This window comes from Falco cherrug, chromosome 2 (assembly GCF_023634085.1).
Source record: "Falco cherrug isolate bFalChe1 chromosome 2, bFalChe1.pri, whole genome shotgun sequence".
Classification (NCBI taxonomy): domain Eukaryota; kingdom Metazoa; phylum Chordata; class Aves; order Falconiformes; family Falconidae; genus Falco; species Falco cherrug.
Window position 1 is genome coordinate 31,922,633 of NC_073698.1, and position 54,194 is coordinate 31,976,826.

General features: G+C 42.6%; 1 protein-coding gene across 4 annotated transcripts; it reads left to right on the plus strand.

Moving 5' to 3' along the window:
* The first annotated feature begins 3,711 nt into the window (after positions 1–3,711).
* On the plus strand, positions 3,712–28,178 carry RUBCNL (rubicon like autophagy enhancer). Of its 4 annotated transcripts, none has more exons than XM_055702479.1 (16): positions 3,712–3,878; positions 4,439–4,547; positions 6,698–6,806; positions 9,116–9,784; positions 14,077–14,162; positions 17,256–17,463; positions 18,326–18,430; positions 20,638–20,680; positions 21,043–21,175; positions 21,588–21,733; positions 22,513–22,577; positions 23,764–24,002; positions 24,799–24,860; positions 26,134–26,287; positions 26,409–26,499; positions 27,706–28,178. In XM_055702479.1, the coding sequence occupies exons 2-16, from the start codon at positions 4,476–4,478 to the stop codon at positions 27,816–27,818; spliced, it is 2,295 nt and encodes a 764-aa protein (XP_055558454.1). In that variant the 5' UTR covers positions 3,712–3,878; positions 4,439–4,475; the 3' UTR covers positions 27,819–28,178. The 4 variants fall into 4 exon arrangements, with proteins under 4 accessions (XP_055558454.1, XP_055558452.1, XP_027671350.1 ...); XM_055702477.1 differs by lacking the exon at positions 3,712–3,878 and adding an exon at positions 3,887–3,924; XM_027815549.2 differs by lacking the exon at positions 3,712–3,878 and adding an exon at positions 3,992–4,196.
* The last annotated feature ends 26,016 nt before the right edge of the window (positions 28,179–54,194 follow it).

The window sequence follows — 54,194 nt, forward strand, 5'->3', positions numbered from 1 at the left end:
CTCCACCGTCATTGGCAAGCATTGGTGTGTGAACTTGACTCTCTATCCCACGTAAAAAGGACTTAGCACAGTCAAGAGTCAGCTCTTAAATTACTCCATTTCCTGTGTCTTTAACCTCCCATGTGATTCACTCTTCTCCCTTTTCCTATGTAATCCACCCTTCCCCAGATGCTTTGCTGCAGAAATTTCTATGCAAATTATGTTTCTAAATTATTGGGGTTTTTTTAGTTGTACTCATAAGGAATAGTTGTGTCCTGAGCTACGCAACAAGTTAAAAACAGAAGTTAATTAAATACACGTGTACATATGGTATTTCACTGACATGAAAGGCCCTGTATAATCCTTGCCTTAGCGGTTGTATTGGTACAGAGTTAACTATTAAAAACATCCCAAAGTGATGTTTTTTCAACTGTTTCTGATGTTCAGTTCATAGCTGTACGGGTTAGCCTTTTCCCAAGATGCCAAGTTTTCCCATCTGCCTTGAAATGGAAAATACTGGAAAGCCTTTACAGTCTGACTTCAATGGAGAACTGAAGGTCTTTTCATTTTTCTTACCTTGACCTCCTGAGTCCAGCTCTACTCTTCCTGAGCTGAGCTCCTCTCTGCCTTTTTCTCCACTCCATGATTTCCACTGGTTAAAAGGATGTGTAGTTTGACACTTGATTCTGTCTTCTAATGACAACCATTTCACTCACTACAGGGTCTTTAAAAAAGGCTTAATCTCATCTAAAATATGTATGTGTGTTAATTATGGAAGTTGCATAGTCCCAGTAATGCACAGAGCCAGAGTTCCTGAACAGCAATGGCTAAGGTGTCTTCAGTCTTCTTGTCTTTCCAACTTGAGTGGCTAAGTCACATATCAAACAGCTATCAAGCTACTAGAATTAAATTATATTGTCACAGAAATTATGGTCTTTGGTTGTATTAGCATTTACTACGTATTTGTGAAGAAATATCCACCAACCAAAGAAGGATGTGCATTGCTCTGATGGAGATGTGCCACAGCACCGTAAGGTCTACCAGCAAACCAAGGCTATGGTAGCTCACTAAGGAGCAGCGTGGCCAGCCACCCAGCAGCTGGGTGGAAAGCTGAGGACACTGTTGCAAGCTGCTGTCTTCTGCCAGGGTACCAGCACCCTCACACATATTTTGTATTTTGACTGGATGCCTGTAAATCATCATGTTTGGAATTCTTTAGGGGGTCAGCTGACCACCAATTTCCTCTATGTATGTTTGGCTTGGGATAGTTATCCTATCCCTGTAATTATTTGGGTTTTACATGCAATTATTTTTACACTTCCTTCTTTTAGCATATTGCTGGTATTTTTAACTTTAAGCCTATTCCAGGTAGATTTTTCCTCAAGAATTAGGAATAATTATTCTTTTCAAAAGGTAGAATTCAGTCATTTTGCAACATTACCTTTAAAACTTCAAGAAAAAGGAAAAAAGCCTTTGGGGCTTCTCTGTAGAAGTCTTCCAAGTAATTGCCAAGGTTAAGCTATTTTAGTTGCGTGATTAAAAATACTCCTCTCACTGATTTAAAAAGCAGGCCTGTTTCTTTCAGGCAGTTTGATGCAAACATTATGGAGTCAACACTGTCTTGGGCACTGTCAGGAACAATGCCTTGAAGATATTCAAATAAGCTGGTTTAGGGACACCAGGGATATCTGCTTTTGGTTCTCCCCAGTGTATCTCTTTGTAGCTCAAAGATCTCACTGTGGTATATATCTTGGCTACTGTTGAACTTTACAAGCCATCTACTTCCATGCCCAAGATGTGGACAGTAGGAAGATTCCTCCGCAGAAGCCCACTGATGTAACCTCTTGATCCACTGTCTGTTCCCAACCTCATTCTTCTGGTTTTTGACATTCTTCTGGAAGGTTTTGGGCAGGTTTTGCTGATGCTTTCTGTTTTGGCATATGCGCTAGATTAAAATAGCTTGGTTTTGCCTCTTTCTAAGCCAATGTGGATCATTCAGGTATTAGAGCAAGATGACAGTTTGGTGTACCCTGGCCTTGTTGAGTTTCCACCTTGCCAACTTTAAAACCAGTCTGGCATTTCCTTTCTTTTTGTCCTTGTGACTTTGCATCTGCCAGTTTTCTAATATTTCTGTTGGTGATATCTGCAAAAAGTAGAGAGGCTTTTAATCACATCCCAAGCAAAGCAAAACACAATACAAGGGTTCTTGACAATATATACATAGGGTGGCATGGAAAGAAAAAAAAGCACTAAACAGGTATGAAAATGCTACCACACTCTTTTTGTGCAGTGCTGCTTGCAGGCTTATTTAGTATTTTGCATTTGTGTAATTCTTTTCATGTAAGGATATTGCAAAACTTTATGGGAATAAAGCACAGATTCCCTAACTCATTTTTGCCAGGCTTTTAGTAAGAACTAAAAATAAATCTACAGCCTTTTTCTACCTTACTACTTGCTTTTCCCCTATTAAGTATCTCCAGAGTAGCATTTATTTTTACAAATAACCATGCAAAACTACCAAAATAGATGGGGATTTGGAACACACACCATAACATAGGATAACATCAAATCATAGAATAGTTTGGGTTGGAAGGGTCCTTTAAAGGTCATCTACTCCAAGCCCCCTGCAATGAGCAGGGACATTTTCAACTAGAGCAGGTTGCTTAGAGCCCCGTCCAGACCAAGTTCAGACAACAACTGTGCAGCTCGGCCAGCGGCTACCCCTAAGTTTCCAGAGCCTAAATCCACTGTCCTATTTACCGGCCAAGTCATCATCTGTGCTTAAAAAAGAAGGCAATTACTCCAGAGCATCTGAAAGCCACATTTTCAGCTGCAGCTGTTGTACATTCTGTTTACCACTTCTACTTAGTTCTTGCATGGTACCATCTGGACTTTGCCTCCTTCCTATTTCCTCATGGTTTGCGATTTCCTAAGTTCCCGCACATATTTTCTGCATTTTATGGACAATCAGCAATTTTTTAGCTCCATGAATGCAGCTCAGCATTCCTTCACGGTATTTTTAGCTCAAACTGGCTACAAGGAACCGCAGCGTGCTATCTTTGAGCCCGCTAAGGCAGCTGACTCAAGAGACTGGCCTAGCAGATGGCTCAATTCCTTTCTAAAAGCTAAGTGAGAATGGATCACTGTCATTTCTGATGTCCCAGCTGGTTGCAAATCCCAAAGTACAGCTGATCCTTGAGGTGTGACTGCACGTTGCCTGCGGGCCTCAGCATGCCCCACCCCAACTGAGAAAACACTGGCCGTTCCCTCCCACTTGACTTCTCTTTTCTCTTGCTTTTGTTTGGTTTTAGAACGGAGGAGAATAGACTATTTCAGTTGGAGGGGGCCTACGACCATCATCGAGTCCAACTGCCTGGTCACTTCAGGGCTGACCAAACGTTAAAGCATATTAAGGGCACTGTTCTAGGGAGTCTGTTCCAGCGTCTGACCACCCTCTCGGTAAAGAAACGCTTCCTAACACCCAGTGCGAACTTCCCCCGGCACAGCTTTGAACCGTGCCCACGGCCCCGCGGCCCGGGGGACCAGCACCTCTCCTCAGGCAGCTACAGCGAGCCACGGGGTCGCCCCTCAGCCTCCTCCTCCAAACCAGGCCGCCCCAGGCTGCCGCGCCGCTCCCCACAGGTCGTTGTTGTTGCCGTTTGCGTCGGGGTTTGTTTCCTCCACGTTGTGCTGCGGGCCGCGGGAAGCCGAGCGGCGGCGCAGGCACCCAACGCCGGCCGGGCCGCCCTCCCGCTGGGCCGCCCCGCCCCGGGGCGCTGCTCCGCTCCCCCGCAGCCGGAGGGCCGGCGGCCGCCGCGGCAGTGGGCGGGGCCTGCGCTGTGCGCCGGCGGGCGGGCGCGGTGCTCGCCGACCAGAGGAGCCGGGCGCAGCGGCTGCAGGTGGGGACGGGGAGTCGCGGCCGGGCGGCAGTCGGTGCCTTGCGGGGTGCGCTGCTGGGGCGGGACGCGTTCGGGCGGGGGGGGTCGGTGTCTCGCTGCGGATTAAGCGCTTTCCAAAGCTGGCCTGCAGGCGGGGGGCTCGGGCGCGGGGCGCTACGCGGCTGCCCCGCACGGTGCTCGGGGAGCGGCGCCGGGTCTTATTGACCGCCGGCACCGGGGGCAGAGCCGCCTCAGGGCCGCAGCGCGGGGGCATCGCCGCTGCCCGGTCCGCTCCGTCTCTTCGTCATTTTGCCACAAGCTGCGGGCTACAGCCGATCGGTACGTGCCTGTCATGTCTGTGGTGGGCATTTTCCCCTTGAGTTGTTTTTAAGAAAACCTCTGAATTAGGCTCTTTTTAATACAGATCTCCATTATTGCTGAGCTCTGCTTTTCGGTAAGCTTAGAGGCATGCAGAGTCAAGACCGAAAACAGTTCAGGATATTAAATGCGGAGTCTGCAAAATACATGGAGAATCGCGGTTAGAGTGGTGGTGACTGTAATTCTTTCTCTATTGCTTCCAGGTACATCACAGCAACAAAAAATGCATGCTGCCCCACCATGTCTCTCCATGCGGTAGCTGTAGCCAGCTACAGCAGAGCAGAAGTCTTCAGGCACCCCCACCCTGAGCAGGTGAGGCACCCAAGGCACCCGAAGGCTGGCTCGGTGTGTTCGTTAGCCAGGAGAACTTCCCTCTAAAAGCAGCTTTTAGTTGTCAGTGGTTGTGGTAAATGCTTTATTTTTAAAGGTTACATTATGGAGTTAATTTTGGAAGTACAGTCACGGTATATTGAGGGGGAAAGGCATTTATGCTATGAAAGATGACAAACCGTCAAGTGTGTTATTGGTTGTGGCAGCGCGTTGTGGTGCTTTTCATGCACCTCTGTTGTATTTCCTTACATGTGCTCTTTCACTGCTTTTTTGTGGTTGTGGGGGTTTTGTGTTGTTTTTTTTAGTTTGATAGTTAAATACTAAAGGAGCTCTTTCCCAGTTTGTGATACAGTTGAAATCATAACATCTTGAAAGTAAATGGAAGTCTTTTATCAGAATTCTCAGAACACCCGTTTCTTCTGATAAGATCTAAGAGATGGGAGGGTTGTTTAAAAAAAAAAATAATAAAGTCTTAAAACTTAGCACTCCTAATGTTTATGCTTACTGATAAAAGTACTTACACTCACCCTGGTGTCAGGCCGTTGTGATACTTGCTTCCTAAAAGGTAGAGTCTGCTAACTGCTGATACTTTTTTTTTTTAATAATTAAGAAAAAAGCATTCCTGTAAGAACTACTTTATCCAGTAATGTTGATAATATGATATTTATATGTGTAAAGCCTACCTACATAACGATTTCTCAAAATTAGTGTGAAGGGGAAAAAAAAAAAAAGCACTGTCCTATACTGAAAAGAGTATTTTTCCAAGCACTGGCATGATCAAACACTAAATATTTAAAATTCAGCATACTATTTTTGGCTGAAATGTTATTCTTTAGTTAAAAGGGAAATTCTTTGTGGCTTTTAGTTTCTTCTGCTTTCCATGAGTCTGAAGATTATCTGGATTAGATCTGCTTTCTGAGTCACCCCACTCTCCCACAGGACAATGTGGGGAATGTGGAGCTCCATGCAGGGTGGCAGAGGAGAGCACACCTTTTAACTCTGTTCTCTTTGTATGGGATCGTAGGGTGCAGGGGAGGGCAAGGGGATGCCTCTGTGTGGAGACATTGCAGTGATGTCTGTGAGTGGGGAGAAGGCATGGGGTACAGCTTGGTTAACTATTTTTTAATGATGCGCCCATCAGAGCAGGGCACCCCTTTGATTTCCGTGGTTTCTGTCATGTGCTCTGCAGGTCTGTGACATACCTGGGGGAGTGGGAGATAAATGTGTGACCCTCACAAGGAATTTGTGAGCTCGGGGAAGAGACCTGTTGCTTTGTTGTCCTGACTGTATCTTAGTCCCTTGTTGGAATTAGCCCCTTGTCCCTCAGTATCTGCACTAAACTGCATGCCCTGGTTCAGCTTATGCTGGTTTGACAATATGGTAAATCCAGCTTTGGGTTTAGAAATACCAAATGGGAAGCGTCATGACCACACAAAGTGAAATTGCTGATCTGGTATAAACCTGCTCAGTCAGTTCAAATGCATTCACAATTTTTGTCAGCTTGCATTGGCAGGCTGTGTGCCAGGCTGAGATTATCTATTTGTGTTGCTTCTTGCTTCATGCTGGGTCAGCCACGTTGCTGACGTGAACCACAGGTACTATAGTCTATCAAATTAGGCTGACATGATTATGTGACCTCACTTGCTCCCAGCTGATACAGTTGGGAGATCAAGCAGCACATGAATCAGGTGCTTGTGAAGTCAGGGCCTCATAGATTTAGCTCACAGCCTATACACATCCAAACAGGCCCATACTTCCAGCTACAGATTGATGTTTTCTTGAATTCTTTTCCACTTCGTTGCTTTTGTTTTGATAGATATATAGATATGTGATTCAGCATTTTATCTTGTATGTGCCTTATGCACATGTTTAAGTCTCCTATCGCTGAGAATTTCTTTTGCGCACCTGCCTTCTGGAGTGAAATGAGAGATGTAGAGATGCCAGTGCTGTTCAGGTGGTGCGTGCTTCTGTGGAGATTTTCAGACAACCAGAAATACAGGCAGTGGTTAGGTGACTGTCAGCAGGCCTTAGCAGGGTGTTCTTCCTGATGGAATGACTGTGAGACTGGCGGTATCATTACCAGAGTACTGCTGTTTTATAACCAAATGTCTGCCTGTGTGTTCTTGTTCTAGTTAAACCACGAAAGCCTAAAGGTGGCTTTTACTGAATCAGCATATTCTTCAAATCCCTCAGCAAGGATTAGCTGCCTTGCTCCGACACCTCAAATCTCCGTTCTCTCAGGTATGCCAATTTGTTCTAAAATGCCTCCCTCTGGGGAGCTTTGCTGATGCTTGTAGTGCTAGCAAAAGCTATCAAAGTTTGTGTGTACTAAACAAGTATCGTCTGGTTAGAGAGGGAGCCTTGCTTACTGGCTTTGAAGACAGGAAGCACCAAAGTATGTTATACAGTTTGAAGGTATGGTGTTTTCTTACCTTTTTAATGGTAGCTTGGCCATTTTAGTTATATTGGCATTTTAAGTGCTTCAGAGTAAAATACGTCATGATTCTTGGCAGGTTAACTCCTTGTTCATTCAAGAAATAGTTTCTCAGATTTTAACAGATTACCATAATTACTCACATGAGTGTCAGTTGCAAAACCAAATTTGAGATTATTGGGTTTTTTAATTGGAACTAACCTATTTCTGGTAGTAGCTTAAAATGCAGGTTTTGGTGGGTTTTTTTGTTGTTGTGTTGTTTGCTTTTTTTAAGTTTGGCAGAGCAGAAGCATGAGTTAAAATGTTTAAAGCTTGTTCTTTTTTCTCTTACGTTGCACTAAGAAAAAGTATTTGGCAGAGGCAGTCAGCATGGTTATAGGATTAGTGCTAGAGATACTCCATATGATGCTGGAGTAGTGGGAGATGATGAAGGGTAAGGGGATAGAAAGGCTGTCATGATGGGATTTGCAGTAGGACAGCAGAGCAGAAGAGTCAAAGACATTAAGACTAAATGTTTTGTTTTGTCTTACACAGAAAGGATGCTGTTTACAGCCCAGGTTAAGGTGGTCCTGTGCAATTGAAATGTCAGCAGTTACCAGATTGCTTTATTTTCCTGAAAAGATCAAAATAAGTTTGTTTGAAAGTGAGCTAGCTTTTCTTTTCCCATTCCTGTCTGTATAGTGCCATGACTGGCTGTGTCAGCAAGGTGTTTCTTTGCAAGTGCAGCCAGTAAAATGTGCAGTATTGCTACTGTTTCTGCAAGAGCTTTGTTCTGGTAAGTGGCAGGTGGCTGGTCCCAATCACTGATGAACTCTTAGCTAATTTTGACTTGGCTTTACTGACAGCACTGCTAGCAGCTCTTGCAGTATAGCTTATATGTGATGTTCTTAATAATTATTTTTAGCTTTTTCTTCATGAGTACTGCTCTTTATATAGACTTGCTTTTCCAGAGTATGTTGGAGGTTTTTGTTGGAGGTTTTGATCCCTTCATTAGTACACTTTCTTATCATGCAGTGTGAGTGCATGCTGGCTTCCAGGTGAGTGACTTGGTGGAGAGGTTTACCATTTTCCATTGAGATATGTTGAAGGAGAGCAACCTCTGAGAAAAGTCTGCAGTCTGCAAGACTTGCTGCTTTTTTTTCATCAGCCTTGTTTGACATTCCTCGTGGTCCTAACTAAGAGTTATTTGCTCTGGAAGGAAATCTTGATTGTTTATAGAATTTTACAACCAACTTATCTTCCCCAAAGTAGACAGTTGTTAACTTCATTGTTGTGATGTGTTTGATAATTTATTCTTGAACATAGACTTTGTGTCTAATCTCTCCATTGCTTGGCTGATGGCAGTTCCTGCAAGGCTTTTTGTTCAAGGTATAGGACTTCAGTTTATTGTTGAATAGCTACTGGTTGTGGTGCACACTTCTACATCACACTAATGTTGCTATGTTTGTCACTAAAAGCAGTTTTTCTGTTTTCTGTTGAACTACAGTTTTGCAGTAGATCATATAGGACCTTGGCAGGCAATATTTTTGATTCCTTCAGAGGCATAGCAAAGTTGCTATGACAGAGCTAATTTTCTTTATGGGTTCACGTAAATGTTGCCACCCCTATGAGTAATGAACTGAAAGTTACTTTAGCCTTTTCCTCAGGAGGAGCGACTGAACTGAAGCATGCAAGCACGTGAGCTTTTATTGCTAAGTGTGTATTTTTTTTTCTTCCTGCTGTATTGATCCTCCATATGTCTTGGTATAATGTGACCTTCTCTTTTACTGGCAACAGAACCTGTACCAGTAACTGTACCTCATCCAGTTTTGTAGAACAATGATGTTTTCAAGCACATTGACAATCGGTTACCATCAAAGTCTTAACTAATTGCATTTGGCTAGCAGCATCATACTTTAGTGTTGGTTTATTACCTAGCCTTATCAATGACAGAATGGCTTCCTGACTGCAGAAAGCAAGAGCTTTCTTGCAGGAAGAGGCAACAGTGGTGCATGAATTCAGCTCTATCCTGTCTTCTTACCTGTGTCAGAAAGAATGTGCATCTTATTCACGTTGTAAATTAACCTTTTCTTAGTGCCATTTCCTAACTTCTTAGTTTATTCTCTCTTCTGAACAGATGAATATTCAAGGCCAGCAGTGATTGGACATGCTGGAAGTTTTGGATCATACCCAAACAGTGCTGAAGCTATCAAAGACATTCTCATGTCTGTTTTAAATGCATCTGGTTTGAAGCCCTCTTTTGTGCCAGAGCAGACCACAATGCAGGGAGCTGAGCATCTGGACAGTGACGTGGAACAGTGGGAAGAAAGCAGTGCTGGGGACAGCCATGATGACAGCGACAGCGATTCTGCACACCACAACCCTGCCTGTACACAAACAGACATTCGGTTTACAAGGCACCGGGCATGCTGGGACAACACGTGCTATGATTCCTCTAAACCTTCGCTGGATACTTTCTTTTGTCCCCGTTACTCTGATGGGGATCCTGCAGCTTCCTCTTTGAATGGTTTCTCTCCTTCAGACGCATCCCCTCTGAAGCGGGACTGCTTTACCCAGGTGACGTTAACAGGAGGCACTGTCACATCAGCTGTTGTGCATTCTGGAAAAGAATGTTATACCTCCCCCAAACAAGACTTGACTTTCACAAGGTTTCTTTCCAATTCAGTTGCTGGTAAGCCAGCAGATCTGTTGAAATACCCTGATGCTTTGGAGCCTGCTCCTGTCAGCAACAGTGACAGCAGTTCTCCCAGTGGACTTGCCCAGTCAGAGCCAGTCAATCGAACAGGTAACTTTACAGGTCCATTTTTGTTTTATGATTTCTGTGCTAGGAAAGACAACTGTAATTTAAATGGGCCTTGTTTATGGCAGTTGTGAATTAGACAAATGCTGTCATTGAAAACAGGAGAGAGGGCAGAAAGTGAAAGCTTAAAAACAAAGGACAACCAGAGGGCTGGACTTGATGAAACAGGAGACACTCATGCTTGCAGTAGTAGTCTGTTTCATTACGCAGAAAAGCTTTTGTCATAGTCAGCCTTTGGTAAAATAAAAACCACTGAGCTGTGAGCAATGTAGAACATCCACTGGATGAGGCTTTCACCAGCTTCGTCTTGTCTTCATCATCATCCTTTTCCCAAAAGCAGATAATGTAAATCTGGGCGTTTGGTAGCGATTCACTGGTGTGCGCATACTCCCTGGGACATCTCCTGGTGTCTGACATGAGCCAGAGGAGAGGGAGTCCTCTGGGATTTTGAAGGCAGGGCTTTAACATCCATTATCATTTTGACTGTGTTGGCTTGTGCCAGAGTGGGACTATTCTTCCCTCTTCCCCTTTCCAGGTGCACCCACCATCTCAGAGAGACGTAGCCCCATCTGATACAGATCAGGATCTCTTTTTTTTTTTTTTTGCTTCTGAGTAGTTTGCGACCACATAGATATCCCACATTCTCTTTGTGAAGAGACACAGGCTGAGGGCTGCTACTGCTAGCGAAGTGTGCCTCCTGTCCCTTCGGTGGCAGGGGGCTCAGGGCAGCACAGGCCTGTAGGCAAGGACCTGTTCGGTGGGGATGTTCAGCGTGGTGCCTCCAAGATGGCTGGTGGAGCAGCTGCTGCGACCTGGGGGCTGCGTGTGCCTCCGTGAGGCTGCCGGCCTTCCTGGGCTGCAGGCCAGGGCACCTGCCCTCGGCCGGGACAGCAGAATAACCCCCTTGTGTTTCATACCTAATGCTGGTACGACCAGCCTTTGCTGCAGCCAGAGGAAGCATTTTTATGTTATTTATAAAGGTTATTTTCGGTATCTAAGGACTTAATCTTACTCTATACTGAGCCTTGGTGCAACTCAGATGGTGCAGCTGAGGCCTGATTTTTCTGCTGGAAAGAATGCAAAGAGCAGGGAGTCCTGAGGCTGCCTTTGCGTTATAAGTAAAAACAGCAAAGGCTGTTTTTTGTGTGCTTGGTGTCTTGGTGTTGGGTTTGTGGGTTGTTGTTTTGGGGGGAGATTTTTGGTTTGGTTGTTTGGGGTTTTTTGTTTTTGTTTTGTGGTCTTTCTTTCTTCTCCCTTTGGTCAATATTAGTCCTAATGGTGATGCTTCGTTGATCTCCGCTTCCAAGCTCTGGCCCTTCCCAGCTCCTCCAAGGCCTCAAGCTGGCAGCGAGCTCTCAAATAGGGACATGACATTGCAGGACTGGGCACTCTTAATAATAACAACGTTGTCATCTGGGACAGGCTGTCGTCAGCAGCATGGTGACAGTTGTGGCTGTTGCCTTCTGCTGGGTGTTTTGTTGGCCCTGCGTGTTTGAGAGGTGCCATCAGGGAGGAGGAAATGGTGCCCAGCGGTTGGGGCCAGCCACACAGGTTTGGGTGGCTGCCTCGAACGCAACCCGGGTTCTTCGTGTCAGCTGGGACTGTGAGGCATAGGTGTCAGAGCCGATAAATCATGAGTGACTCCCATCCTCTGGCACGAGTAGGATGTGCTTGCGTTGGGTTGGTAATGCTCCTGGCTCTCCGGAAAGCAAATGGAGGAGTACAGCAGCCAGATGACTGAAGAAGTAGCGTCCTTGATTTTGCTAACAAATACTCTTTGCAGGAGCCAGGATCCTGTTGGGCACCGTGCAACGTGGTAGGCTCTGTCTGCGTTAGACTTTAGTCTGTTCTGTACAAAGTGAAAATTTCTGCGTTTCTTCTTTCCTTGTGGCTTCCAGCCATTTAACTTGCTGCTGGGTAGCCTGTGGTTGGCGGGGAGGTCTCCTTCTCCCCTGTGTTGTGCAGGGCTATGAGGATGGGAAAAACAAATGTCAAACTGAAAAAGAATGCCTAATTTGAAGGCAGGGATTACATGCCATCCTTTCCATTGCTGTCTCAGAGGTGGTGGTTTCTCACTTTTGTTCCTCGCAGGAGAGTTGGTGAGGGATGCACAAGGCATAAGGAAGTGACATAAGATTACTTAAATCAAAATAACATTTTTTCAGCGGGGTTTCTTTTGGTCCTGTGAGGCTCCTGTTAGGCTTTGCTAATACTTTTAAATATGAAGGTGGCCTCGTGTAACCTTCTGAAAAGGCTACGTCATTGTTAATGAAGAACCTGTGACTGAATGGAGTATCTTCTCGGAGCTTTGTTGTGGTCAGTGTGTCACTGGCAGTTCTTGCTTTTAACCTCTGTGTACATCAATGTCACTTCCTTCTGTGGCTCTTGAGGACTCTTTCCCTAGCCCCAGCAGCCTCCCGGCAACAGTGCGGAGGAGCAGAAGGGCAACCAAATAATTTTTTGTGTTAGACCCACAGTTCCATCCCATTGCTGGATAAGCTGAGCTCCTTCCCTGGGCTTCTTCCCACTTTGCATTCTTTTCACTTAAAGATGCAAGTGGGATGCAAGAGGTAAGCAAAAGAGAAAGCTCCCATTAGATTTCAAAATTATATTTAAGATTAGTTGCATCTTATATTTTAAAGAGAAAGGAATAATTTTCCCATTTCCTTATTTCTGCTTATTATTTTTAGTTCAGAGAGTAATGTTTGTTATCTTAACTGATGAGAACGTAGGCTGTTACCCAGCTGTAGAGCCTTTAGCAGTTACCTGTACCCTCCATACACTGCTTACCCAGTAAGATGACTTATCAAATAGGCATGAAAATAACCTAACTGGGTGATTAAATCTGCTTTGAAAAGTCAGATTGTCAGTCTTTCCAATTTTCCTCCATGATACGCACAATTAAGAATTCTGTACAAACCCACTATGGCAGTGTCACTACGCTCAAGCACAGTATTGACTTTCCAGCCTGATGTCACCAATGCTCAGGGCAGCATAACATGGTTTCTACAAATAAAGCAATATAAAGAATCTAAACTAGGCCTGAGATTCAGCATCCTTTAGTTGGGGAAAAATTATTCTCACATTTTGTGGGACCTCTTTATCCTTTCTGTTGACTTTTAAACAAATTTAGGAGTGACAATTTTTTTTTATTACAAAGAGCCTTTGATTAAGCCATGTTACCTGCAATGGCTTTACATGGCATGTGTGGTGGTAGCATTTAGATATGGTCTACTTTATCCTGTAAACATCACCACAGTGAAACAGAAATTGGTTGGTTATAAGGTCAGAGGAGAGGTAGTAGACACCAGTGTTTCAAAAAAACCAACTTAAGTAATTTCCTTTCCTATGTCATTATAGTGTATGTCTGTATACATTATATATAATCTTCATCATCCTTCCAGCAAATTTCTTGTAGCAGTGGCTGTGAGTGCATTGAAAACAAAAAATGAGGGCATGATTTCATACCTTCAATTTTCTGGGGAAGAAGGTTGTGACTATATAGATATTTATATAAAAAAAGCAATCCATGGTATATCTATAGAAAACCAGATGCATGCTCTGCTGCATAGTGAAAAGTTCTTAACAGGGAAGGAAGATGAAATTTGTTTCACATGCTCATCATACTCAGCGATGAATGCCAGGAAAACAGAACTGCTGTTCCAAGAAGCAGGGAGTACTGTGGCTAATGCGTCTGCTCCAGTTGTACATATTACTATGCAGTATGGTTTGCATTTGGAAAGAGGAGGGAGGTTTTCTTGAGGTATGAAAACATAATGGCAATGTTGGTTTTTTTCAAACTTGCTGTAGTCGCACAATACCAGTAGTAATTCAGGGAATCTTTTGAGGCCGATGCATCTCTCTGCATGCCCAGACAGCAGTGAGATTTCTTTTTCTTTCAGCAGTTGTGCATAAACAGAGAGCAGTGTTAGGTGACTGTATTGCAAACTGCAGAGCATCACTGTAATCCCCGCCTGAGGTTCTGGCTGTTATTGTCCCCAGCAGCTCAAGATGTAGCTGGGAGAGGGCTGGTGTTGGGAGCGCAGTGGTACTGTCACCACTTGTCATTTTTACTGTGTTTCCCTAGTAGTTGATACTTGTGCTTCAGGTTGCCAGAGTAGTTCAAACGCTAACATGTTCCCCACATTTCTCTTTCCAGCCCCAAGTGTTCAGTTTGGGGAAAGAAAGTTTACTTTGCTTTCTGGAAATCACACTGCACACATCCCGGGAGCTACAGAGAAAGAAATAACTAACACAAGTTCTTGTTAAACCCACAGGTTCTACTTTTCCTTTGAACATAAGTGCTATACCCTGGAATCGTTCATTGCAGGACATCTGCATGCTTCCAGAAGATGTGGAGAAGGTGAGGACAACAAAGTCATAATCTTTTTTCCATTTTATAGTGGCAAAACCAAACAAGAGGAGGCATTTCTCAATAACAGAACTTTCTGATGGATGGACTAATCTTTGCAAATGCTGTATTTTCCCTCCTCTTCCCCTCTGTGGGTGCACCTACAAACCTAAAATGCATATTTTTTTTATTTTTACTCTTAGTCTGTTCATTATTTTAATTATCTTAAAATAATGGAAATATTTTAGAACACTATACATCTCCATTTTTCATTACATCATTTTCCCACACATTCCTTGAGACCAAACTTATTAGAGCTACTTTAAAGTTATATCAGAATATGTTACATAGAATTTGTTGCAGCTATGTGTGTGTGGTGGATGGGATTTGCCTCATGCTTTTACTATCAGGAGACAGGGAGATGTTGGGGGTTTTTTGTGTGTGCTTATGATGAGCATGTGAGATTGCTTGCTTGTTATTCATGTTGTAATCCTTTTACAGCACAGTAACTGTAACATCTTCAGTAATTTAAGCAGTTTCTCATGGTTTCCAATTTGCATAATGGGCCCAAAGGGTCTTAGGAATGTTGCCAAATAAGCAGCTCATTTGAGCTTATAAACAGAGGTGAAGATGGGAAGATAATGTTGTCACACATAACCCTGTGTGCTAAATGTTAATCTTTTCTGACAATTGGAAAAGAGGTTAATATTATAATTAGTTGTTGCAGTGAGTAGGATTTAATACGAAAAAGCTTTAGAAATGCCTAGAAAATGATAATTTTTTTATTTTTTTTTTGCTTAACTGTCAATGTGCATGTGGTCCCGTGTCCTGGGCCCAAGAGGTCATCATCTTTTGGCATAGCACTGGTTTTACTGGAGTGGCAAGTTCTGCATTGGATTTGAAACTCAGCATCTACAAGGTGCATTTTAAAACAAAACCAAAAAACACCATGCTTGTGAACTAGTTTGTCATGTTGCTTTTTGTGAAAGGAGATGATGTTTCTCTGTCTGTAATGTGGGAACAAAAAAATGAAGTAACTTGCTTTCCATCACCAGGGGACCAGCAAGTAGATACCTGGATTAGAAACCACAGTCTGAGAACTGTTGAGTGAGGCAAGATAACATCAGCTACTTCTCTTGTGCAGCTGATTGTGGGCTAATGTGATTACAGGTTAAAAGATATTAAGAGCTCAGTCCTTTATGAGTGAGGCTGCCTTTAAAAAACAAACAAAAAGTCCCCAAACACTTTTAGGTTGTGAAGTAATCTTTTTGAAACTTGGGAGACTGAAAACTAAGATGCATGTAGTGTCAGCAAGTCTGAGAGTTGTGGTTGTGTGCCAGGAAGGAGATGGGCCAGATAATCTAGAGGGACTTTCCACTGATGCAAGTGCAAAGGAAGAGAAGTGAGAAGGTTGGTGTGTCACAGCTGAGTTGAGACTGCTTCCTAGGGTGACAGACCTATCAGGAGTCAGAGCTGAAAGCTGATTGATAGTCATGCTGACTACAGGAGTGCCTGTATCCTGTTCCATCTTTCTTGCAATGCAACTCTCTGATACACTCATAATTGCTTTTATCAGCAGGACATGCTGATACGCTGTGTCCTGCCACTAACTTGGGGTTAACCAGTGCCACACAGGCTTTTTGAATTTTCACAGTAGGAGATGTCATCTTTATTTCCCAAGAGGAGAAAGGCTGTTTAATTCTTTCCTTTGCTAATGGTGTGTCCTGAAGTTCACTGAAAGTTGTCTCTGGAGAAACTATGCACCAAGCAAGTGATGTTAATCAGTGTTAGGAAAAAGATAAAAGTCTCTTCAGACACCCACAGGGACTTGTGGGCTCTCTCTAATGTTGAGATTAATCTCTTCTAAATGCATTTGGCTGCGGACAATAAGAAAGCAGCGATGTCTGTTGTGCTTCTTAAGATTTAGCTATTTTTAAACACTGATGTCTGTCTTTGTGCTTCCCATAGAGGTTGTAGGGGATGTCATGAAAACTGACATTCAGTGGTACAATTTTCTGAGCATAAGCCATTTTTTGTAAAGCTTTAATTATTCTGCTCTCAGAATCTCTAGGATTAGATACTGATGTGTTTTTTTTAGACAGAGGTTTAGCTTTGCATAAAGTGAACACTTGCGGTTGAGAGGAAAGGGAGTGAGTGTCCTAACCATCTTTGGGTTTCCATCCATCCACTTTTGAGCTGAGCCTGGGCTGCGAAGCTGTGCCCAGGCTAGCAGAAATAGCGTAGATGGACTGGTGGGATGCTCTGTTAGACCACAGGAAGCAAGGGATACAGCAGTGGCATCGGGTCAGGGAGCCCAAGGTTTGTCAGGATGGCTCAGTGATGTCAGAGTTGGCTTTACAAATTCTTTTTCCTGGAGAAGAGGTGACCTTGGGTAGGCAAGATGGTAAGGGACACCATGGGGAGAGGTTGTCTGGCAGCAAAATGCTATGGTGAAGCTTTGCGACGGCTACCTTTTATTTAAGGCAGTATGAACCCCAGCGGAGCTAGGTTCCTGCTTACCCTTATCAGAGACTTTCTATGCAGCCTTCAGTTGACAGTGTAAGCTATCGCACTTCATAGTCCCTACTTCACTGCATTGACTCTTAACACATCAAAGTATTTTACTAGCTTCTGTACTACCCGTCACCTGAAGGTCTGCAGTCCCTTCAAAACTTGCCATTTCTGGCCCCATCCAAGTTAGCATGCATGCAAAACTGCTTGTACACACTGACTTGAAATTAAATCCTATTAAATAGATTACACAGATTCACACTTGCATACTAAATAATGCAGTGTAACTAGAGGACTAAGTCCCTAAAATGCATACATATTTATCAATTAGGCATGTAATCAAGTTCCTTTTTATCTAATAGATGGGTAAGATAAAAGTAAATTGTGTGCTTTAATCAAGGGTGAGACAATTATCTGGGCATGTTGTTTCTGAATTGCCCTTGGGGTGTTTTTTTGGTGTTTAAATGAAAAGTGAGATAGCCTTATACTTTTTCAACTCAGTAAAAGAAAACATGGGGAAAAGTTATGTGTTTCACTTCTTAAGTAAATATCAAATGTACTGTGTACTAATGAGCATTCCAATCTTGTGTCCAGGAAAACGCACACTTTTTTGTTGCCGATATGATTATAGCATCGCTAGAAAAAATGAAATGTAACATCCTAAGCCAACAAGCGGAGTCCTGGGGTGTGGAGGAAACAAGTGGATCAGATGGCAGCTATCACACTGATTCAGAGTTGTCTTCTTACCCTGGGGTGAAGAAGTCTGATTCTTCTGTTGCCTCTTCAGACAGTGGTTATGAAGGCAAGTTACTTAGTCTATAATGCATTCTTGTCTGACAGCCTTTGCTGTTTATTTTTGGGCAAGAAAATATTAAGTTAATTTGGGCATTGCTTGGAAACAAATCCTCTGTTACCTTCTTTGAGTCTCTCAAGAGCTGTGTTCCCTGAGGATTGTTATGCCACAAATACTTTCTCTGTGGGTTTGACTCTTTCTTTTGAATGCTCACATCTGTGTGTTATGTAATCTGTTTTTTTAACATGAAAAAGAAAGTGTACGGTTGAAGTGCCACATGGCAAGCACAACTGTCCATGAAGCATGCCTGTAGTGGCTGGTTTTCTCTCCTTATTTGCAGGATTTGAAGCTTGGCTCTGTCCTTCTGTGCTTACTTCTGCACTATGCAGATCAGGTCACACAGTTGATTTGAGTGAAACTGCCCGGAATATTCATTCACGTATAGTTTGAGGCAAGATAATAAATGCTCCTGGCACTGTAATGCTTGAGTCAGCACATGCATTTCTAAGTAGATTTTAGTCTCTTGAGTAATATGGATCTTAGCAATGAAACTTAAGTATAAAGTCTAAATGCCATAACTTTTGGGGGAAAATGAATGATGTGCTTGCACATGAGAAGGTGAGAGACCACTGATAGTCAAAAGCTTTTTTGGTTTAGTTTCTAGAAGCTTCTTCCCAAGAAACTAAAGGGGGACATGCTATGTGACAGACTCCCAAGAACAACTGGCTCTGTGTGTGTGTGTATAAATAAATAAAATTGCTCTGTAAATACAGGCTGTGTGCTTAAGTTCTGATAAGCAAAGAAAAATATAATTGCAGCTACTCTATACATGCTGGAAAAGTTTAACTGATGTTGTCTTTGTTCTGGACAGGCTGTGCTCTGCTGACTGTCAGCTCCCCGATGTATCTACCATCACATCATGAGGTTACCAGATTTCGTTGCAACAGTGAATCAGATGATGAATATGTAATTATTGGTAAGACTTTGAGATTGTAACTGCAGAAACAGCTCCATTGTTCAGCTGAATGAATCTATTGCATCATTTAGAAAATCTGTTGACTTAGTAGGTGCTATTGCAGGAGAAATAACATAAGAAAATGGAAAGAGCAATGTATGCATGACTCCTGGTTAGAACACATGCAGAAATAGCAGACTGGTGCAGGATTTCCTTTCTACAAAATACTATCTTTGCTGGTTTGAGGGTGTGGTGGATTGACTCTGGCTGGATGCTAGGTACCCACCAAAGCCACTCTATCGTTCCCCTCCTCAGTTGCACAGGGGAGAGAAAATATAACAAAAGGCTTTTGTGTGAAGATAAGGGCCTGAAGAGATTGCTTAGCAGTGACTGTCACGGGCAAAACCAGATCGACTTGGGGAAATTAGTTTATTTTATTACCAGTCAAGTCAGACTAGGATAATGAGAAATGAAACCAAACCTTAAACCACCTTCCGCCCACCCCTCCCTTGTCCCCAGGCCCAACTTCACTCCCGCTCCCTCTCCCCGCTCCCAGCAGCGCCGGGGCCGGGAATGTGGCTGGGGTCAGTCCCTCACAGGCTGCCTCTGCCGCTCCTTCCCCTCAGGGGCGGCTCCTCACACCCCTCCCCTGCCCCAGCCGGGTCCCCCCACGGGTGCCGTCCTTCAGGCACAGCCGGCTCCAGCCTGGGCCCCCCCGGGGTCCCCAGCCCCGCCAGCAAACCTGCCCCAGCCCGGGCTCCTCTCCCCGCGGGGCCACAGGCCCTGCCAGGAGCTGCTCCAGCGTGGGCTGCCCACGGGTCACAGCCTCCCTCGGGCACCCACCTGCTCCGGCGTGGGGCCTCCAGGGGCTGCCGGTGGGGATCTGCTCCTCCGTGGGCCTCCCCGGGCTGAGGGGGACAGCCTGCCTCAGCGTGGGCTTCACCGCGGGCTGGGGGGAACCTCTGCTCCGGGCCTGGAGCCCCCTGCCCCTCCTGCCTGCCATGGCGGCTGCGGGGCGGCTGCTCTGAAATACGCTGTCCCAGAGGTGCTACCGCCATCACTGATGGGCTCGGCCTCGGCCAGCGGTGGGTCCATCTCGGAGCCAGCTGGCACTGGCTCTGTTGGACATGGGGATAGCTTCTAGCATCTTCTCACAGAAGCCACCCCTGCAGCCCCCTGCTACCAACACCTTGCCATGCAAACCCAACACAGGGACTGAAATTGTCTAAGGATTAAATCCAATGAATGTGGGTGAGCAAAGTGTGAAACGGGCACAACCTCAGCCAACTATAGCAGCATTGTTTGAGAGAATTTAGGGCATGATCACTTCCTAATTAAGAGGTGGATTAGGTCTTAGGCAGCCCTCACTGCTTCAGGACTAGAGAGAGTATCTCTGTCCCCTTGTAGTCGCCAGTGCTTAGCTTCTCTTCAGGACATCGTGAGTTTCTTTTACATATATGGAAATAGAAACCCTTAAAAGTAGCCTGGGCAACTTTTATCTTATTTTTTTCTGTTAACAAAGGCTTTTTTATTGCTCCCTTTGGTTTTAGAGATTCACTTATTTTTTCACCTCCTGTTTCCCTAATTTAATGAAGAACTAGCCCCAAACTGCGTTTCTAGTAGCAAGAGTAGTTTTGATATGTGTGAATGGGGAAGCATTTGTCTTGAGAACAATATGCATGGCCAAAACGAATGGTACCAATGTGAACACACTTACCTGCATAATCATATTTTGCCTATATATGCAGAATGAAGAATTAGTGGAATTAAAGCCCACACTTCTTAATCTCACCAGTTACTAACTTTTATAGCATTAACTGGTGTGTTTCTGGTCCAAATATCTGTCAGTGTCCAAAAAAATTAATACATGCTCTGTTGGTTATGTATGTCATTATTTATGTGTAGTGCCTCCTGGCTTGACCTGGACTAGCTGGTATGAGTCTCTCCTTACCAATTCTCCTGCTCTTGAAGGGAGGCTGATGGTGATGATATGATGCATATCTGTAGGGAGTACTCTTCATCAGTGGATATGCAGAGGAGATAAGACTCCTTATGCCTGTTTTTTCAACCAGGGATGAGGTTATTTCCTACATCCAGTAAGGGTGTTGTAAAGATGAATATATTTGAAACTGACCCCATGGTAGCACAGAAGATAGATGTAAAATAGTGCTGAGTAACAGAAGCTTTGTTTCTTAGATGGCTTGATAAAATTTTCTGCTTTATTGCAGAACTTGAAGATCTTGAAAATCTCTCAGTCACACCAGATGAAAGGTATTGCTGTGTATCTTTACTATAATAGCCTGGTGGCACTACCTTTTCTGCTGGACCAGCTTTCTGGTGACTCTTCTGGCTGGGGCGCAGAAAGGTGTGGGAGTGGTAAATTTGGTCCTCCCAAGGAAGGGAAAGGAATGCTGCTTGACAGCAAATGTCTGTGGCACTTGGCTTAGCAGAGCCCTTCTCTTTTGCCGAGTCTGGCTGGAGGGTGATGGCTGTGGCTCTGAGGAGCTGGGTGTATCAAAGCAAGGGGATAGGAATGAAGGGATGGGAGAAAACTTTTCAGGGATGCTGAAGAAGCAATGGAGCTGCTGATGACATGCTGCTATTTTTCACTGTCTGTATTGCTTAACTTTCAGATCATCTTTTGAACCAGGCAGCAATTCTGCTGAAGCAACAGCCCAGGAGTTGTGCAGAGCTTTCAGAAAACACTGGTTGCAGACAGACTCTGCAGTTCAACTGTCTGGTTGCCTGAGCTCATCTAAGCAGAGGGTGAGTCTGAGCTGAAAACAGCGGGCTCTTTATTCAGTTCCCCAAATAATCATTGTCTCACTGCAGCTGCTTCACTGTTACGGGAAGGGGGAAGCTGCATTAAAAAAAAAAAAAGAAGAAAAAAATAAATACAGACAAGTACTTACAGTTCATTAGTTCACTTTAGATTGTTTTTTTAAAAAAAATTCTTCTCTCTTTAGCAATTTTTAGCATGTTTAAGATGTACAATTGTGAACAATCATGATGTACTTTCTTCTGGGACTGATGGGAGGGAGTTTTACCGAGGGGGCACTACATACAGGTGAGAACTGAACTTCAAAATCCTGGAGTATAGAGGGAGATGTTTCATAGCATTTAACATATGCCCAGCTGTTGGGCTTGTTCATCTTCATGGGTTTGTCTTTTCCAATAGTCTGTGCTGAAAGAAGAGATTCCAAGAGTGTTTGAGTCCAGTTTGAATCTGGCTGAAGAAATAAAGATCATATCCAAATTAAGAGGGTCTTCTGGCTGGGCTCCACCAAGATCACAGATTATATTTAATATTCACCCTTCAGTTAAGTAAGTGTAAGAGATCTGAGTATTGTTTAGTACAGCATGGGGATTTGTCTAAAACCTGCTGAATTTGATGGGAGGAGCCTGGGTGATTTAACAGAACCTGAGGTTAGAGTTAGTACATGGCACAGCCTTCTGCAGTGTCTGCCACCGGTTTTGCTAGAAAGCAGATGGCATCCTTTCCCCTCTGTTGGTACATCCTGGTTAACATGGCATGTGCACTTTTACATGTGATAATACACATACTGTTTGGTGTTATGGTGGCAGCGTGCTTAGCTGGACTCCCTGGAGAATATTCTTAAAGAGTTTCCCCGCTTACCTGCTGATACTTTATGGGTAGTAGGTTTTCAGAAAGGAGGGAGAAAACATGTCGTATTTTGGGAAACTACTATCTCACTCTGCATGAAGTGCTGTTAAATGCACACAGTAGGCAAACGGGCTTATTCCCTATGTTGCTTTTTCAGTTTCAGGTATGGATTTCCCTCTTCCCCCTCCCTCTTGATATTGATGCCACCTTAAGAAATGGAAAATAATCTAATTTTTGCAACAATCCATACTTAGAAGCAGTAATCGATTTATCATCCACAGAATAGCTTAGAGACTCCCACTAAAATAATAATCTGCATTTCTGTCCAGAACCTCCTTCTTCATGTGGAGGTGTAGGAGTCTGCTCCTAACTTGGATATTTTCACTGGTGCCAGTGTAGCTGTCTTGCAGTTTGGGAGAATGTTAACTGAACTGTGTTTTGGATGCTGGAAGGTGTAACTGTTTGCCTCTGTATGCAGGAGAGATGCAGCGGTGGCTGCCCAGAACTTTACGTGTGTTGGTTGTGGAACCCCGATAGAAAGCAGTAAGTATTACCAAAAGGAAAAAACAAACCTAATAAATCCATTATTAGTAATCAGGCTGTAATCTTCACCAACATAGGTCTACCACAACTGTAAAATTGTCTGAGCTAGAAGGAAAATCTCATTCATGGGTGTGCTTGCAATAATAAAACAAGCAGTGGGATCTTGACACTGTAATTTCTCACCGCAGACAGAATACAATACATGATAGATGTCATTCTCATACACAATAAAATTCATGAGAGTCAACAGCAAAACACGAAAAGCAAAACAGAAAAATCAAGCTTCCAGGCTAGAAAGTGCTGGCTTTACATCTTTCAATGGTTTCTTTCAGTAATTCTTTTCTGTGCCAATTTACACATTTCCTAAAGTCTCTTTTTACTTTGTGGAAGCTTTATGCAAGCTTAGGGAATGTGTGGTTTTCCTCTTTTGGGTTGTCTTTTTAGAACTTTTTTCTTTAGATCTTGATCACAAAATCCTGCTTGTGTTTTATTTGTGATGCTTTGTGAGAACTGCTTGAAAGCATGATGATTTACAGGTCTGACAGCCAGACCTTACCTAAGAAATCTTTGAAGTGGCTTTCAAGACTTGTTCTGGGTCTGCTCGCCAAAGAGCAGAATTTGTGATGGCCTGTAAAGTATCAGCAGTCTGTGATGGCACATTAATTCGAGCAAACCTGAGATGCTGAGATAGTTGGGAAAAACACCAAACCTTTCTATATGAAAAAAGTATTCTGCAAATGTGACTCCAAGATCAGCTTGTCTTTTCATTTGGTGGAAGTATTTTGTTGTGTGATTTGTGTTGTGTCTCTTTTGTGGGTAAAGCAAGAATGGTTTCTTTAAGATCTCATGGTGATATCACCAGTTCAGTTTCACAAATGTGGAAATGGGGAAACCTTTCTCTTCTAATGCAAAGTACAGACCTTGTGCATGTGTTTACCACAATAATAAAACCTCCTATTTAACAAAAAACAACAAACAGACAAAAAAAAACCCCACCCAATACAAAAAAAACCCCAAACCCACAAACAAAAAACCAAGACCCCACAAAACCAACCAACCAAACAGAAAAATTCCATGCCCTTCACTCCAGTAGATTCGAGTTACTTGGACAGAATAGGCATACAGAGAAGATGTATGTCCCGTAAGTCTTATAAATATTCATAATTTCATTGCCATCTACTTGCAGAATATATCAGGAGACTCCGCTATTGTGACTACCTGGGGAAATACTTTTGTGACTGCTGCCACAGCTATGCCCAGTCGTCCATTCCTGCCCGAATACTGTTGAAGTGGGACTTCAAAAAATACTATGTATGCAACTTCTCCAAACACCTACTGGACAGCATATGGCAGCACCCAATTTTCAATGTGTCTTGTATTAACAAAGCCCTCTACACAAAAAGTAAAGAAATGGACAGGGTGAGGGTAAGTGTGACCTGGGTTTTTGGGGTTTTTTTTGGAATTTGCAGGTCTGAGATTTTCAGGAAGAACTTAGGACAGGTTGTCCTTTGCTCTGTGTGTGTGAAGGAAGTAGAGTTGGCTTCTCCACACTGAGACTTGGCCCATCACTGCTTCTGGGACTTGCTCTCTCTCTCCCCTCAGCTGAAGGGGGAGGAGGGAGAAGTTTCCAACCTATGCCAGAGCTCTCATTTCTCACCTTGTCTTTGGGAGCCATTTCCTTACTGGTTTCCAGTTTTAGTTCATGGAGGGGAGCTGGGTTCCTGCATTAAAAATTTGCCTCTGCTTGGCAGTTGGCTGTTGGAAAGCTCCAGAAATTTTGAATGACTGCTTAATTTTTTTGGCCAGTAGAGAAAACACTCGTGGCTCATCTAAGGGCTGTGCCTCGTACAACTTGAGCAAGGGTGCTGTGCTGAAGATTACAAGTTGCCATACACTCCCTTCTTGGCTAAGGAGACACTGACCTGTTCTTACACAGGTTTGGGTCTAGCAATCTTGATGTGCTGACACAGAGCCATTTGTAGCATTAGGAATTGCTTCCCTTGTCAGTGAATAAAAGTAGCTTTTGCCTTCCTGGACCTTCCGTGCATTAGAAAATCCATTTGTTTAATTCTGTGCTGAGTGTGAAGTTTCCATTTGTAGGTGTGGCTTGATGTACTGACAAGGGTTACTGACTCAAATAGTGGTGTTCCTCTATTTGAATATATAAATGCAAATTGCTTTTCATTTAAAATTTGTTCTGTTTTTCCCCTTCATATTTTAGGAGACACAAGAACAGCTTTTTCATTTAAAAAAGCTTTTGAAAACCTGCAGGTTTGGTGAAAGGTATGGGCCATCATCATGCATGAAAAATGGCTTATTAAAATGTACCTAAGGTGCTTATAGAGCCTTCTTCTCTAGAGATGTTTGAGTACAGTTTTATATGAGCTAATACGATCATTAGAAAAAAATCTTCATTAAAAACCCCTTCCTTCTATTGCACTGCAAATGTTGAGTGAAGAATAGGTGGTAGTTTTGTGTGGTAGCTTTCTGTTTGTTGTAACATATTGAGACATTCGGTTTTAAATGTTGAATGATTTTTTGTTAGGTGTATGTTTTTTCGTTCTGTCTCTCATGTTCTGACTCATTCTTAACAGGTCAAAGGTACTTACATATATCTCTGAGACTATTTGTCTTTTTAAAAAAATATTAAAGAAATTAACAAATGTGTTCCTTGAGGCTTTAAAGATTTCTTCCAGATATTTGGGCTCAATTCAGATTATTTTATAAATATGCTCAGATGAAAGTAGTAACCAAAAGTGATAAATACCAAAGCACGAACTTGCTTGCAGCTACAAATTAAAGATTTTTGGTATTCACCTTCCCAAACTGTGGGCATAATAGGTAAACATGTGAGTGATAAAACCTTCACTGCAGAATTGCTGGCTTTGTTGAAAACAAACATAAGCAAAATAACCTTTAAAAGTAGATTCTGTTTTCTCTTTGACGTTGACCTCTTTTACGCACCAATTACATGTTATTCACCAAAACAAAATAGAAACAGATTTTAATGTCTCTATTCTGGACAGCCAGCTGTGATTCCATTACAGAAATAAGCATTAAGATCCTCACTGTACCTTCTACATTGGTGATATTTTAAAAATAACAGCTATGTTTTCAGCATTCACCTGCTCAGTACAAGCATAGTTTTACCCAATAGTGACCTATGCAGTATAAAAACCCTCAAGGTTCTTTTTTTTGGGGGTGTGGGGAGGGAGGGGAGGGAAGAAGCAAATAACTCTAGAGTATCACATTAGATATTCTATGGGATTTTACCTAGTGTTTCTGAGGTAGGAGGGAGCCCTTTACACATTATTTAGGAATTGCTGGGATAACTGCACATGGTGAGGAAAGCACATTTAAAGCAGACATTTATTCTAAATCCCAAACCCTCCACTTTTTGTTAATGTGATCTCAGATTGGAAGGGGAGGTAGGATTTAGTATGGACTTGCCTTGTATGATCCCTGGGTGACCAGAGAAGTGAAAGAGGATTATTCTTCAAATATACTTGAAAAACAACTTTTTGTAACTTGATTTATGTTTTCTTTCTGTTCACAGAGTACTGAAAGAATTTGAACAGGTCCCCAGCCATCTGACAGAGGAGCTGCAACTCTTCTCACTGGATGACCTCGTGAAGATCAAACGAGGACAGTTACTGCCCCTTCTTAAAGATATTCTGAAGAGCTCCACCTCCCATGTGGATGGCTGTGAGGTAAAGAAAAGCCAGGGCTCTTAGTCCTTGCAGCTGCTAGTGTGAGGAATATCCCTGCTGACATTCCTAATTTTTTTTTTCTTAGCTTAAAAGTAAATCAACTCTCTTGCTATCCTTGTAGCTCTGTCAAGCGAAGGGGTTTATCTGTGAATTCTGTCAGAGTGCAGATCTGCTCTTCCCTTATCAGACTGCCAAATGCAAAAGGTGCACAGGTATGTTCCAGACCAGACATTTTTCTTATTTCCTTGGAGGCGATGTTGGTGTGTAAAACTGTTCAGACTTATTTTAGGAAAACATTGGGAACTTGCTTCACTGAAAGCATGTATATTTGAAAATTCGCATATGTATTGGACAGCCAGGGATGGCATGTGTCTTTGAAAACCAACTTGTGGCAGCTGTCTTGCATCAGTGAGTTCAGAGAGCAAAACCAGGGACTTGCCTGAACATAGTTATGGCTGCAGGGGTGGGCTATTTTTTGGGTCTGTGCCTGGGAGGGTGCTATGCTGCTGCTATATATCTTGCCAACATTCATTGTATATTCTGTGAATCTTACCAAAATGTTTAGTCTTAGTTATTACAGAGGTTGTTGTCCTGGCCTTGCACTGCTGCTGTTTACTTTTGCACTGCTGCTGTTTACTTTTGCACTGCTGCTGTTTACTTTTGCACTGCTGCTGTTTACTTTTGCACTGCTGCTGTTTACTTTTGCACTGCTGCTGTTTACTTTTGCACTGCTGCTGTTTACTTTTGCACTGCTGCTGTTTACTTTTGCACTGCTGCTGTTTACTTTTGCACTGCTGCTGTTTACTTTTGCACTGCTGCTGTTTACTTTTGCACTGCTGCTGTTTACTTTTGCACTGCTGCTGTTTACTTTTGCACTGCTGCTGTTTACTTTTGCACTGCTGCTGTTTACTTTTGCACTGCTGCTGTTTACTTTTGCACTGCTGCTGTTTACTTTTGCACTGCTGCTGTTTACTTTTGCACTGCTGCTGTTTACTTTTGCACTGCTGCTGTTTACTTTTGCACTGCTGCTGTTTACTTTTGCACTGCTGCTGTTTACTTTTGCACTGCTGCTGTTTACTTTTGCACTGCTGCTGTTTACTTTTGCACTGCTGCTGTTTACTTTTGCACTGCTGCTGTTTACTTTTGCACTGCTGCTGTTTACTTTTGCACTGCTGCTGTTTACTTTTGCACTGCTGCTGTTTACTTTTGCACTGCTGCTGTTTACTTTTGCACTGCTGCTGTTTACTTTTGCACTGCTGCTGTTTACTTTTGCACTGCTGCTGTTTACTTTTGCACTGCTGCTGTTTACTTTTATACTTGAGTGAACTAGGTAGAACATCCTTCAGGGAACACAGCTATTGATTCATTTTTTACTTTATTTTTTTCCTGAATCTTAAACTGCTTGTACATATAAACAGAGTGCAAAACATGCTTTCACAAAGCGTGCTTCAACTCTGGAGGCTGCCCCAAATGTCTGCGGATCGCAGCTCGGAGAACACTTTCAGAAACTCCATCACTGGTGCCTCTGTGAAACTGGATTCCTCTGACTGCTGATTTCAGAAGATGCTCAAAGCCAAACCTTCAGGTGCCTGACTAAGAATTAAATAATGTTGTTTTAGACATTACTATTTTTAATGTGTGTCTCCTTTATGGGGGGGGGGTAAAAAAAAAGAAAAAGAAGACTTTAATATCATTATTGAAAACTCGCCCTAAAGGAGTTTTAATTTTAACTGCTGACGGAAAGACTAGATGTTAATTTTGTGACCAGCCTTTTGTTGCTGTTTTGTCCTTGTATGTAAGATTTTTAATATTATATTTTTCCATGTAAAGATTATTGCTTCTCTGTAATTCTGCAAATAATGTATAGGTAGTAAATGAATGTTGCAAATCATTACCTGTGTCAGGTTTTGGAAATTAGAAAAAGTGGTAAAGTATGAAATCATTCTCTCAAAAGCTCTACAATAGAAAAAGTTTGTCTGCAAGCTTTAGGCAGATGCTGAACTGAAATTCTGTCTGGCCAATACTTAATGTGAACCAGTAAATTTAAAGTTTCTTTTAGACAGATCTATTCAACAGCTTTTGGATTCACCCTGGCCTGCTGCTAGATGCCCACCCAGCTGCTTTCGCACTCCCCCTCCTGAACAGAACATAGGGAGAAAATAAGGTGGAAGAGCTTGTAGGCTGAGGTAAAGACAGATCACTCACTGACTGCTGTCATGGGCAAAACACACTCAAATTGGGGAAAATTAAATTTATTGCAGATTTGAAATTGAGTAGGGTGGCGAGAAAAAAAACACTAAAACAACTTTCCCCTACCTCAACCACCCCTTTTCCCAGGCTCAATCTTCACTTCTTCATTCCCAACTCTTCTACCTTTGCCCCTGCCTCAAGTGATGCAGGGGGATGGGGAATGGGGGTTGTGGTCAGTCCATAACAGCTCCTCTCTTCTGCTCCTTCCTTCTCATGCTGTTCCCCTGCCCCAGTGTGGGCTCTTCCTGTCTTTGGGCTGCAGTCCTTCAGGATAAACCTGCTTCTCCATGAGCTCTCCAGGACATGTAGTTCCTTCAGGAAATAGCCACGGGCTTCAGTAAGGTCCTTTCCATGGGCTGCAGGGGAATCTCTGCTTTGGTGCCTTGAACACCTCTTCCCTCTCCTTCTTCACCGACCTTGGTGGTTATACTGCTGTTTCTCACTTCCCCTCCCCCCATCCTCTGCCTATGTGGTGTTTTGCCCTTTCTTAAATACATTTTCTCAGATGTGCCACCATCTCGGCTGAGGGGCTCAGCTGTGTCCTGCAGTGGGTCCATTGGAGCTGGCTGGAAGCAGTTGTGTCTGGCGTGGGGCAGTCCCAGCCTCTTCACACAGAGGCTACCCTGCAACCCCCCACTGTTAACATTTTGCCACCTACACCCAGTACACAACTCTGGAATTTCCAGAGCACTTAAAACTGTGAGGAGAGGCAGCAAGTGAGTAGGAGAGATGCTCCTGTTTAAATCCACCCTCATGCTTGTAGATTGAGTCCTTGCCTAAAGGCAAAGTGCTGGAAGTTGAAAGCAGCTTTCTTTCCCTGCCTGGTTGGTTACTTCTGATGGGACTGGCTGAGGAAGCAGCCCCTGCCTTCAGAAACCCAGAACAGCTGCTTGAACCTGTAAAACCATTTTGCTGTTTATGCCACATAAGAAGTACCAATGAACAGAGAAACCCCAGAACATGAAAGCACATACCAAAGTTCTGATCTTTCCAATGGGGTGCTCTTAGTATTTTGAATTTATTCTTCTCATTTTGTGCATTGTTCTTCCTCTCCTCACTTGCTAGCTTCTGCTTTTAGCAAGGAAAATATCAGCTGTCTGCTGTCAGGGGCTGTGTAAGTTCACCTCCATGCTTACGGTACTAGTAAGCTCACTAACTCTTCTACTTAGCTATTTTTTCTGTGGCCAAAATCAGCTTTACCTACTTACTGCTTAGAAGCAAGATTATCATCTCTCACTCAAGATCACCAAATGGATACTGATGCAGGGTGAGATGTGGTGAGAAAGAGCCTGTGTATGCAGCTGACTGCATAACTATTTAAAGTTACGCAAGAGTAAATTCTCATTTAAGTTGGTTGCACGACTAACTGAATCACATGAAGGGCCTTGCTGTAGGGATTTTCTGCTTACAAAGGAGCTCACTTGAATAATCCTTCTGTGGGATAACGTACAGGGCAACTGAATAAATCTTTTCCATTATTTATGAATTTAGAAGAGCTGATCTGGTTTCTGGCTGTGCTTTTCACAAATGTTAAAGGTCTCCCTAAACAGTAGTGGTATGCGGGATGGGGCGTGTCAGAGTGTGAGTTTCATGCATCAATTGTTGATATTTTACATCCACTTGGTTCAGTCCAGGTCTCTATAGAACCCGTACAGTTCATCCTGACTAGTTATTGCTGTGTACCACAATGTGTATCACAGCAAGAGAAGATCCTTGATGAGTTTGAGTAGCTGGCAGAAAGCTGAAGACCCAAGAGGATCAACAGGCCTATAATCGAAGTAAAACTAGTTAAAATATTATGCTGCTGAAGCTAAAGAAAGAAGGAACGAGCTGTGAGGTGCTAACAGGTTGGTCACAAGTTGGAAGGAGTAACAGAGGCCACAATTTGCTGCTTTTAAGGGGGTGGTGCTTTTGACTGTTGGGTCTGGAGGAGGGTCATACCAAAACCACATTCTTGTGTACTCACATCAGCACAAGATACCACAGAAACATGCTGAGGTCATTTACCCTGGACCTCTTTGGTGAAAAGCAAGGCGTGAGTGTCTAGACCTATAGCCGCAATGTGTTTTCAGTGTTGCTCAGGTGAGAGTTTCTTATCAGCTGCTGTCCTGGGATAACCACAATAAAACTGAAAACATGCACTGTATCTTTATTTGGTGATAAAGTGACTTGGATAGGAAGGGGTGACTTCTGTGCTACAAACCCTCTAGGTGTCTTTAGGGTGTTGCTGTGTTCTTTGAATCAAGTTTTGAGACTCATTAAGCTTCTTAGATAAATACTCTGCTCTTCCTGAGCATATCTCTGGATAAGTACTGAGTTTGACCATTTCTAGTTTAAACCAAAAGGTGAGGCAGAACAAAGACAAGAACTTTTTAAGAAACAAAAGCTATATGGCTACAGTGAACTTCTTTGTAGGAAGTAAAATCCTATGTGCGGGAGCTCTGAATTCCTTGGGAAGGCATCAAAGGCTTAGGTTGTCTTACTAAGGAGTTGGGCTCATTCAGAATAAGCTGCTTGCTAGCTGGGAAGCTGAACACATTTCACAGAGGACAGTGAGAAGAGTCCTGAAAGAGAGTTGCCACATCTTTCTGATCACTTAATGAGGACCAGTGCTCATTCTTAGGTTTCCATGATGCCATGTGGACCCAAGAGGAGCACTCTGAGGACCCTACTGGAGGAGCACTCTCAGGGACATGAGAGGCAGAGAAACCTGTTCCTAGTTAACTGCCTGCCTCACTCCAAGGCAGGATTCAGATCAAGACAATTTTATTAGTAATTTCCGTAGAAGCAGATTTTCAAAGGAACACAATATCGATATCTCCTCTTGCTGCTAACAATTTTACCTCCTTTTCCACTTGTTAGTTCTTTATACTGATTTGTTGTATTTTTTCTCTTAGTTTCAATTGTGAGTTGTCAGAAGATGGAAGTGCTTTGCTAAGTCTTTGTACAGTGCATTGCAGCCAGGATCTTTCATGATACATCACACAGCTGTTACTTTAAATAGTAGAATAATACTAATTGCTAGGTGTAGCGTGGACTCACAAATACAGGTCTTGTTGCAACTGTAAACAAGTATTTCAAGTAATTAAGTAGTTTTATGGACCCATATAATTCCAGGGATGTCTGTCACACCCATTCACTTTAAAAGAACAAAATATCTGTGTTTTATGAGAAGTGATATTTTGTCTGGTTTTGCACAGGGAGTACACAAACTCCTTCAGCAGAAATCTTTCACCTCTTGATGTGTGTATTTTCATGGTTCTCATTTTTTAAAAGAAATTTACCACTATTTTCCCACATTTGCTCTGGGACTGCTGCTTGATACAGTTTTCTTTTAGGCCAGTAATCTGAATACTCTGAAAATCACCTGAAACTGTCTGTTTAAAATAATCCATTGTAGTTATATAGTTCCGCATTGACATAATCATTGGTATCCTTTGGTCTAGACTATTGGCCTTTCCTTGTGATTCTAAACAAAGCTACAGGACTCTTTTATTTTGTACATGTAAGCGCCATGCTTAATCACACATTGCCTATCTGTTTGACTGCAGACTTAGAAGTCTTCCAAAGACTGCAAAACCAGGAGGTCATAAAGGAAGGAAATAAGAGGCAGGGAATAGATTTACAAGAAAAGGCTTGGGTAGCGTACGCTTTAGTGGTGTGTGGAAAAAGCTGAGCAAGACTGGCAGCAGTAAAAGAAGCTCTGCATCAAATGAATCATCCATCCTGTCTACAAAGGATGACAATATTTTACCTCTGACTAGGTTAAAAATAATGCAGGTTAAATCTGTTATTAGTAAATTAAACTTGCCCAGGATACTTTTGTTCACTGTGGGGTCACCAAATCCAACATGCCTGTTGTGAATGGCTCCCTGTCCATGCTAACTCCTGATCCATATTTGCTGTTACGGGCCAGAATTGTGCCATGTTTAGTCTTAAGAGTTTGCATGTGTAGACGTCCATGACTTGATTACAAAAACCTCTATGGCTGTCATTGGTGTGACCACTTGTATGCTTAGGAAAGTTTGCAGCTTGCTAGCTGCTAATTGCTCACCTTCTGCAAAATCACGACATCTCCCTAAATTTGTTTTTCCCCAACAAATTGCTGAAGGTTTGTTATTTTGGTGCCTTTGATGGAGTATGTCCTAAGGCAGAAGAAAAAGGAAGTATTTTTATTTTCTCTCCACTATGCAGATTTCCCCTCAGTGTATCACTTAAGGTGCATTTTTTTGCAACCAAACCAAACTCAGTGTCAGTCTCATAAAAACTGCTCCAAGGGTGGGGCTGGACAGCAGTGAGAATTGGGGGCTAAAGAACCTCCCTGAACGTGATAGGTACACAGGGGAAAGAGTACTAAAGCACCTTCTGCTTGAAAAAAACAGCTGGTTTATATGGAAGAATCATAAGCAGTTAGGAATTGCCCAGCTGGTTCTGGTAAGCAAGAACCAGGTTCTCTGTGACCTTCATGGACCTAAGGGTGAGTATCTGGAAATACCGTGGAGTACTTGTGTAGGCACCGGCACAGGTGGTATGAGCAGATCACCACATAGACAGGGAAATCTGACACAAGAAGGCAGCAAGGGTTAGATCCCAAATTAACCATGTGGTCCAGCTGTAGGAGCTATATCTGTGGCATGGATTTTTGTGGGGACGGTGCCCATGCCATGGACCTGGGGTGGGCACCTGCATCTTGGTGCAGTGCAAAGGAAGCCAGATACCAATGGCCTGGATCCCATAGAAAGTGCTGAAACTGGGATTAAGGAAGAACTGAGTAAAACACTGCAGTATTACAGAGGCATTAATTTGATGGTCCTTTTCAGTAAAAATTTTTTCTGTTGCCTGGAGGTCTCCTGCTCCTCAGGTCTAAATTGCCCTAGTCTGAGTGGCTTGATTCTAGTTTCCTGCCTGCACCTGCCTGGAATTTGAAAACAGGGAATTCTGCGTGAATAATGGACAGATGCTCGCTATAAGAGAGAGTTCAGGGAACAGGATGTTATGCTGGTGGACCATCTTTCAATGTCAGCTCTTAGCTGGAAATACAATTTCATTCAAGGGCCTGTCTTGTGCCGCAGCGCTGTGTTGCTCATGCTGCGAACAGTGCAGGATCTGGATGCACCCGAGCTGCTTGGGTGGTGGCCTTTGGTAGGAGCTGAGCCAGGCTGGTTTTTGACAGCTGCTGCCGCTGTCCCTGTGTCACTTACCTGAAATGATCTCACTTGCCTTGCTTCCCCAAGCAGTAGCAGCAGCAGTTCCTCTTGGATTCCTTTCTCTGCTGTTTAGTCAAGGCCTTTCCAGTTGTCCGTAGAAGCAAAATGAAGCCAAGAGGTAAATTTCCAATGTTACCAGCCCCTCTTGTGGTAAGGCTGTTTTATTCACTTTCTAAACCATTTTTACCTCTTTACAGCCCAGATGAATTTCTTTATAAGATGTGCTCCTTATGATAAAACAAATAATAAAATAAAATACTTTTGCTATTCCATAACCTAAGGATGACGCTGAGGAAGGTGTTAGCAAAATAAAGGAAAGCAGATTCATTGAAGTGGTGTCAGCTTGAAGAAAAGAAGTGCTGTAGAGTAGCACAGAGAAGTCCTTGGGAAGACCTGCCCCTGCTGCCTTAGAAGACAACACCAAGAGGCATTCTCTGGAAGAAATCACAGTACCTTACATAAAGCAGAAGGAATGTGCTAGTGTGGTCACTTCAAAGCAAGTCAGTGACTACTGAAATGCTGCTATTGCACATCAAGGAGTGTGGTGTGGGAAAGGAGAATTTATTTGCCTTACCTGGAACTGGAAGCCCTTTTACTGTGCTCTCATCTCAGTCCAACAGTTACTATAAATCAAGTTCCCCCTCCCTCGGTTCTCAGAAGGTGAAACTAAATCAAAGCAGAAATGGTTTTACTGGAATAGGGTATGTTTCCAGACCTCCTACACATTTCATGGATGAGACAAAAGAATGTGAGTAGCAGTTTATGTGCTAACACATGACAGACAATATAGCCATGCTTCTCCAGTAACAGAGGAGTTCCTGAGCTAAATCAGACCTTAGTAACATCTGGCTGAAATAGCCATGTGCCTCTCACAGCATTTTCCTGTGCCAGCACAGCGCTAACACAGCCAGCATGTCATGCTGTGCCATGCTAGGAAAAAGTCTGGGAGTCAGTGACTGAAGCAGAGCGCCGAGGCTACTTAGAAGTGTAGCAAAAGATTGAGAGGTCGCTGAAGCAGGAAAATACGATGAGATGATATGAAGAGTAATTGGAGAAAAGTGTTTTGCATCGTTTTGTGGATAGCAGAATGCAGTCAAGCTGAGGCTGACACAGCCCTGGGGAAGTTGATGGTACAGACAGAAGCACACGCCAGATCAAGACCAGAATCCTGAGCAGAGGAACATCTTTCTTCCCTTACCTTGAAAGACACAACAGTGATGGAGACAGACTTTCTCAGGAAGGATGAAATACACAGAGAAGGGTGAAGAGGCCCTATCTGTTCCCCATCATGAAGCAAAATTTATGTTTCATCAATTTATGAGTCAACATGTTAACAGCACCACTCATCAACCTTCTCTCCCAGTCTCCATAACATGGAGGATCTAGTTGCCCTGGTCTCCGCTCTAAACGCCTTCAAAGACACCTAGCTTTCTCTCCTTGTTGAAGAGCGCTTTGTTCACTGTAGCAGGGCTCCTTCAGCAGGCCCCAGCTGTCAGGCACAAGGCCCGTACTGGAGTTAGGCTGGTCTCCCCCTGACCCTGATCCCCAGGGTTTCTGTATTTGACAGACAGACAGACAGAAGGGAAAGCAGAAATAACTACCAGCATACCCTACACACTTCCTATTTCAAAATTGCTTTCTGGCTAGTTAACACATGTGCTTCCCCTTTTACAGAGCAAATGTGCACAACTGCTGCTCCAGCAGAGGCTAGCTGGAGATGGCCATGACACTCCACACTCCGCCAGGTCAACCTTCAGAGTAGATGGGGAGATCCACAGCCAATCTACTGGCTCTGGATCTGGCCTCTGATGCTGGGTCCAGGGCCTGTCTCAATGATGATCTTGTCCCAGGACTGTGCTGAGTGCTCCCCAAAAGAATATGATGACCTTACTCTCATATTTTCCTAGCAAATTTCCTCACATTTTTGGTCTTCCCACATCTCCCTTCCATGGACCATCCCACCCTATACTTTCCTCTCCGAGTTCTTGCGGACACATTGTTCGCTCCTACCTTTCCAAGGGTTCAGAGCTTCCACAGCCACACCTTTTTCCTCTAATATTTCCTCCTCTCTTCCTCTAGAATCTGACACCAGTGGTCGTCCAGAGCCTTCAGCATTCCTTCCTTCACACCTTACCTGCCAAGAAGGTGCACCTTGGTGCCTGCTGCTTAATGCCTCCAGCCACTCTCTCCTCTGGGCACTCATCTCAGGTCCAAGTGCTCCCCTGCTCTCTATCCCTGTTCCTTCTCCAGAGGAGCAACCTGAAGAACTCGTAATTTTCCAGTGCTGGTCACAAGAATTAGCCTTTGACTATTACTAAGGGACTTCACTTCCTCCATGACTGAAATCTCCACTGCTCTCTGCCAGGTACATTTTCACTACTCATCCTTTCTTCCAACTTGACCTGACTGCCAGTGAAGCCTGAAACACCTCTCGGCAACTTATGACTCCATTTCCCATTGACCCTTGTTCACCTGCATAACTTCCTAGTCCAAAGAATTCAGAATTCTAGTCAAGCTTACAGGAAAAAAACTCCTTCTCATGGTGTAAGACTGAGCTAACTCACACTTTGTCTCCCCACATCCTATTGAGAACGGAATACAGGCACATGTGTTTTTTTTTTCTCAAAGGAATTTGTTGTAAATCCTCAGATTTTATAATCCAGGGAGTCATACCTGCTCTAGATCTAGAATTGCCATTTACCATGCATCACGAAAAAATGACACGTCTTTGTTTCCAGAGGTGGGCTGTGACCACATGTGCTGTAGCATCTGACTGTCCTTAGGGCCCTATTTGTCAAGCCAGTGAGTCCATAGGTGCTTCCAGTCTTTTATATGCTCTGGGTCTTACCAGGAAAACAAATGCTGAAACCATGCCAGTGCCTGAGAGCAGACCTCTCAAAAAAGCCCCATCATCCAAATCTGACAGCAGGTGGCATAAAACTTACCTGCTGGTCCTACCACTCTGCTGTGCCATAGATGATCTCAAGCATTGCTCGTGCAGGGTCAGAGGGGAGCTGGTATTTACTGTTTCCCACTAACTCATCCTGACTGACCAAGGATGTTGTACAAAACCCTGTCTAATGAATAGACAACCTGTGGCTACACAGGACTTCTCTCTAGCGTTCTGCCTGAGTCAGGGGAAGGAGGAACAAGAGGAAAGTTGCTGACACTGAATCATTTCTTCCTACTCCAGTGAAATAAAAGCTGACCCAGGGATTTCTTGCTTTTTGCAAAAAAAATCTTTGTCCCCTCCTTCCTCTCTGCTAAGAGGCTGAGCGGTGAGGGTGCCAAAATGCCACTGAAGCTCTGGCATGGCATATGACCATGTAGCGGTTCATGCACTGAGGCTGCAGGAAATTGTGAAATTTATACATAAGCTTGAGCTCCTAGTTATGTGTGAATGGTTGTAAGCTGCTTGTAGAAACCCCAGGTGGCCCATCTGGTATTTAATGGTCAGCAATGTGCCTGCACAAGTAGGTATGTCATTGTGCCTGGCCCTGGGCTTCTCAGCCACAGGCAGCTGGACACTGAAAAACAAGACATCGCTTAAATTATGCCCTGTGCACTGCCTGAGGACTTTGCCCTGAGCCAAGATGAGGACAAGAACGGAATGAAGAGGGGAGTGTTTTCCACGTTGACCAGAAAGCTGTGCCTTGACCTCCAAAGGGTTTTGGCACAGTTCACACGCAGGAAGACCAAGGAAAGCAGTGGCTTGTGTCTGTTTACAACCTCCCTTCCTCCCAGCCTCAATCAATAAAGCAGAAAACACAGTTTTCCTCTCATTGTGAGAAGTGTAAGATGCTTTCTCAGCTGGACTCCAAGAGGTGACTCAGTGTAAATGGCATAGGAGATGGAACTGTTGCAGGCAACAGGAATAGCTGAGAAATATCTAAGTGTGCTGAGCTCAGTGAGAGGGCAAAACAAGGAGCGAATAAGAGTAAAAAGCAAAAGCTTGGAACGGCAGGAGCAAGTCTGTTAGGAGTTTTGTAAATCTGATGTGGCAACAGTACAGTGCTGTTAAGCAGAGATCATTGCAGTTTTTCCCGTTGCAAGCCTCACTTCACTCCCCTTGCACACACACCTTTCCTGTGCTTGCCTAATGCACAGCTGGGCAGTGGCAAGTGCTTCCTGCGAGGGGGACACGCTCCAGAACGGACCAGGCAACCGCACTGTGCACTCCAGCTGGTCTAACACCCAGCCCTGCGTGTCGGCTTAGAAACCTGTCTGTATTTTACAGGTACAAAATGCCGCGGGTGTAGCCACACAACCAAGGAACGCAGTAGGCAGTCCTCAGTCATTGGCTTTTCCTCTGTAAGCAGTGGGAGAAGACATTCCTCCCCACTGGCTGTGCAAAACCAGTGCAGGGGTGTACATCGCTCACAGCTACCTTATCCACTGCACGCAAAGGGAAGAGCTCTTGGAGTGTCTCGCTACACCACACATATTACCTGCACCCTTAAGCCACCTGCCAGCTGGCTGGAGCAGTGAATTGAGAAAAGTCTTGCAATAAAAATGTTCCCTGCCTGCCTGTACAGCTATGTCCACACACACCTCCTTGGACACAGGTGTGCACACATGCGCGCGCACACACACACACACACACACGTGCACATTTAAAGGGGCAGGGCCCAATGCAAAACCATCAGGAAATGTCACATTTAACTTTGGCTGAATTACAGGCTCTTGTCTCCAAATCTGGCCACATATGAGAATCCAGATGTTGTGTATTTGACCACACAGTAATAAGCCATTGCTGGGCTATCCAAACACGATGTGAAAGTCAGAGTTATATTTTTAATGATCTTTTGATAAAACAAGATGATGATTTTTCTTCTCACCTCACCAAAGCTTTGTCTTCTGCCTCCAAGGTACACAATTTCAAAATCCTGACTTGGTGGGAAGATCAAACTGAGGGCCCCAGCGCAATCTGGCTGTAATTTTAAGCTTTTTCAGTCCTCTCTGAGGAACTGTGTAAGCATGAGTTCTGTATGTAGGCCATCACTTGTAAAATATGATGCCTGCGCTCCAGCATGTGGGTCAGATGCCTTAAGTTACACTGCAATAAATATTGCTAGTAAAATGATGAAGTTTAGTTTTAAGGGGTGGATCTCCTCTAACACTCGCTTTCCATTTAAAGGTGTGGCTGGAAATGCCCTGGGTGAAGAGCAAGGAAAATGAGGCTTGGTGACTTTCACAGAGGAGATGAGAGAGAAGCATTAGTATTGAAGTGAAAAGCTGTGTATCCACAAGCAGCAGCTTTGTTCGTGTTTGAATGGTTTGATCATAATTTTCATTTCATTCTGTCACAGAAACTTCAGAGGGTGACTTGCTCCATGTGCCTTGCTCTGCTGGGTAAGAGAGACTGTGAGCGATTCAAACAGTTTAAACCTCGATCATGTCACTAGCTCATCTCACCATGCTATATGTATAAAATAAATAAAATTACACACACACAGAGTTTTACAAAGCATTCTAGCTTCGCTGGAAAAGTAACGCTAGAGGGGGCCGGTCGTACACAGCTCGGTTTAGGTTTCTGCACTGCGGGGTGAGGAACAGCGACGCTGGCCGGTGCCCCGTAGCCCTGCCGGTACATCGGCGTGCGCCCGATGCAGCCCCGATGCACACCGCCAGCCTGTGCAAACGCCTCACTCTAGCTGGAGCCACACAAACCGCCAGACCTACCCAGGACCGGGGGCAGAGCCCGGAGTGCTAACCTCGGCAATGTTGCGTTGCTGTGTTCCTGCTGCTTTCTACCCCAAACATGCACCCTCAGAGCCACCCCAAGTGAGCAAACGTCCATCTGGAGAAAGCAATGCACACGCACACACCAGCAGTTCGTGTCTGCAGAAGCTGCACCATGTGTTTGCTTCAAGCTCTAGCTCCTCATTCTCACATCTCCAAACTTGCCCACCTCTATTCCTATATTCCCTTAAGTATGTTTACTATTTGCGTTCTGTAAAAGGCACAGTGGATGCCAACTCTTTCTGCTGACGCCAAGTTTGCAATGCTTCCTAGAGGCTGGCGCAGAGGTGGTGAGTCTGGTCCAGAAATCCTGAATGCATTTGGAGCTCTTTCAGTCTGCAGACACTATATATTAATTAGTCCTGGGAAGCTTCACAGCCATTCCTAAAATAATAGAAGAAATCGCTTAAAGATATTCTCAGAGCAGCACAGCACTAGCAAATGTTTTTCTTTTGGAAGACACAGGACTACTGTTCTGTAAAGGCGTCTCTATTCAGGCAGTAACTGACACATACCAACTCCTCCATGCCAGCCTGGTGCAGCCCAGTTCTCACTTGGAAGCCAGAGAGTGAAGCAGTGCTGCACTTTGATGACGATAATAATAATAATAATACCAATTTGCATGGAAGAAAATGTAACTGCTGCTCACAGCTGTTCCTCTGCCAGCCAACTCCAAGCCCAGAGCACAGGAGGTCCTATGTTTATCTGTGCCTGCATCCCCTCCTTGCAGAAGCACCTACTGTACTCCGCAGTGCCAGAGTTCATTTTCCTTGCTGTGAGTAGCCAGGATCAGGTGAGATAAAACTCAAGACTGCTGGTAAGGTTACTGGGATCTTGCTAGTTTCTGGATTTGGTGATGCTTTGAAGTTATTTTGAATTCCAGCCACAGACTCTTCAGTATGCACAAATCTTCAGGACTACATCAGTCCCAAACAACTTTAAAGAAAAACAGAAATCTCCCTTCCTTCTGTATCATGGAGCTTTTCGCTTCCTGGTCCTCTCAAAATCATAGGGTTCAGACCACCTGCTCTATGATAGGCATTGAAACTATTGTGGTGTCTAAATCAATTTTCTGCTCTGTATGTGAAGGTTTAACATGTAGCAAATGCCAATCTTAATGCAAGTGACATATTTCCCTGTTTTCTGTGATTGAATAATGCTTATTATCATTTGCATAAACTTCTTCAGATCTCTCTCTTCACTATAATTCCCATGAGTTCTACTAAACTTCTGAATTCCCTCTTTCAGTTCTCTTTTTGCTACATCAATTTCTGCTTCTGCATTTAAATTTAACTTTGCTCCCAGCCCACATTGCTGCTTATCCCCATTTCTGGCAGCCTGTAGCTGGGCATTTGCACTGAGAGAACTTTCAGCTGAATTTACCGTGAGGGTGGTGAGGCACTGGCACAGGTTGCCCAGAGAAGCTGTGGATGCCCCATCCCTGGCAGTGTTCAAGGCCAGGCTGGACGGGACTTTGAGCAACCTGGTGTAGTGGAAGGTGTCCCTGCCCGTGGCAGAGGGCTTGGAACTAGATGATTTTTAAGGTCTCTTCCAACCCAAAACATTCTGTGATTCTATCGTTCTACAAACCAATTGAATCCAGTGGAAATTCCAGCAGAGACAAAGTGGTTTGAGTTTTTTACTATAATGAGCATAGCAAATGTAGAAAGAATCACAAAGTTACTTTCATCTTTCAGTCCCACAGGAACGAGATTTCAGGAGTGTTGAGCTAACAGAGTGAAGCCTAGCTGTATCCTTGGTTTGGCCTTTGTTCACAGGCACCTAAAATCTCTTCACAGCTCCCCAAGGCACTTGAAGACACATTGCTGCCCACAGTCATATGGGTTACCATTCTTTAGGAAACACAAAGACAACACTGAGTTCACTTGAAATTGCTGAGGAGGAGAGCAGAAGGGAAACTGCCTGCACAACTTACCAGGAGCTGAAAAGTGTTCCTTCTTCAGCTGAGGTGGTTTCAGCTCCTTGTAAACATATCACACCGTCCACAAGTCAATAGGAATAAAAAGTGCTGTGTGGTGGAAAGCAGAAGGGGTGATGGGGAGGGAAAGGGGGACTACTACAGCTACATAGGCACGGAAGATTCATGGGGCCAGAGTGAGAAGTCAGCAGTAGGCACCTGCCTTTGTGGCCCAATGCTCCTAGAAGCAGGAGGCACGTGTTGGGCCCTGCCCTTGATGTTATTGAGACAATTAATCCAACAATTATCTGGGGACAAATTCTGTGTTCTTATCACTGGAGCAGAGGTGTCCATCTGTCCATAGGAGTGCTCGGGTACAAAGAAGGCCCGTGACATCAGTTTTTCATCCCTTTCTTAACATTTTCAAACTCTTCTGCCTTTATGTTCCAACTGCCCCTTTATAGTGCTGTGTAAAAAATGAATGGCTTCTATGAAAAGCCATTACCAGTCTTTTCAACCTCAAGTCATACAATATTGAATGGCTTTTATGACAGACACAAATCCAAGGCACTTCCAGATGAAGGCTGTGAAAACATCAGGTTTTGGGCAAGTCCCATGGGGCCATACCAAAAGAATAAGGCAACAGTTCCTTTCCCCTGTTCAGTCCATGTTGTAGCTGCAGGCATTCCACAGTCAGGGAAGACTCAGGCATTAACTTCAGTACATCAGGGTCCAAAGTCCATTACAGACCTGTGATAAAAATCTCTGAACATAAAAAAAAAAAGTTTGCCTTGGAATAGACACAAGTAGATCAGAACAAAACCCTCGAAGTGTGGCTGTGCAAAAATGCTTGACTTTTGTCATTTAATCAAAAGGTATGAAAAGCTGTTACACTTAATTCTGCACCTGTCTTGTTAAGTGAATGATAATAAAATTGGGGGGTTGGGGGTCTGAGTTTTGTTTATTAAAACAGCAGTTGAGTGTCACTATTTCTGTATATTGTATCACTTGCACTGATAAAATGTGGGAAGTGACATAAAGCATCAACTAAATCCTTACTGAGCAGTACTGTGGTTAAGGGGTACCAAATCAGATGCTGGAGCTCTGACCCCAGGTCTGTTGCAGGCTGTCTTTATCAAGTCACTTAGGCAAGGGGGTTTTGTTTGGTTGGGTTTTTTTATGTTTAGGAAAACATCAGGCATTTCAGATTTGGGGACAGAAACTCATTAAAAAGTATGATTTTTTTTCTTATAGTAAACAAAATGTATTTGCAAGATATACCAAAACATATTTACAAGACCTTCTATAGCTTGCAAAAATGTTGCAGTTTTGACAGATCAATCCTAGATGTAATCTGTATTCCAGGATTAAAGTAATATTTTTTTTTAAAAGCAATGACAAGTATTATGATGTAAAATGACATATTGCTAGCAGTCGGGAAGAATCTAGTCCCCCACCAGCTATCACTGGAGAAAACAAAGGGTCAGCAAGTAACTTCAGAGATTTTACATAGGACAGTCTACCTTTCATTTTGATTCAACTACACATTCATTGATATGGAACAAACCATTCAGAGCCGGTAGAACTTTAGGAAAAATTTGGTAACAGCACACAGCAAGCAATTCCATCACTCCAGCTGAGGCCCAGGCTGTCCAACAGAAAAACATGAGATTTCTTAATTGTTTTATCCCATTCATAGTTCCTCTGTAATCCACATCACTTTCTACAAAGTACTAGAGTCAAGCCTCAGTCTGAGACAAAGTTTCTATGCCATAATGATGAGCAGGCATGGAAGTAAAAGGGAAGCCTTCCGAATCTAAATATGTTCCTGTTACATCGGACAAGCCCAATTCCTTTGCCCTATTGAGGTCCACTGCAGCAGTCACAGACAGCAAAACTACAATGGAGAAACTGGGTCAAAAACTTTGCATCTTCCTTCTATAACTATATACACAACCCAAGCAGTTCAACTTCCTCAGTCACAAATGCAATTTGAAGAAATTACCTGGCGTCAAAATGACTATCGTTCATCACTGCAGAAGGTGCTTAAACTTTCTCAGGTCCCTTTTAGCAAAGGCCACACTACTGCAAAGAAGTAATTACTCCAGCCTTAATGCACAGTCTGCATGGCTTCCTTGGGGAAGGAGGAGGTAAACATGTCGAAAATAGAAAGATGTACTGTACTGTGGAGTGGGGTGGAGAGAGGGAAGAAAATGATTCCACAATCTCCAGAAAGGGACCTGATACAGTTTTTGTCTCAGCTGGAAGCTTCGGATCCATCTCCCTTCTGAACAGACTAGCTTGACACACAGCCACAACATGAAGCTGCAACACACATTTTGTCTGGAGTACAGGTGGTGGCGTGAAATCCTAGGAACCTTAAATGCAAGAAAGTATTTACATGCCTGATAAATCTCCCGTAGAAGTAGTTTCATATTCACTCAGACATACATTCAAAATCTGAACTGAGCATATCTGCATGGAAACCATTATAGAACCCATGTTATGTAACAGCAACCTTCAATCAACATTAATTTCATGTGGAAGAGTGAACCAAGTATGAACTTCCACTTTCCTAATATTTGTACAATTACTGATTAGGGGCAATCTATGAATATATCTTGCTTACAATACTCCTTGGAGGGGCAACAGAACAGGACATATTCCTGTGTTACTTATCCAGTATTTTTTTTAATATATTTTGTGATGCCTGTGTATCCCTCTTTTAGATTATTTTTGGAGAAGCAAAGAGCAGCCAGATGAAAGAGCTTCTGAGGTTGGTTCCGGACATTTTCATTCCACAACAAGGAGTGTATGAAGCTATTTTCTAATTCTGAGGAATTCTAGTGGAAGATTCAAAATCCCAGGTGGCAAAGCAGAGAGCTGGGTCTCTTCAATTTTTTCAAACATTTGAGCTTTCTGCAATTTCAAGGATTACCAGGTATTTATAAGCTGTTCACACCATATCCTACCTTGACCACAGTTACATAATGTTCTGATACCTATCTGATGAATTATTAAAACAAGATGGCATGTATATATCAAATGCTATGCATTTCTCACAGTGCACTTTACATCCTAAACACAATTGTACATACAATACTTTGCTAATTATAATATAAATACCTGGGTTATCTAGAAAGACAGGAGTGGGTGTATCTGAATGCCTTAGACTTGTTCACAGAAAACATCAACATTAAGGGCAACAAAGAGCAACACTCTTGTCTCATGTATGAATAAAATTTGTCTACAGTTTCTATTAGGCGAGTCCCACAGAGCTATGTTTTAATTCTTACCTCACCAACACTTCACACTGCTTGAAAACAACCACACATGTTTCAGAAATACATTTTCTCTTTCCTTATCATACAAATCAAGTGTATGTGCACATATACGGTCCAAATGAGAGAATAATCTTATTTTGCATGGGGATATTCAACTTACAGCTATCATCAAGATGGTTGCAAATAGTGGCTGGCTCTACTCTACCCATAGCTATTTCAGGTATGTATCTATGATTTACTGGTTTTATTTAAATGAGCCTCTCACAGAGGACAGCATTAAGAATGGAGAGAGAAGGTGTAGTAAATCTTCCCAATGTATTCAGCAACACAGTTAATATCCAACCAAGGTCCACAGCATTATGATGTACAGGTCTAGTTTCATTTTATGTTGCTTATATACCTGAGGTGCTTGATGTCTTAGGAATAAAGTTAATACCATATAGGCAATGTCCAGATACTAGAGATCTTCTAATAAAAACAACCTACAATGAAAGAAAACAGAATGATCAATCAGAAACACAAGTGACAGAAACATGGAGTCAGAATAATTTAGGCTGAAGGAGACCTCTGGAGGTCATCTAGTCCAACCCTACAGCTCAAACCATTTCTAACTGCTACACAGTGTGTAGGCCTTTCTGTTTTTTTACCTACTATGGAAAGGTATGATGGCTTAGCTTATTTTCAGTATGCAAAACTGTGGTTAAGATCTTACATGAGCTGAGATGACCTCTGGAGGTATTCTCTCCACTCAGCGTGGATGTTGAGACGGGTACCTGCATTAAATATCTAAAGCCAGGAGGATGAAGCTAGGTCTTAGCATTCTGAAATACTGTAAAAATGGACTTTTCCTTCTGTACTTCAGAATCTCCACAGGACAGTCAAATTTTAATGTATTGACAAAGTTTCTAAATGCTACCTTTTTTTGCTGCAACACAAAAAGGCAGACAGTAGAACTAAGAAGGGAAGCCACAAGACCATTCTTTCTTAAAATGTTTTCAGCTAGAATGCCTGTTTACTGAAAATGAGCCACAGCTGACTAATACATTTAGGTAGTGGAGATTAAATATGGCAAGGTATTTTAGCAGGCGTTACAGTTCAGTACTTCTGTCTTCTACTACTATGATAAAGTCTTTTAACTTTTTATGAATCTACACTTCTGCTTCAATAAATAAACTGACATTTCAAAGGCAATGTGCCTTAGACAAAAAATGTGTTTTGAAAATTAAAAATAAAGACATTTAAAAGAAAATTAAATGTGGACCACTTTTATAATTCGACTTAATTGGAAGATTTTGGACCAATTATTAATGGTGGCTGAGAAGTATCTGGAACACCAGAATACTGACTCTAAAATGAGGTCCCTCCCCAATTTTCATTCTTCTGTTAATGTTTGTCATGACCGTCAATTTCTTTATACATGACTGAAATTTCTTTACACATAGACCTTCACTGCTGTACAGCAGAGCAGCACAGTGACCTCTGGAGTTTCTGCACATGGTGGATTTTCAGTAACAGAGCCCTAACCTCAGCAAAGCATCAGGCCTCTCAGTTCTCCTATAGACACGCAAAAAAGCAATATGACAAATCTTTATTTCTTTTATAGGAAGCCTTAACAAAGCTGCAGACATCATTGTTTAGGTGCTGCATAAATTTATAAGACATGTATACTCTGGAATAAAGTGCCTCAGACCTCAGGCAGCATTGGTGAGACTCTAGGAGTAACTGAAGTCTGCCTGCTTCAGAAAAGGATGCAGCGCAACCATGGCAGTGCAGAGATGTGCATGAGCAGAGACGCAGGGCTGCACTGACCTGGCTATCCTGCAGGGCCACCCTGCGTCCCTGCATGTAGCTGTGGCTCACCGTGTTGATGCATCAGCCCACTCAAGGCTAGCCTGGAGCTGTCTGCAACATGCAAAAGGTGAACAGGCCCTCATAAGGCTGGGCCAATGCTGTGGTATTTAAGTGCTTTTAAGTAATTTAGAATACTTTAAGTAGCTTGCCTCAAAAGAAGAAAGGACAGAGCAAGGAAGATTTCACCAGTGATGACCATGAAGTGGTCTAAAAAAAAGACCTCTTTTTAGTATGTGGTAAGGCCTGATTGTCTACTAAAAATAACTTGACAAGACTAGTCTTTCCCCTTACAAAGACAGCAAAATGCTAGTAGTATTCTCTTAGTAAAGAGTAGGCAAAGTGTAGAGATGCCGAACAAAGTAAGGAGGAGGGGTCATTTGAGGATATCAGGTGGTAAAGCAGGGAGTAGCTCCATTGATCTGGATGCTTTGGAGATTATTTATACAGCTGAGGAATTTATATACTGTACACTTTTCAGCAAAGAGAAAAAAGATCTATAAATACTTTTCTCTACACCCTCTTAAGTGTATTGCTGGCAAGAACATGAAAAATCAATAATTGTTTTTTATAATACCAAGAAAGAGAACTCCCAGCACTGTTTGCTTTTGATGATGGTTCTGGTAATTCCATCTCTGTCATTGCCAGTTTCCATTCTGGTCACACTTGTAGAAATGGATAATGAAGTAACATAATCTCTTTGATTTTATAATTAAACTTCTTCTGCATATTGTACCAAAGAACCTCAAGGTAAACAGGCATCAGGTAAAATTTGTACCGTATTGCTACAACAGCTTGGGATATTTCTTACCACAGCTTTCAAACACAGCCATATCACAGCATAAGGTTTTCAGGTACCAAGCAAGTTCACTGCGAATACTGTTTTCTAGATTGTAGAACAGGGAAGGGAACGACACCCATTCTTTCAAGGTTATGGGAAAAGGAATGGGATATTTACAGTTAATTTACACAGAGCATTTGCTTAAATTTGAGGTTCATTTAAAGCAGAATGTATCCAGCTAGAATTATTCCCCAAAATCGCTAATCGATTATTCCTGACCCACCCTCCCACTAGATATAAAACGGAGCTATTGAAGTCCATACCTGAAATCCACTATCTACCTCCAAGGAGGAGCTTGCTTATCCAGATAGCAACTCCTATTCCAGTAGAATTCTGCAGCACACAGCTGGGTGAAGCCTACAAACCATTTATATAAAGGTGACTTAGAAAACTATTTCCTCATGCCAGCTGCCAGGGATTTGTGTCCTCCATGAAGGCAGAAACACAAATTCTGGCAAAAGATTCCACATGGGAGTTTGGATGAAGCTTCCTCTGGCTTGTTCAGCTATAAGACTAAACTGCTGGTTCAGACCCATCAATGGACAAAGTTTAGATCAGCAGACAATTTCCCAGAAATCATGGAATATTAAATCTGTGGTTCCTGACCAAAAGCAAGAGGCACCTTCTCTCGTTTTTTGCTTTGACAACTACTTTTGTAAGGTGCTGACATAAATTGGGTTGAATTACACTTTGGCAATAGGCTCAGTACTGAGCAAGTGCCATGAAAATTATGCAGGACGCATCAGAAAAAATGAGACAGTAAAGTTACAGAGGACATGGTGAAAGAAGGTGAGACAAAAGAAAAGAAAAAATAAACAGTGGAGAATTTAAGGCAAGGGATTTATAGAATCAGAATCTATGTAAATCAGTTATCCCTTGAGGTACTCTAATATTAACAAAAAAAGTTTTCAATCATTCTAAGCACTTCTTTTTCATGCAGTGGTACAATAAGATTTAAGATAATTTTTGGAATGCAAGTTGCTATTGACTATTAAACACAGCAACACGAGTAATGTATTTTTAAAGGCTATACCTGAAGGCTAAGACTAATCTGGTACAAGAAGCAACACAATACTTCCACTTGAGACTTAGACATCAGTTTTTCCTCTTCATCTTGCTTGCTATAAAATGGAAATTGGTTTCCTAAACATCCTCCACACTACTGCCATCAGGGGCATCATTAGAATCTATGATATAAAAAAGGATCAGGCATTACAGAACTTCTTTGGGGAAAGCAAACATTAGAAAATAAAGACTGAAGAAGTGTTCTGCAACACTACATCTAATACTTGAGATCCCTTGTTGCCATACTCAGACAGAGCTCTCACACAGTAACCAGTGAACTCATTAATACCTGCATAAAGATAAAAAGATTGCAGGTTCTTTACAAATATTTCCTTTCTTTTTCCTTTGATGGGAGAGGAATTTTTTTTTTTTTTCTGCACATGAAAAGAGGCCTGTGAGTAGAATTGGATTATAGCCTGCAGTAATGGCTGTAGTTTGCCTTCCTCCATAGCTACCATTTGCAGTTAACACACACTTCAGACTTTCTCATTGTGCTGGAGCGTACTCAGTCTGAAACAGTTCAGAAGTGGCTGAATGCTTTACATCTTGTACCTTCAAACTCATTGTCACTTCAATGCCAAATCAAGATTAATTTGTTACACTGTAATTCCACTATTTTGCTAATGTAACAGGATGTAGCAGTTTTAGTTCTCCAGTCTACAAGTGGCATGCTGTGTTTCTGAGAATCTTGTTTCCCATAATGCCATTTTATGACCATCAACCCATGTCATCCATGTAGTTTCTCTCTCAAAAGTGATCCTTCTTGATCCTACCTGTAAAGGGTCCTTTTTTTGGGTTCAGGTAGCTTTAAGTAGTGTATAATATACACTTTTTCTTTCTTTTCCTCTTCCAAAAGTTCTTCTGGTGAATCAGATTTTTCATTTTTTCTTCCAAGGCCATTTCTAAAGAGAAGTGCAAAATAATAGCAGAAGACATGTTGCATGTACAAGCACTAGGTTCCTTTATACATATCACTCAGAATCTTGATTGTGAAAAGCCCTATATACTCTTCAAATGCAGTAAGAAAGACCTTAAATATAAAAGATTAATTTTAAAGTTTTATAGCTTCAAGAACAACATAGAATCATAAAATAATTCATACTGGAAGGGATGTCTGGGAGATCATCTGATCCAATTCCCTGCTCAAAGCAGGCCTACACCAGGTTGCTCAGGGCCTTTTCCTGCTGACTCCCAGATGTCTCCAAGGATGGAAACCCACAACTTCTCTCAGCAACCTGTGCCACTGTTTGACCAACCTTATGGGGAAAAAGTTTTTCCTTGTATCTAACCAGAATTTCCCATTTTCCAACTTGTGTCAGTTGCCTCTTCTGTTGTTCTGAGAAGAGTTTGACTCTAGCTGAAAACAGCAGTAGGATCTCCCTTTAAACATCTCCTCTTAAGGCTGAACAAACCCAGCTCTCTGTCTCTCCTTATATGTCATGTGCTCCAGCCCCCTGACCATCCCTTTCCATTCAGAAAGGGATGAGATCTTTCACCTGAGAAGTAGATGGGGCTCCTCCAGTGAGTGTTCCCTATATCACCTACACCTCAACCTAACCCTATTGAATGGAAAAGGGGCAAACATGCAGGCAATTTCCATATGAAAAAAGCACCTTGGAGTGCACTTTTTTTAAACTATGATGATACAAGTGAGGTCAATTGTGGTCAGACTGTGAAAGGAACAGAGGAATCAGCTTCTGGAAAAGCTTATCTCCCTGGCTTTCTTGCCATCCACCACAATGGCTGACAGCTTCCAGGCCTCTGCTGGGCACAGTCCACCCCCTGACATTTCTGCTGCCTTTTCAGTCAACTGCTTTGTTGTGTTACACCCTGTTTCTGTTCTGCCCCGTAGGGGGAAAGACACCTATGCCACAGCACACTACCTTTCCTTCCTAGCCCAGGGCTTCTGTTCTCGGGTCTCGGTCTCACACTTCATGAAGCACAAAACAATTCCATCCACCAAGACAATCAAATCACCATTGCTGAAGAGTTGCTTGCTGATCAATGGGCATGCTGCTGTATAAATATCTTTCAGGTGAAGTGGTTACATTTGGAGAAATGATCCTTGAACTAACTATACTGCGCAGTTTTTAGATTCTTGTCAGGTTTAATATATAAATAGATAAACTATAATCAACATCCATCACTAATATGTACCACTACAAGGAGAGCCATTACAACAGAACTTTGTTTCAGGACAGAAGGTTTATCTATCACTTTTAAAATGGTTTAAATCATTGAAGCTCAGCTCTGGTAGTGAGCCAGAAATATGTCTGTTTGGACAGCACCAGACTGGAAATGTATTGTACAGAAATAGATCTGACCAGCCTTTCAAAATAATATTCAGAAGGGCTTAATAATATCAAGGAGCCAATAATTACACCATCTGAATTTTCAGCCTTACTTCCCAAACTGAATTTCTTTACTATTTTAATACTGTTATAAAGGTATTGCTTTTAATATATTATTGTTGTTCCTTTTAAATTAGTACTATATAATGGTAGTAACAAATACAGTGTGACAGTATTCTAACAAAATAAAACGAAGTCAAATTATTTCCATTTATTTCAAACATCATAAAAAATGTTGAAATTTTTTTCCTGTTTGCCTGCTTTATTGACTATGTAAAGATTGGGAAGTTTTAGCTATTTAGATACTCCCACAGAATTAAGAAGCTAGATGGGAAAAAGAAAGCTTGCTTTAGTCTTTTTGACCCATTTCATAGTGACAGCATTGGTTTTTCATGTTACCACTTCACTGTGCTGATTTGTGGGAAAAAAATAATTGTAAAATTCCTGTATGCTATGCTTTTACAGCAGATCCTGAGGCCTGACACTTTGACAGAAGTCAGTGAACCTGTTCAGATGCCAGGGTCCTTCTCTACAGATCTGTTTTCAGGACTGGTACCTAGTTTCCAGCTTATTTTTTTTATTACTTAGCTTAAAAATATTTTGATTATAGATCATGTTATTGTTTTCAGTTTTATTTTTAAAGGTTAGTTCTTAAACATTTAATCAATAGCCACTTCATACAAACTGGAAAGAGCATTTCATTCACTTGTACAGTCATACAAAATGCACAGTTATTTCTGAATCATACTGCACTGCAAGTCCTTTGTTTCAATTAGAAATCCTTGATGCCTTTAAAATAGTTTAAGCTAAGAAATGTCTTTTTACATGGATGTATATTCTCAGGAGGACCATCCCCCAAAACCTCATTTTTTTTTTCATTTTGTCTGAATAAAAATTTTATGTTACTTCCTTTATGGTCTGAGTCCATGTGATTTAATTTAATTTTTCTTGATGCAGCCATTTTTAAAGTTCTCTCACTTATTTTTGTATGATCTAGAGGGAATGCCTCTGTTAGCTAGTGGAAGACCCAGGTTCCATGACCTGCCCCGATGACTCTTCCACCATTTACATCAAGGGCCTCCCAGAGAGATGCAGGTCACAAGGGTCATACTGCAGTCTTACTCAGGCTGCTTTGCACTAGTAGCTTAACTTCCAATCTATCTTATTCTATGTTAATTTTAGAGAACACATAGAATGAGGAACTGTAAGGGAGAATGCTGGTGAAGGTAAATTGTACAAATAGTGTAGACAGTTTAGACGGCAGCTTAGGAGGCAGAGGTCTACCAAGCAGTTTGGGCTGCTCAACCATCTTCTGCTTTGCCTCTGTTTCTTTCAGAAGACTGAAGATATTTTAAAAAATTCAGAAAAAATGGGACAAGGAACAACAAAAGAAATAGTAATCTCTAGTTTAAGGTGCTGAACGATAAATGTCTGCTCAGATAAACCAGCTGATAAAAGAATCACAAAACAGAAGTGGCCAAAAAGAACCTTTTTTCTCTTAGTGACTGATTCAACAGTTTTTCTAGTTATAAATAGCGTTTCAGGGAATAAATCAGTGACAGTATTAAAAAAGAAAAAAAAGAGTAAAAGAGCCATTCTATTAACTGGAATGCTTGCATTAAAGAATGTTTTTCAGCATCTCTGTCACAAGAGTTAAGGCAATTAGAGTTTAAAACATCTGAGCCAAACAAGGAACAGTAAAATAGAGAAACACCTTATGTCAAGCATTCTGAAAGCTCCCAGAAAGAGTTTTCTGATGGATAAACAGATTTAATAAGAGCAACAGTTAACCTTGGCAGAAGGCCAAGTCTGCAAGTAGCAATTTTATCCTTCTTTCTGGTTTCCTATTAGTTTATGAATGCACACAATGATACTGATTTCAATCAAAGAATCCTTGATTTGTTTTCAGAAATCCTCTTACTAGTAGCCAAGTATAGCAAATCTCTGATATGCAGTAGTTTTCAAGATTATCTATGTCCTAAATTGCAGTTTGGGTGGGATTTGTTTTTTTGTAGGGCTGAAAACATAGAAGACATCACAGAGTATAAAGATTGAATCCTAAAGAACTAGAAAGCAGAAGGAAAACACAGAAGGGAAAGCATTATAAAGGTGACTTGGAAGAGAAATTGAAAGTACATTAGTAAACTAATGGTTCACACAAACATTTACAAAGATTAAGAAAATTGTTACATACAGCTACATAGCATATGAAGGCACAGACCCCAAGTGAGATCCTTTATTGCATGCATAAGTGCTTTGTTATATGCAATCTCTTGTCCACCCAAGTTCTGCCCTGGAATACGCCTACACGCAGCAGAGCACCCTTGCAGCCAGCTCACACACCGCTGAGCTGTTTGCTCCCTCCATGCTCACCTGAGGAGCTCTCCTCTTCCCAGGTCAGTATTTAAGCTGTGGGAGGCTTTGGGCACACCCCCCATTGGGAGGCTTTGGGCAGCCCCTCGTTGCAGGCAGGTGGGCACAGAACTGATTTGCAGGGGAGCTCAGAGAGCCAGATGTAGTGTTAGTTGTTTCCTCACTACATTTTAAGACATCATCACTCTGCAACCTGGCACCCAGACAATGAACAAAGCCTTTCTCAGAAAGGGCCCTTACACAACTAAAACCAATGACATTTCCAGGCAAAAAATATTTCAGTAATCTAATTTGAAAATAAGTAAACTTTAGACTTCAGTGCAATTTTGCATGTGGATAAGATTAAGTAAACTGTAGCATTATATAAACTTTGATGAAAAGAAAAAAATACTGTGATGAAATAAATGGACATGGTTCTGAAGTGTATAAGCAGGACTGAGTTCAGATTTGACGCTCAGCTAATGGACTTGAATGACAGTTAAACAAGGGGATGGAGACAGGAAGAAGCAGGGGAAGTTTGAAAAGGAAGCCTGGAGTTTACTTATAGCCATGCTGAGTTTGAATAAGTGGTCAGCCATTGCAACAAGATGAGCTACCACTACACAAAAATAACTGGAATCTGGCATAGTTCATGACCATGAGGCTGTGGACAGCTTCCTTGCAATAAACTGGAGGCACAGGAGGAATAATAAAATATCATTAAAAAAAACCCCAACAACCCAATAACAACAAAAAAACCCACAATTCAGGACTTCTTAAAAAGCCAAAGAAGCTGAGTTTCAAGAATAGTAACAAAACACTCTATAGATATGTCTGGACTTTGCTTGTGATACACTGCATGTTATCATTCCAGTCTCACTCTTTGGGATAAGGGTTCTGGCACCTGCCACATGGATCATAGCATACGGAACAATTCCACTTTAAAGATAGCTGCTCATGGGAGGGTTGACTATGAGGTCTGAGTAGATTGCTCACAGCTTTACTCAAGGATGGAGACACCACATCCCCTCTGGGCAACCTCTGGGCCT

What these genes read in the sequence shown, in the direction of transcription:
- RUBCNL (XM_055702479.1), top strand. Translation starts at nt 4,476, where the DNA reads ATGTCTCTCCATGCGGTAGCTGTAGCCAGCTACAGCAGAGCAGAAGTC. An exon ending in TGATGAATATGTAATTATTG is followed by an intron (nt 18,431 to 20,637) that starts GTAAGACTTTGA and finishes GCTTTATTGCAG; the next exon opens with AACTTGAAGATCTTGAAAAT. An exon ending in TGAGCTCATCTAAGCAGAGG is followed by an intron (nt 21,176 to 21,587) that starts GTGAGTCTGAGC and finishes CTTTTCCAATAG; the next exon opens with TCTGTGCTGAAAGAAGAGAT.